At 41.2% G+C, this 72,089-nt stretch overlaps 2 protein-coding genes and 1 long non-coding RNA gene across 3 annotated transcripts; all 3 read right to left on the bottom strand.

The window, feature by feature from the left end:
• Positions 1 to 6,252: 6,252 nt before the first annotated feature.
• On the bottom strand, positions 6,253 to 7,640 carry LOC123231989 (zinc finger protein 883-like). Its single transcript, XM_044658315.1, has one exon. The coding sequence runs from the start codon at positions 7,268 to 7,270 to the stop codon at positions 6,401 to 6,403; it is 870 nt and encodes a 289-aa protein (XP_044514250.1). The 5' UTR covers positions 7,271 to 7,640; the 3' UTR covers positions 6,253 to 6,400.
• Positions 7,641 to 15,663: 8,023 nt separating this feature from the next.
• LOC123241795 lies at positions 15,664 to 19,759 on the bottom strand. The gene is made up of 2 exons (XR_006505799.1): positions 19,607 to 19,759; positions 15,664 to 16,089 (listed from the first exon to the last, which is right to left on the bottom strand). It is a non-coding gene; the product is annotated as an uncharacterized LOC123241795 (long non-coding RNA).
• Positions 19,760 to 32,565: 12,806 nt separating this feature from the next.
• On the bottom strand, positions 32,566 to 61,674 carry GPIHBP1 (glycosylphosphatidylinositol anchored high density lipoprotein binding protein 1). Its single transcript, XM_044684549.1, has 7 exons — positions 61,416 to 61,674; positions 57,276 to 57,326; positions 55,244 to 55,401; positions 51,776 to 52,106; positions 50,839 to 50,970; positions 40,917 to 41,033; positions 32,566 to 35,674 (listed from the first exon to the last, which is right to left on the bottom strand). The coding sequence occupies exons 1-7, from the start codon at positions 61,672 to 61,674 to the stop codon at positions 35,442 to 35,444; spliced, it is 1,281 nt and encodes a 426-aa protein (XP_044540484.1). The 3' UTR covers positions 32,566 to 35,441.
• Positions 61,675 to 72,089: the final 10,415 nt, after the last annotated feature.

Raw genomic sequence — 72,089 nt, 5'->3', positions numbered from 1 at the left:
TGCAAACAAATGTAAAAAGGCAGAAATAGCAAATGCATCCTTTATAGACCATAATACAATAAAAATACTAATCATTTCAGGGACTGATGCTACTGACAAAAGATGATATCCACCCTCAACCCCCTTCTGCTGTAGGGAAATGAAAAGTTGTTTAGTTTTTTCATTTCAATTCAATCGATAACTCAATCAATAAGTCTTTATTAAGTATGTTCTAGGCACTGTGCTATGCTGCCACTGTTTAGATAAAATAGACCTTATGTTTATGGAATGCATAATTTAGTAGGGAGATAAAACACATACAAAAGTAATTATGATGCTCAATAGCATACAAGTACATTGAAGCGGTATAAAATACAGTGCTGTGTGAAGTCAGGTTTTTACTGACCAAGGGGATTTTTAAGAAGGCTTCATGGAGGAGATGGTTTTTGGAGTTTAAGGCATGGGTGGGAATTAAACTGGTGGTAGGTGGGGAGCAAAGCATATATCATGCTGGACCTGGAGTCAGGAAGACTCATTTTCCTGATTTCAAACATGGCCTCAGACACTAGCTATATGACCAAACTCAGTTTGCCTCAATTTCCTCATCTGTAAAATGAGCAAGAGAAGGAAATGATAAACTTCTCTGGTATCTTTGTAAAAGAAAAAACCAAATAGGGCCATACAGAGTCAAACACGACTGAAACAAAGAACAACAAGGAACTAAGCTGTGAGGATTAGAGGGAAATATTCCAGGAGTAGCCAGATCAAAGGCACAAAGGAAGGAAAACACAAAGAGAAGACATGGGAGAAAAGTCCACTTCAGATTTTGTGGAAGAGAGTAATATTGCAAAGACCTGGAATGGTAGTATGGTACCAGATAGCAGAGGTGCCTTCAATGCTATACAAAGAATGTGAACTTTATTCTGTAGACAACTGGCCATTGAAGGATCCTGCACAGAGGAGTGATGTGATCATACTACTTCTACAGAGGGAAATTTCATCTGGTATTAGTGTGAGGATTGGATGGAGGGCAAGGACTGGGAGCGTCAGGTGGTAGGGGCAGGCAGGGGCAGGAAAAGCTGACAGAAGGCTAAGGCTATTATAAGGCAGACTCATGGAATGGAAGTTTAAAGGGGCCTCATAGGCTGCCTAGTTCAATCTAACCCTGATCAAGAATCCCTTCTACATTGCTGATTAGTAGCGTCTGTACCCCCATGAAGGGAAACCCAGCACCAGCCAAGGCAGCACATTTTCCTTTGGTACAGTCATAGTTGTTGGAAGTTTTTCCACGGAGCTAAAATCTTCCTGTTTGAAACTTTATCTCCATGCACCTCGTTCTGCTCATTCCATGTTGGAAAAGAGATGAAGCCGGAATTTATTTCAGATTTGGGAACCCCTGAATTTGATTCTTTTAAGCCTCCCCTCCTTGATGATCAAGAATACTCATTAATAACAAGATCATACGACTTGCCCAAGTTCACAAGTTCACACAGGCAGTAAGTAGCAGAGTTCGGTTCAAACTCAGCTCCTCCAACACCAACTTCAGTGTTCATGCCGTGGTACTCGGGGGCTTCTCAATGCAGCAGATTCGGAACTGGATGGCGTGATTTCCAATGGCGATGACATTGGTCCCTCACTCTTCAAGCAAGTTCCCAAAGAGATCACAGGGGAGGTCCGGAGTCCACCAATCAATCAGCAAGCGTTTGCTGAGCGCTGGGGTGCCCAGTCTTACCGAGGAGACTGGATAGAGTAAAAAGCATGGTCCCGGCTCATAAAGGAGGAGGTGGGGGCAGGCGCAGGGGCAGAATCCAGGTGCAGAGATAAGACTCACAGGATACAAGAACGGGACCAGGCAATGTACCACCAGGAGCTGAGATTCAGGGTTAACTCGGGGAGCCCAAATCTTGTGACGAGGAGACGTTAATTCAGCTTAAATCACTCGATTGGGGGGAGAGGAGATAAGGATATTCCTGCTGGGCAGCCCCCTAGTAATCTGGGGAGCGAAAGAAAGGAGGGATGAGGGCTAGAGGCGCGAGGGGCCAGCCGGTGACCGGGGGTCGGGCTATACCCGAGAGAAGGGGTCTGGAGAAGAGTTTGATGCAGTGCTGAGACCAGAGTTCTGAGCGAGCAGGGCGGATTTAGGGCGGGGCTAGCTGTAGAGGCGGGGTGGGCGGGGCCAGAGGAGGTTACTCACACCCAAGCTCCAGCCCGCTGAACCCTGCTGGGTGAAGGAGAGACCCTGGATGGGTACGGACCGTCTCCGCCTCCACCTGTGCTGGCCAGGGCCCCGGGCGCGGAGGCCGGCTGTCTAGGGTCGGTGTTAGCAGGACAAGCACTTTCTCTGGGCAGTCTCCCAAACCCTTCCCGCCCCTGAGTGGAGCTCTAGGAAATCGGATGAAGAGCGTCTGCCCGTCCACTCGGTGATTCGCAGGCGTGGGGCTCGGGAGCCGAGGAGGGAAAGGGGGGAATAATGTGAGCCGCGAATCTTAGGCCGGGGGGCACTAGCATAGTCGCTGCGGCATCCCCAACGTGTTGGCACGGCGAGAAGACACCTCTCACCCCTTCACGGAGGCCAACCGTGACACTTCTGGGGCGGGGCAATTAAGGGCAAGTTTGGCTTGGATGAGGATGAAACCTGGTCCTGCTACCTGCACAGGTGCCTCCAAGTTCTGCTGTCTGGGGTCAAGCACAACCAAGTCAATTCTTCTCCTTCACCCCTTCGCCCCCCTCCCCCCGATCCCCAGCACTTAGTGTAGGGCTCAGCACATTAATAAATGCTTTTAGGCTTGACCATAGCAGCCGTTCGGATGGGCGAAGCCCACGATGGGGTCCCCATCCCTCCCTCCCCTCGGCCAAATCCTGATGGCCTGGTTTTTAGTTCCTTCCCCATTCCCGTCTCCCTCCTCGGGGACCTCTCCAATTCACCTTGCTCCTCCTTCTTAACATGGATGCGGCGCCTAGAACTAGGTACCCATGTTGTGTTGTGCCGGAAGCACAACAGGACGGTCCCTATTGACGCAGCCCAAGAGTGCACTAGCCGGCTCACCTAGGTTCGAATCTTACTTTAAGAGCTTACTAACTTTGTGACCTGGGCAAGGCTTCTTTTTGGAGTCAGTTTCCTATCCTGTGTAATGGGAATGATAATAGCTACTCAGCAGGATTATGAAGTCCAAGAGATTATGTATTTTTTGGTAAACATTAAAGGCTATATGTTAACTATCCTTGTAATTAAACAGGAGAGCAGGGCTCAAATCCAGGTCTCCATTCATTTGAATGAATCACCCTCATTAGTTGGTAGTCAGTTTCATTTTTCCACAAACAAGATGTTAAGTTCAGCATCAGGAGGAGTAGAAGTCTCGGGACCTGGGTTTGAATTCTGCCTCCTCTGGTTTTTGTGACCTTAGGTAAGCCATCTAAACTCTCTAGCCCTCAAATTTCCTCATTTGTAAGAAAGGGCTGTGGTAGTTAAGGTCCCTTTCATCTAAATTTATTAATTTTGAGGTATGTAGCACAAAGATCATTATCCTGATTTTACAAAGGTTCAGTAAGACTATCAATCATGGCCACACAGGTAGTGTTAGTAACTAGAGAGAAATGTGAGTCTTTTAATGCTGTTTCTCTCTGCAGAATGCTCTTTCCCAACTATACCACAGTATTTGACACTTCATCCTGACAACTTCATTGCTTTGTGGGCAAGTAAGTGCTGTTCATTCTCTAAAAGTTAAACTATTTTCCCTTGAACCTGATTCTCTTTCTAACCCCTTTTCTATCACTAGTAACACTTCACCAAATCTGTAACCTTGAGTCCACTTAACCATCTACCAAATCTAACTGTTTCCACCTTTACAATATATCACATCTGCTCCTCTGCTCTAGTCCTTCTGGTACCAACCTAATCTGTAGGACTTCATATACCTATTTGGACAACTGCAAGTCTTTTCATCAGTCTAGCAAACTTCACTTACATGCCACTCCAATGTGTACTTCTTGCTGTTGCCAGAGTAATCTTTTTCATGAATGGCTCACAGCATCATATCATTTTTCTTTCTTTTGTAAACAATGTTCAGTGGCTTATCATGTACAGAGTAAAATTCAAACTCTTTTGGCATTCAAGGCCCTGCAGTCTGGCAATGACCTATTTTTCAAGCTTTATCTGACAGTACTCAGTTCACACCATACTCTAGCTAAAACATGACTTAATCTCACCCTCCTCCCTTTCATTTGCTAGTAATGCTTTCTTCCTGACCATTACATTTATTGCTGAGTAATTTCAGTTGTATCTGACCCTATGAAGGTATTCTTGGCAGAGATACTAGTTTACCATTTCCTTTTCCAGATTATTTTACAGATGAAGAAAATGAGTCAAACAGGATTAAGTGACATGCTCAGTGTCACAGCTAGTGCCCGAGGCCAGATAAGGCTTTAGGAAAATGCCTTCCTGACTCAAGGACTGGTATTGTACACACCAGAAGCCTAGCTGCTTATATAAGAATGTTTGCATTTCTCCTCTCATTTTAAGGCACTTTCTAATGCTATGTCCTCTCTAGTGTGCATTTTAATTAACTGTGTATTTATCACAGCCCTCTACAAGTCTTCAAAATCTATGAGGGCCGGAGTGTCTCCTCTCAACTTTTTCTCTCTCTCTAGAGACTAGAACAGTAGATGTTTAAGGAAAATGTTCAAATGAATGGAAGTTCTAATGATTTGGTAAAATGGTCTCCTTTCCATTATTTTTCTTAACTTCTCTACTGCATTCGATATCAAAGAGGACTTCCTTTGTCCCAGAACTCTCTCCACTCTTGGATCCCCAGAACTTAGCACAATATAGCACAAAGTACATGTTTAATAAATGCTAATTAACTAACTTCAAGATACTTTTCAGCCTCTCCCTTCTTTCCTCATATCAACTGAACTCTTCTTTATTATACCTTATTGTTACTGGAGGCAGTTAGGTGGCATAGTGGCCACAGTGCTATCCTTGGAGTCAGAAGGATCCTAGTTCAAATCTTGCCTCAGAAACTTAATCAGTTGTGTGAACCCATGTAATTACAACTCTAGCCTCAGTTTCCTTACCTATAAAATGGGGATAATAGTACCTACCTCATAGAATTATGTCAAATGAGATAATATATGTAAAGTGCTTTGCAAACCCTAAAACATTTGTTAGCCAGTGATGTTTAAACCTTCTCTCATGCACTATTCTCTTCATTTTTTTCTAGTTCTGAATGTTCTACCTTATCCTACATTGTAGGAATCCAAGCATATATTAATCTTGATATTATTTTAGGGGTGCTCGAAAAGCTGACTTGTATTTCTTATGATTGGTTTCTATAGCCTTGAGTTAAATTGAACCTCAACCTTGCCAAATTCCCAGCCCTTCCCTGAGGTTACACTCCGGAAAACCGATCAGTTATCTCAATCTCCTTATTTTACCAATAACAATCAATTGACATATGTATCAAGCAAACTTAGATACTTTAGGCCATATGGATTGCTGATCTAGGCTTTAGCTACATCTATTGTCTTAGGACCCAGCAGTTTGTATCTTGTGATGATTACCTCATAATGTTAATGTATCACACCACTTGTCTAATTATCATTTTCCCTTCCCCCTATACAGTTGTAACCCCAATAAAAATACCAGTATGTGGGCTAAGGGTTAAGCTCTTGACCACCAAAGCTTCATCCTAGTGAAGCTCTATCCCACCAGAGCTAACTCGCTATCTATTTCATGTCGGAACTTTCTTTGTGTTTTTATTCTTGCCTTATGTTCTCCTTCCCTTAGACTTTAACTTGTCATCCATTTTTCTCTCAGTCCCTGGTTCCCCTTTCTGAGTGTTTTACCTACTAGGAACTTTTGTGAAGTTGGTGGACGCCTTCATATACATTGAGGAAGCTACCTCCCATGACTTTACCAATTGGGTTCCTTCTATATGCAGATGCCTCTTTCTATCTGTATCTAGCCTTGTTCTAGAAATCCAGTTGTCTGCTGGCTATCTTCATTTAAATATCCAATCAATGCATCTAAACTTAAAACAATAAAAACTAGACTCATTATTTTCCAAATTTCCTGCTTCTGATGGAGGTGGTGTCATTCTCTCTCAATGGGGCTTATAAATAAAGTAGAGCTGCTCTGCCCCATTCATATCAATTTTTGATGAAGACCAAATGATTCTGAAGTCAGGATGTCACATTCCTGTGCTTCTAAGGAATACTTCAGCTATATGTTCTCTAGAACTGTCATTCAAAGTATTTAATTATCATTTTAGCCATCCAAAAACATTTAAGCTATCTGCATGTGGCACCAGATTAGGTGCTACCAAAAGTTAGACAAACAATGAGCCCTGCCTTTGAACTTGTAGTCTTTAATGAGGTCTTGCCCCAAAGTAATTTTTGGGAATTCCCCACCATATTAAGAGAGTCACTCTCTGGTATGGATTCTCTGGTGCTGAATAAGTTTTGAGCTGTGACAGAAGGCTTTTCCACATTCACAACATTCATATGGTTTCTCACCAGAATGAATCCTCTGATGTTGAAGAAGGTTTGAGCCATGACTGAAAGCCTTCCCACATTCATTACATTCATAAGGCTTTTCCCCAGTATGAGTTCTTAAATGGTCAATGAGAACTGCAAGTTGTGTAAATGCTTTCCCACATTCATTACATTCATATGGTCTCTCTCCACTATGAACCCTCTGATGTTGAAAAAGGCTTGAGCTCCAATTGAAGGTCTTGCCACATTCATGACATTCATAAGGTTTCTCCCCAGTGTGAATTCTCTGATGTGCAATAAAGACAGACCGGTGACTAAAAGCTTTTCCACACTCATTACACTGATAGGGCTTTTCTCCAGTGTGAATTCTTTGATGCCGAATAAGGTCTGACCTTCCTCTGAAGGCTTTCCCACATTCATTACATTCAAAGGGCTTTTCTCCAGTGTGAATTCTTTGATGTTCAATAAGGGTTGATCTGTGACTAAATGCTTTGCCACATTCATTACATTCATAGGGTTTATCTCCAGTATGAATTCTCCGATGCCTAATAATTTCTGATCTCTGGCTGAATGCTCTCCCACATTCATTACATTCAAAAGGTTTCTCTCCAGTATGAATTCTCAGATGCTGAATAAGGACTGAGCGCTGACCAAAGCTTTGGCCACAAGTATCACATTTATGAGGTCTCACTCCTGTAGGAACACTCTGTTCTATAATAAGATTTGAGTTTAGGCCCAAGTTTCTCCCAAATTCAGCACAATTATGGCCTCTCTCCTCTCTGGGGGTTTCTTCATGCATGACTTTCACCTGTGCCTTTCTCTGTTGGGAAAGAGAATCTCTCCATCTCTTCTTTGCTGGGATTCCCACCTGACTATCTAATCTGCTTTGAAGTTCATAGGTTCTTCGAAATTTGGGTTTCTGAAGAACATCTGTTTGGAGTATTTCTGATATTGTTCCACAAGATTCTATTTCTTCAGAAATTTCTTGCTTTGGGATCAGTAACTTGTTGTCAGTCCTGGTCTTATAACCTGAAATTATAAATGGAAAGTAAAAAAAAAAAAAAAGTCACCTGTTCTCTAATTGATAGGAAGGGAAAGAAATTCATGGAGACAGATGACAATTATGGAATTATAACTTCAAAAAGCCTTGGATTTGGAATTAACTATAAGGTTATTAGTGAAATCCTCTCTCTGATATATGAATCATAGAGTTGGAAGGGACCTCAGGAGTCTAGTCCAACTTGGTCATTAGATTCCCTTCCATAACATCCTTGATAAATGGTCATCTACCCTTTACTGGAAGATTTCTAGAGAAGGAACCTTCTACCATTAGAAGCAACCCATTTTCTTTTATATAGCTTTTTCTTTAATGAGCTGAAATCTGCCCTATATGTCCTTGCCACAGTTCCCCAGGGCTGTGGAGAATATATCTAATCTCTCTTCTACTTGACAAAACTTCAAATACTTGGAAGACAGTTACTAAGTCCCCTTTCCAAATTGAAGGTGATGGCTAAGAGGGTCCTATAACTTTGATAACTTTCAAAAGTTATTTTACAAACTGATGAAAAGATAGGAAAATAGAATAGAAGACTGGTGTTGCAATGGAATGGTAAGTGTCCTCTGCATAAGGTAATGGGAATCCAGACAAGATGACATAAGAATTTTGCCTAGTGATAAAGAACAGTTGCATATGAAATTATAGGATAAGCATGAAACCTGCAGGTAAACTCAAGCCAGAGGGAGAACTATTATTAGAAATGTGAGAAGGAATTCAGATGAGCTAATGAGTAGCAATTTGATGGGATGATACTTTTGGTTTCTAATCATAAAGTCATATTCGTCTGTCTTTTCTCTTTCCCTATTCCCCTCTGATATCTGAACAGTTACTAAGTCTTGAAATTTCTTCCATTAAAATATCTTTTAGAACTGTCTTCAAATATTTCAAAGACTCTCATGTCATGAGGGATTAGATTTATTTTATTTGGTCAGAAGGGGGCAGAACTAGGAGCAATCAGTGAAAGTTTCAAAGAAGCAAATCTGGCTTTGACATAAAGGAAAACTTCCTAATGATTCAAGCTATCCCAAAGCAGAATAAATTGCCCTGGTATGAAATATCGAGCTCCCCTTCAGAAGAGGTTTCCCTAATTTGGATGACCATTTGTCCAGAAAATTGTAGAAGAGATTTTTTTTTGAGTATGTATTGGACTAGATTGTGGTCCTTTTAAATGAATTTCTGTGATTCCTAAATCTGTCTCCTCTCCCTACTACATTTGGCAACATCATCGAAGAATTCCTCAAAATGCACTTCTCTTGGTTTCCATGACACTATGCTTTCTTGGTCCCATAATCTTTTCAATGTCCTTTGTCTCTCCACTTTCTACTCTAGCTAAATGCAACATTCCCCAATGGGTTAATTTCCTTCATGTATCTTACTATTCTGGTACATATCAGCATTTCTGAAATTACCTCTCTAAGTATTTCCCCCACAAAAAAATAAACATAGTCCTGGGCCCTAACTCTTGAGTTAGCATTAAAGTTCCTATTGCTTATTACATTGTGGGTGTGGACTCATCTTGCTATGGGGATCTGAACTGGGCAAAACAATAGTGGCTTTCTAAAGCTTATCTTTACAAATTTCAGCCTTGTAGCATTAGCCCAGGTACCTTTCCAAAAATTCTTTTCTGTCATTTTTCAACATGGTCTATGAGACCTAGTCTTTTCACCTTGGGCAAGTATTTCTTTACACTGAACATATTTTCAAGTGGAAAGTACACTAGATTTGGGAGTGAGGATGGGGAACAAGTCTTAGCTCTGCTACTTGTTAGTCATGATTATATGACTTCACCACTTCACCCCTGAAAACCTCAGTTTCCCCATCTGTCTCTACTGAAGTTCAAATGAAATATCAACTCACATTTTTATGTGAAAGCTTAGAGGTTTACTATTGTGAGATAGGCTGTGCTGGTGTTATTACTAGGATTTCAGAGATAAAAACAATGAAGTCCATCATCACACAGCTAGTAAGTATTGGAGCTGGGATTCAAACCCAATTCTTCCCACTACATATACTTTATAACCATAAAAAGTAAACTATTCTCATTATTAAGGTATCCTCTCAGAATTTCACCACCAACTTTCCAGAGTAACCTTTCATTCCAGAGTGACTATACGTTCCCGGAGTAATTCCACTCCACTTCAGATTAGCTTCTACTACAGAGTAAAAGCATGAAGAGATGTCAAAGGCCATCTTAGCCAACTGTTCATGTTAAAGAGAAGAAAACTGAGGTGTAGGGAGAATCATTACCTAAAGTCAAAAAGATAGTTAGTAGCAGAAGTCTGAAATCATGTTCTCTAATTCAAGAGCCAATACTCTTTTTCTATCTCACGCTAATCCCTACCCCACCCAACACTGTTTTACTGTTTCTTTAATACTTAACACATATTTTGAACCTAATTATCATCTATCTACTTATGTTACTTTTATTAATTTTCTTAATATGTATGTCTTTTCTTTCCAACTAGAATTTTAAATCCTTAGAAGACAAGTCCTGGATTTTAAACTTTCTTTTGTATCCCTCTATATAGCCCCTAATATAGCACATGCTAGGTATTTAATTCTTGTTAAATAAATACAAGTTACTTGGCCAACACTCATTCAGAGAAGTCCAAAGAGCTGTTGAAGAATAGGAAAGCACAAGTATAACTCACTTTATAGCAAAGCTATTGACTTTTAGAGAGGAAGGGACCTTATGAGATCATCTAGTCCAGAGGTGTCAAACTTGTTGCCATGGGGCCACAATCCAGAACAAGATTAAAATGCAATCGGAAAATGCTTAACAAAAAAAATAAAAATTTGAACATAGATAATGTTAATGTTTTATTTTCTAAGTCAATGTCTGGTCTGCTTGAATTTGTTTCCATATCTAGTATATCTATTCTCATTTCTTAGAGAAAGATCCTGAGGCCCAGAGAAAGGAAGTGATTAGTCCAAGGTCTGATTATGTTGCTGCTGATCCAGCTGGGACTAGAACACAAGCCTCCTAACTCCTGGTTCAGTATTCTTACAACCATGTGTTAAAGACTCATTGTTCTTTACAGTTATAGACACATGTAACACAAAAAGACCAAATGAAACTTTAAGTGAAATAAGGAAATTATTTAAGGATGCTGTAAAAAAGTGTATTTAATTAATGTTTTGTTATATGGATAGACTCCTAGTAATTTTAAATTATTCTTCTAAAGTCCTCTCCTCATTAGAGGCAGGTAACTCTCTAGGTTCTTGAAGGCTATGCCAATGGAGTTTAAACTCTAAAGCAGTGGTTCCCAAACTTTTTTGGCCTACTGCCCCCCCTTCCAGAAAAAATATTACTTAGTGCCCCTGGAAATTATGAAACTATTTATTGAACTCAGAATAGAATGTAATACAAAAAACTGTGGCCATCACCGCCTCCCTGGATCGCTGTAGCACCCACCAGGGGATGGTAGCGCCCACTTTGGGAATCACTGCTCTAAAGGAAACACTTGAGTATGGGCAAAGAGGTAGATTGTGTTTCTATCATTCTGCCATCTGAAACCCCATCTAGCTAAATGAGGAGAGATTCATCAGCACTGGCTTGGCTATCAAATGGAGAGTTTTTCAGTTTCATAATCACATGAAGCCTATCTATTAAAGTATGGGGGTGGGGGTGGGTTGCATTCTGTGTTAGTAGAAGGGTACTCATACCTGATGAAAACTGGAATTAGATTTTCATTAGCCTTGTAATGGCTAATGCAATAGTCCCCTAATTGATTTCTCTGACTTCAGACTAATTTCCTCCAATCTCTCTTCCTCAAAGTGGCCAAACTGGGATCCATAAGGCAGATCTGACCATATCACATCCTTCCCTACAAAATGCCTTTAATGGATCCCTATTATTGTCTCTGGGACTGAAATCTAAAAACTAGGTTGAAACTGAAATCCTTTTCACAAACTGGGTCCCACCTACCTTTCAATTTTTATTTTTATCACGACCTTTCATAGTCAGCTAAATGATACAGTGAATACAACACTGGGCCTAGAGTTAGGAAGTCCCAAGTTTAAATCAGGGCTCAGATACTTACTGGTTATATTACCTTGGGCACATCATTTGACCTGCTTTTTCCACAGCTATAAAATGGGGATCATAATAGCACCCACATTCCAGGGCTGTTATGAAGATCAAATAACATATTTGTAAAGCACTTAGTAGACAATCAATGCTGGTTCCCTTACCCTCTTATACACTCTTTATTCTAGTCAAATTGGTCTGTATACAACATTCCATCTTGGGCTCCTTAGACTTTGCAGCAAAGGCTGTCCCTTCTTCTCATTCCCTCATTCCTGCCCATTTGTTAGCAATTTCTTCTTTATGAAATTACTTGTATATACTTCCTATTCATTTGGGTAAATATGTGTATGCTTTGGTGTATGCCCACCAGGAGAATTTAATCTTTTTGAGGGTTAGCAATATTTCTTTTTTGTCTTTGTTTCCCCAATGCCTTGCACAAAACAGGCATTTAGTAAAGGTACTGAAGTGAACTGAATCCTTGAAGTATGAAGTATTTAATTAGTTTTTTTTCCATGTAGTATGAACTGTATTACCTACCTTCCAGGGTTATGAGCAATGGGCTTTGTGAATCACAAATAAATAGAAGTTATTATGTTTGTAAATTTGTGTTTCAGTTTCCTTATTTGGAAAAAGCAAAGAGTTTTTGTGATCCCAAATCAAATGCTACCACCTCCATGATATCTTCTCTGATTTCTCACTAGTTAACAGTCTTAAAGAATTGGGTTTAAGTTGCTTCTTATATAGACTAGCTCCATGATCATAAGTGAGTCAAAGCTCTGTGAAGCAGGTAACTGTCTAGACCAGTGATGGTGAACCATTTAGAGATGAAGTTCTGGGCCTCCCTGCCCCCCAAATGCAAGGCTTACCCTGCCTGCTCCCTTACCCCACACATGGGAGGAAGCACTCCCACTGGGTTGCTGGGCAGAGGGGCAGGGGATGTGAAAAAATATAATCAGTTGTGGTAGAGAGGGGGAGGGGAATAGTTCCATGTGAGTTCCTCTGCCTTTCTAGTAATGAACTCTGGGAATGAGGGGGAGAGGGAGAGATGAAAAGGGCAGCTGTGTGCCCACAGAGACACCACTCAGTGTGCTGTCTTTGGCACCCATGCCATAGGCTTGCCGTCACTGGTCTAGACTATAAGTAGCTGGTCTATACTGGTGGAATGGGTTTCCAAATTTGAGCTGTTTACATTGTTGAAATCACAGATCCAGATCTCAAACTCCACAAAGACCAGCCTTGTACCTTGGATTTCCACATGAATCTAGCAACTTTTCTTATATTACAATTTAGAAATTTTGGTGTTTTATCTGCTACTAGAAATGTGACCTTGATGGGAAGTGGGTTCATATTTTATCCAAATATGTGATATTCCCTAGTGCTAAGCAGTCTACTAAGATACTCAATAATTATTAATGGCCCATGGTTATCAAAACTTAAAGATTTCATGGGCACAGAAATGCAAGGATATCCTTGGGGTCAGAGGTTGTTGAGTTATTAATGATATAGATGAGTCATTAATATATAAATGATATGTAATGATATAGAGAGTTAAGATAGTACAAAGGATACTATTATCTAATTTGCATCTATGACGGGAGATAGACTCCAGAATGAGGGAAGCACTTGAGGCTAAGGGCTACAGGAAACAAGGGTTCTTTGGCCACCACACTGTATCCAATTTTATACTTCAAAAAATAAAGTGATTTTGCTGGTATGGGTGCTCCCTCTACCAACCAAGACAGCAACGCAGAATCACAATCAGTTGAAAGAGACCACAGAAATCACCTTGTCCACTCAAAATGTGAGTAGGAATCCCTCTGGTCTCTGACTGGTGATTTTCTGCCATACAATTCAAAGGGAACTTCTTACATCTTCAGGAAGCCCATTGTACTTCTGGATAACTCTAACTGTGAGAAAGTTTTTCCTCACATGGAACTGATTTCTACTTCTTTCTTTTATTTTTTGTCCATTGTTTCTTGTTCTGCCTTCTGGAGACAAGCAGGACAAGACAAGAATGTCTCCTTCTACATGCTGGCCTTCCAAAGTCTTGAAGTCAACCATCTCCTCAAATCTTCTCTTCCAAAATAAATGCTTGGTTTCTTCAACTTTCTTCAAACAGCCTCAATGGCATAAATTATAGCCTTGTCACTATCCTGGTCACTCTGCTCTCTTAATGTCCTTCCTAAAATGGTGTCTAGAACTGAACTGATATCCTAGGTGTGGCTGAATCATGGAAGCCCAAAATGAGTACACCTCCTTTATAATGAAAACTCTACCTCCTTTTACTATAAATAGTTAATTTTTTTGGTTGCCATAGCAGTTCTTGGAACCCAGATTTAGTGATGAAAGGAGCCCCAGAAATCACTTAGTTCAATGATTCTTAATCTGGCATCCATGAACATGTTTTACCTGTGTTGATAATTACATTTTGATATAATTGGTTTCCTTTGTAATGGCCTATTTTTATTTTATGCACTTAAAAACAGAGATTGGGGGGAGAGGGGGCAGCTGGGTGGCTCAGTGGATTGAGAGCCTGGCCTAGAGATGGGAGGTCTTGGGTTCAAATGTGGCCTCAGACACTTCCTAGCTGTGTGACCCTGGGCAAGTCACTTAACCCCCATTGCCTAGTCCTTACCACTCTTATGCCTTGGAATCAATACATACTATTGGTTCCAAGACAGAAGGTAAGGGTTTATTTAAAAAACAAAAAACCCCCAAACATCATGATTCTGAGAAGGGGATCCTTAGGCTTCATCAGATTTGCTAAAGGAGACCATGAATTAAACAAAGCTTAAGACCCTGAATCTAGCTCAACTATCTCTTTGTACAATGAGAAAACTGGGGCTCAGAGAAGTGAAACAGGTAAAGAAAGTGTCTTGCTGAAGGTGACACAGGCAGTAAGCAGTACAGGGAGCATTCAAATGCATGTACCCCAACCACAAATCCAATCTTTTTTTCCACTATCACTTTAACTACTGATTTTGAAACCCACTTTTAAAATGCCTATATTTTTCATAGTATTGTCTAGCTATTTCTCTCATCAGGTACTTGTGTAGTTGGTCCTCTGAATAGTTTATATTGATCCCTGTTAAGTTTATTATTATTAGAATTGGTCCAATGTTCTAGCTGATAGATCTTTTTTGGATCCTAATATTCAACACATTTGTTTCTCTCAGTTCTGTATTTTGTATATGTATTTACATCTATATATAGAGATCGTATAATCAAAAAGGGAAAGAGGTGGCAAAATGGATCTCTGTAAAAATCTTATGAACGTTAAAATGGGCAAAGTATGTTACACTGGCAAAGTACAGAACAACATAATCCACAGACAGTTTAAATGACCAGAAAACCCAAAGACAATGGAAATAATTAGTAGGTGTATAAATGCCCCATGTTACAATGACTTACATGCAAGAAATAGGAGAAAAAACTTTATCAAAGATATGCACACCTGGAAAAGCATATAGGCTTGATCACATGTGAAGAATATGAAGTAATAGAAGGACAATTTAAATGATACAATAGAATTTTCAAGATACTAAAAGAATAAGAGGAAGGCCTTTTATACCTTGGGGAGGAAGTGTGGGTAGTGGTATGCACATTGGACTTGGAGCCCGCAGTTCTAGGCTGAAACTTACCAGCTGTTGGACCCCTTAGTTTCTTCAGTGTAAAATTGAGATAATACTTTCCTAACTGCCTCATTACTGCAATGAAAGTGTTTTGAAAGCAGTGCAAAATAATGGAAAAGTCACTGACTGGAGTCAGCAGATTCAGGAATGAACTCTGGTTCCACCACTTGTTATTTATGTATGACCTTGGTCAAGTCACCTTTCTGGACCACAGATTCTCCACCAGCAAAATGAGTGTTCTAGAGGAGATGACCTCTATGAACCCTTCCAACTCTAAATGTATGATCGGATACATCATAAAGTTCTCTAGGCATGTGAGTTATTATCTATGAAGGACTTTTGGAAAAAATATGGATCTAGTAAGCATCTAATAAGATGAAAAGTGAAAGGATATTATTCTGTACTGGCAGATTTAAGCAAACCCACTAATGAAATTACAGATCATCAAAAGTATCAAACTCTCCATCTATAAATATTTTAAAATAAATTTATTAAAAATTAGAACAACTCTAATTTACAAGTATCCTTATTTCAGTTCCTATAATAAACAAAAAAATTATTATCATCAAAAATGGCAAACTAACAAAAAGTAGATAATTCTGCAGTGAGAAGAAAAGTTCAATTTGCCTCTACAATTTTTAATCAAAATCTGTTCAAGGACTTTATGAAGGGATCTCTATTGAAGGATCTGGCTGAAGAAGAGGGACATAAAGTTCTGGGAGTGGGCTGGGGTAGAATGAGTACCGTATTGGGGATCCTGGAGGTGCAGTAGCATTTCATGATGAGGAGGTCCTGGATGGGATCCAGGTGATGGGAAGTTGATGTGGGCTGAAGCAGAGAGTGGTTCTTGGATTGCCCCCAGGGCTGCCATATCCTCTATTGACGTGCACAGATGGGATCTGAAGAACAGTAAACATTACAGGTGGATGAGGATGGATTCAGGTGGATTTGCAAGAACCACTAACTCAAAACAATAAACACTTCCTCCTGGGGGCAGAGGGTGGGGAATGGAAACAAAGGGTTTCACTAATTTTCCAAAGGGAATCAGAAAGAGCAAATGGGTAGTGGAGATTAAAAAAAAACAACACAAAACAAACCTAGTGTTCTGTATTATTTCTATCATGTTCTCTCCAAGGTTTTCCAAGATGAGCTTCTACTTTCCCTCAGGTAATGTTATTAGTAGGTGCTATCTATCTACTGCATGGGAGAAGCAACATAGCATCCCAGCTCAGATATTTGACTGGGGAGCAATCACTTTTCTCACCATTAGATTCCTCATTCTTAAAATGACAATACCTACAACACTTATAGCTTTGTGTGAGGCACAAATAAGATAGTGTATGAGAAGTACTCTACAAACTTAAAAGTACTACATAAATGTCAGCCATTATTCTGGGAAATGACTTAAGTGACTAAGACAAGGCAGCAATGCTGTCCTTAGAATAAAAAACAAATTCCTCAGGCTGGCTAGATAAGATCCAAAACAATCCATTTCAGCCTATCTTTCTAAAACTTACTTCACATTATCCTTCTCCAGGCAGTCAACATTTCAGAAAACTGACTCACCTGCTATTCTAGGTAACACCAGAAACTGAATTAAGCTGCCTTCTCCCACCTCCACAAATTTTCTGGGGAATTCTCCACACGTGGAATACTCTCCTTCATTTTTTCCTTTGTAATACTCCCTTCTTTTAAGGCTTAGCTTGGGTGCTGTCTTCTACATGTAGCCTACTCTGAATTACTGAACTTCAAATATTCTTTTTTATTTAATTTTCCCAGAGCATGTTGTCTGCATCTCTTCTCTATCATTAACATACCTCATTTTTTTTTTATTATGTAGTACTTGTCTTTATACATGCAGTTACTATTTCTCTATCACCCAGAATGCTTCTCCAAGGCAGGGTCAAACAATTCTATTTTTATATTCTTAGTACCTAGGAAAAAAGCCTGGCACATGGTAGGTATGTAATAAATGTTTGTTGAATTGAATTTGAATTTTAAGGGAGGTGAACTTTGTTTATGGCACTCCAGAAATCTTACCTCTAATAGCAAGAACCTCTATTTCCATTGTGCCCAAGCTGGGACTTGAACTCAGGTCTCTAAAGTCCAGGGCTCTTTTCAGTACACTTAATCTAATACTTTACCAGAGACAAGAAAGGCCTGGGTTTTAATTCTGGGTCTATTGCCATCTTACTATGTGACCCTGTAAAACTAAGTTTACTCCTCTAGGTCGCAGCAACATGTAGGTTTAGCCCTCTAAGTATTCACTGTAAAATGAATGAGACTACTATGTGACCTATCTCTAAAGTTCCTCCCAATTCCAAAATCTTAAGTTATCTGTACTAATTAACAAAATTATGTATTTTCAGTTTAAATGACATAAAGCTGTATTTTATCACTGCATATTAGTTTATTTGAAGCTATAAAACTGAGTGTATACTTATGACATCACCATGTAGGGAGTTGGAGTAAAGCTATTTCAATAAGCCTCTGGAATACTAAGATCTGGTATGATGACTTTCAGGTATTTTGAGATGATCCTATCTCTGAATATAAATCTGTCGGCAAACTCTTTCTTCTACTTCACTGCTATTTAGAATCACACAATGTCAAACCTGGAAGGAATTATAGCAATCACCTAGATCAGTGGTTCCCAAACTTTTTTGGCCTACCATACCCCCTTTCCAGAAAAAGATATTACTTAGTACCCCTGGAAATAAATTTTTTAAAAAATTTTAATAGCAATTAATAGGAAAGGTAAATGCACCTGTGGCCATCACTGCCCCCCTGGATTGCTGCAGCACCCACCAAGGGGTGGTGGTGCCCACTTTGGGAATCACTGATCTAGATTATGGTTTTTTAACCTTTTTTTTTTTAAATGTCATAGTTTGGTGGTCTTGTAAAGCCTGTAGCTTTCTCAGAATGTTGTAAATACATCAAATAAAGTATATAGTATTGTAAAGTTAACCAAATATTGAAACTGTTAAAATGTTTTTTAAAAATCCATGTTTCTAAACCCTATGTGTGTGTGTGTGTGTGGCTGTTGTTCAGTTGTGCCTGACTCTTTATGACCCTTTTTTAGGATTTTCTTTTTTTCTTAACCTTTCCCTTCCATCTTAGAATCAATACTAAGTATTGGTTTCAAGGCAGAAGAGTAGTAAGGGCAAGACAACTGGGGTTAAATAAGTTGCCCAGTGTCACACAGCTAGGAAGCGTCTGAGGCCACATTTGAACACATGACTTCCCATCTCTAGGCTTGGCTCAATATTCAGAGCCACTTAGCTGTCCTTTTGTGGGTTTTCTTCTAAAAGACACTGAAGTGTTTTGGCATTTCTTTTTCTGATTCATTTTAAAGATGAGGAAAAAAGCAAACAGGATTAAAGGACTTGTCCAGTGTCACAAAGCTAGTGTCTGAGGCTGGATAGGAACTTATTAAGACCTGTCTCCCTGACTCCAGGTCTGGCACTAGATCTTACTGGACCACCTACTTGCCCTAGACTCTATGTTTAGAACTCTCATCTAGTTCAATGTGTGATGACAGATTCAGGATGTGGGGAGGGAGGGAGTGGGGTCTAAAAAATTGGAATCTGATGGATAAATGCAATTCGTGAAAGAGAGTATAGCATGTTGTATACTGGTTAGTTTTGGAGTAAGGAAAATATGGGTTCCAATCCTGCCCATGACACACATTAACTGTGTGATTGTGGGCAAGTGATTCAAGCTTGTTAGCACGCAGGGAACACAAATTTTAAGTTAATTATGAGTTCTCATATCTATGCAATCTCTTTCCCTCTCCTTCCCACCACACACCGAGAAAAGCTCTATTCTGGGTTCCTTTTCCTCTGTGCTACTTACTACTGATGACTCAACTTCTTGGAGTCTGCTCATCTGTGAAATATGGTCTAAACTCTAGATGATCTCTAAGGTTCCTTCTAGCTTCAAGAAATCTTACATTCCTAAAAACCTCCTTATTCTGTAACCAAGGAAAATGTGACTTACCCAAGGTCCCACACATGGCAGATGGAAGAATTAGTGTCAAAACAGGGATTAAGACCCTAGTTCAATGCTCTGAATTGTTTGTACTTAACTGTTTGCAATCTTCCCCATGAGATTGCAAGGTCTTCGAGGGCAAGGTCTGTTTTTTGCCTTACTTTACATCCCTCAGCAGGCGCTTAATAAATGCTTGCCGCTTTCCTGACTCCGCCTCGGGTCCCTTTACTGCCCTTGTCCCTTGTGCCCTCACTCTCTTCCAGTTCAGCTAATCTGAGGCCCGTGACACGACAGCCCATCGGCCCGGGTATCCAGGGCCACGAGAAACCATGAACCCAAAGGAGTAGGGGTGGAGAGCGGAAAGCAGGGATTCTGAAAAAAAAAAAAAGGTGACGAGAGAGCTTCCTTTTCCCCGACCGGACTCACCCTAATTCAGGACGCAGCCTGGGCCCCCTCGGGCCGCCCCCGGGGCACAGGCGCAGTCCCTCACGTGAAACCGAGTGCACTTCGTCGGGGTGAGCGGACCCCAAAGGCCGCCCACAGGGGCCACATAAGCTCAAGCCACGAGCCTGAGACTGAGCCAAAGTCCCAGCAGGAAGTGTCCCCTCATATGTCGACGGCATATTCCTCTTTCCGCCGGAGCCGCTTCTATCCGGTCCCCCAGGCTGCTTCCTGAGACGCTCTGGGAAGGCGGGAGGACTCGCATCTCGGTGGTGAGTCAGCTGCAGCATAAGGGATGGGGAGACTGGTACTGATCTGGAGGCGGCTTCTGTTAGCCACCACGTGTGGCCGGCAACTGAGTCTCAGCACCATCTACCTAGCTCCGCTGGTATAGAAAGCGCAATCTGGCCCCAGCCAACCTTCCTAACTTTATTTCACGTGATTTCCCTCCCACATTTCGGACCACCTGAACGACCCGTTGTCCCGGCAATAGTGGCAAAAACTAACCTGAACTAGCATCCTTCCATTCAAGGCCCAGCATCTCTTGGGGCAGCCTTCTGGGATAGGAAGCCCAGACCTCAGTACTTAACAGTTTCGTGTCTACCGACAAATCACTTCCCCTCCCCCGGCCCCAGTTTTCTTCTCTAGAAAATGATTTGGTTGGAGTTGATCTCTAAAGGGTCTTCCAGTCTGAAGCTAGTCATTCCCATCCTAGGTTTTGAATTTCCACAAATAGCCTTAGACATGGCATCAGATGACTGGATTCAAATTCCAATATTTCTAAATTCTTCAGATGGGGATTGTATTCAATGATCTCTGATGATTCTCAGAGCTCTGAGATTTTTCCATGATTTCATTTCAGCTTCTTCCAGGGGAACCCAGCTGAACAAGGATTTGGGTCTGAGGCAAGTTAAATTCAGCGTTGACTTTAGCACAGAAACCTAAAGTCTATTTGATTTTGTCTTTAAGAAGGCCCATCATTTCCAAATGTTTCCAACCATGGCTCCTGGGAAAAAAATTGGGGAGTTCCAAAATGTAGGATCAATGTAGGGGCTGTCTTAGGGAATCAGGTTCCATTTCAAAATTTGGCAGAATTTGTTAAAAAATTAAAGCTGAAAGGCAATTAAATGGGTTGCAACATAGTAAACTTACCAACACTGGAAAATATTTGAGGATAAACTAGGTGACTTTGCCAAGGAAGCCATAGAGGAAAGTAATTTCTTCACTGGGAGAGTTGGGAGAGATGACTTAGGCTCATAAATTTATTATTTTCCCATAGTTACATGTTTCATATTCCTTCCCTCTCCGCCCCCAGCCCCCCTTAGCCCATACACAATTCCACTGGGTTTTACATGTATCATTGATTAAGACCTAATTCCATATTATTGATAGTTGGACTAGAGTTGTCATTTAGTGTCTACATCCCTAATAAAATCCCCATCAAAACATGTGTTCAAGCAGTTGTTTTTCTTCTGTATTTCTCCTCCCACAGCTCTTCCTCTGAATGTGGCTAGTTTTCTTTCTCATAAGTCCCTCAGCCTTGCTCTGGATCCTTGCATTGCTGCTAGTAGAGAAGTCCATTATGTTTGATTGTGCCACAGTGTATCAGTCTCTGTGTATAATGTTCTCCTGGTTCTGCTCCTTTCACTAGGCATCAATTCCTGGAGGTTATTCCAGTTTACATGGAATTCCTCCAATTCATTATTCCTTTGTAGGCTCATTAATTTAGAGCTGAAAAGAATCTTGGAGGCCATCAAGTCCAATGATTTCATTTATCAGAGGAGATAACAAGCCTGGAGAAGATGCCCAGGATCACATGGTGAGTATCTGAGGTGGGATTCCTTACTCCAAACCTAGTGATTTATCTGTTATACCAACAAGAAAGTGTGGTTGGGGGATCCTGCTCATCCTTTTAGGGGTTCTTCAAGATAAAAACTAATTTCATAATAATATTAAGATGTTTTAATTTCTAACATTACATTGATAAATATAACCTATGTAATAGTTTTTTGAAAGGAGTCCTCAATAATTTCCAAGAGTATAATAGGGTCCTGACACCAAAATGTTTGAGAATGTTGCTATAGCAATTACACCATGTCACTTCCTTGCAGAGGAGTTTTTTTTGTGGCTTCTGGTTGGACCATGATTGGCAACTGTTCCAATTGTATTTTTAAAATCTCTCCTGGCCCTAAGAGCTGCCATCCTGATTCCTATCAACAGTCATTCAGAATCAAAACTCACAAGTTTTCTTTGATGGCTCAGTGGATTGAAAGCCACACCTAGTTATGGGAGGTTCTGGGTTCAAATTTTGCCTCAGATACTCCCTAGCTGTGACCATGGGCAAGAAACTTAATCCCCATTGCCCAGCCCTTACTGCTTTTCTGCCTTAGAACTAGTACACAGTATTCATTCTAAGATGGAAGGTAAGGGATTTAAAAAAAAAACATAAGAACACAAATTATCTTTGACTCCTTCCTTCCTCAGAGCTAAGCATTTAAAATATCTTACTCATCTTCACAGTATCATAGGCTCTAAATTACACTTATTTGGTGTATCCTTCTGATGCTTGCTTGCTATCTGCCTGACCCTCATTTCTAGAGCCCTTTTTTATATCCCATAGCCAGGAGTATGCTTGAGCCAGCATTAACCAGTTGGGAGAACTGATTGGTCAATTTTCAGGGAGAATATTTTGTGTAAATTATTTTAATAACTATCTTGACATGCTAGAATTGCTCTTCTATGTGTGATGAAGATGTATAAGACTGACTCTGTTTACCTGGGACTCAGAGAAATTTGAAAAAATTGATTATCTTTAGGATCCACAGTAACTTGAAGAAACTGACTCATTTCAGGGCTCATCCCATGTTATAAATATAGGAGAGAGTAAACTGGATACTACCACTCTTAATTGAGTGACAGTAGTGGTAGTTCAGATATGTGGCTAGTGCAAGATCACCTGAGTCTTGCCACGTAGCTAGATGTTGTAACACCTCCCTCCTTTATAACAGTGCCCAGGCAGGACCCTTCAGGTCAGTAGATGGGTATCCCTTTCAGGTCCCACCTGGGGTTGATTAATGGTGGATATTGGGCTCTATCAGCCTTGGACACGTTTATCTGACTGTGTTAGCTCCCTTCCCAGAGAAGTGATGAAACAACCACTCCAGGAAGGTACTTGAAGAGTTTTATATATATATCAGGCAAGGAAGGAATGTTTAGAAATGGGACGAGGAATAGGAAACCCTAAACTAATCTTTGATAATATTAATCCGGCAGGTGAGTGATTCTGGCTTGTTCTAGCTCCTCTGGCTCAGCCTGGCCATAGCCAAACCAGAACAAACAAGCTGCTGTTTGATGTCTTCAGCTTCTTCTTCTTGCCAGATGTTATGCCTTTCACAGCCTTTAGGAACCACCCTTTCCACCCTCTTCTTCTCCTGCCCACTTCCCGGACCCCTCCCGGGCCCCGGGATACCTAGATACCTAAGCATGGTTTGAATACCTAAATATCTAGGGGACAGAAGAATAGGAGGATTCACGGTCTGGATACAGGTTGACAAATGTCAATGAGGTTCAGACAGGAGTTCTTGCAAGGTTGAGCCAAGCAAGCCTCAGATCTCAATAGACCAGGGTCTATAGATCCCAGGTCCAAAGGAAAAGGAAAAGACCTCCTGTCAGGGGCTGCCAGGGTATTTATACTCCCCTGGCCAACTGCTTTCTCCCCTGTCTTCATGGCCTCTGGGAACATTCTGAGGTCCAACGGTCTTCACCTGTCAATCAACAGTTGGGATTCTCAGCTCCCAGAGTTTCAGTATGATACCCACCAACCAGCTCTCACAGTCCATTTCTGAGAGAAGATGACAAAAACCCTCGTGCTTTGTGTAAAATATGTCTGGTCCCAGACTTTCTATCTTTGATTGAGTTTATCACTTGGCCTCAACTATGGGACATTTGGCTCTAAGACTCAATGAATATTGTACTGCTGAAATCTTGAGAATGAGTCACTTCATACCCTTATCTTCTTGTCTGATGCTAAAAATATGTACCAGAGATGTTTTTGTTTCCTCCTGTGCCTGGGAATCTAATCTGTCCATACAATTTTAGCTTCCAAATTATAAAAGTAGGTGCTAGTCAACTGTATTTTGAGTGTTTATTGATATTAGACCATTTTGTTACATATTCATATGTATGTTTTTGCTTAATAAAGATTATCTTGATTTTAAGGCATATCTCTCAGTTCTGGGGTCTTGGGCTCCAGGTTGTTTGTGTCTCCTTGGGGAAGAGAGGACCTAAGTTCCTGGAGATTGTGCCTCAGTTAACAGATTTACATCTCAGAAATCCATAATTGTTACGAATCAGGGTTTGATTTGTTTTGTTGATTGCCTAGACTTTAAGAAAGTGTTCATGATGTGGTTCAAACTTAAAAGTGTAAACTTAAAAAATTCCCCTTACCTCTCAGATCCCAGTTATTAAATATTTTCCAGTATACCTTATAATACCTAATAAATATTGCTTGAGCTCAGCAGGAGTGCAGTAAGAGGTTCCAGGAATGAAGTTAGGCTAATAATAATAATAATAATTGGCATTTATGTAGTACTTTAAGGTTTGCTTAGTGTTTTTATATCTGTTATCTCATTTGAGTTTCACAATACCCTTCCACATAGACTGTGGGGTCTTGTACTTAGTGAATAAGTAGCTATTTAGAATGACCATATATAGCTTACAGAAGCTAAGAACCTTAGAGATTATTCAGACTAACCCCCTCCTTTTTCAAATGAGGGAATTGAGGTTCAGGGGCTTATCTAAGGTCACACATTTTATGTGCCAAACCAATATTTGAACTCACCTCTCCTAACTCCAAATCAGAGCTATTTCCAGTAGGCCATGTCTGGGCTGATGGCTAACAGCTCAAACAGTACCTGTTGACATTTAAATCTTTTGGGATATATTTGTGTAGCAATAGAATATTCCTGGAAATGGGAAAAATCTTTAAAACTCCCCAAAATAAAGTTCTAATGGTTGATAACAAGCAGTGGGGATGTTATATAGGGGACAGGGAGTTATTTACTCTGTCTATATGTACAGTCAACCTCATAAAAAAGAGGAGGTGATGGAAGTGAGTCCTAGGTTTGTGATTACTGGTTGTGAGAAGATTACTTAATTATTATTTAGGAGACCTAGCAGGAAGGGCTTGAGAATTCCAAATGGAATGGGGAAGCACGAAGTGTGGTTCTCTCTCTCTGAGAAAGACTCTATGGTGGTTGGGACAAGTTGTAACTGGCCCTGGGAGACCTCAGAGGAAGTGGAGTTTGTACCCTGATTCCCTGGGATCCTGAAGGAAGACTGTCATCTACTTGTGGGAGATTTTGGTAGATACTATTAATCCCAACCTGAGTTTCAGGTTAACTTGGGCTGGATTAGCTCCCAGAATCTACCCACCTGAAAGAGTACAGCTAGTGGTCCTGGAAGACCTGCAACATCGCTGGAGTGTGTCAGGACTCCGCTGTGAGGATACCCACTTCAGTCCTGCTATCCTTGGGCTCTGTCTTGCTTTAGTTCTCAGTTCAGTGTAGATAAGTCTCCCTCCCCTGACCCTGTGGTTTGCCCATAGTCTGGAAGTGTAGAAACCCCTATTCTCATCCTTTAGACCGTAATTCCCTTAATTAAATTTGTTACAAACTTATCTTTTGCTTGCTAGTTTCCACAGGCCCCTTGTCTAGATGGCGCAGGGTGACAGGCCTAATTGTCACTTCTGTCAACAGACATTTTCCTTAGCAGTTAAACCCATTTTCCCTAACTTGTTAAGTCCCCATCTTTTGTCATTCCTGTATCCTATACACCCTTCTGAACCCACATTTAATATTTAAGTTAACTTCCCTGGTTTTCCCCATAAGAATACTATTTGTGATAGGGAATGACCATGTGAATGGTCAGTGTGGTGTGATGAAAAGAACATTAGACTTGGAACTGTAGAGGGCAATATTAGTCTTCTCATGACTTGGGCTTAAAACCCAAGAGTCATTCTTGAATCCTTACTCTTTCACCTCCATATCCAAGCTGTTGCCAAAGGTCTGTCAACTTCACTTTTGCAATATCTCTTGAACATACCCCTTTCTCTCCTCTATCACTATCTCAACTCTAAAGGCAGTCTTTCTGTTGATTATTTCCAATTTGTCTTGTATATAGCTTGCTTGTAGAATTATGTGATCAAATTAGCTCAAAGGGTCAACTGTATGGCACTCTCCTCACAATGGAGACTGATTATTCAATTCCCTATGCTTGAGGAAGGGTGGGATGGAGTTGATAAAGAGCAGGTGAGAAGAGATAATCCTGGCCTCTTTTGGCTTCCAGCTTTGAGAGAGATGAGCATTTCAAATTCACTTTAGGACTCTGGGAAGAAAAAAGGACTCTGAGAAAGGACCAATATGATAGGCAACAACATTTTTGAACTCAAATCAAAGCACAGGCCACTACATCATATATAAAGATCCCTACTGGTTTAGTTTTTTAAATGTAATATCTGTTTTATTATTTTTATGTATTTCATTAAATATTTTAATGACATTTTAATCTGGTTTAGTTGCACTCCAGAATTCTATGGGCCATGTAACTTTTTGGCCCTGTGTTTGATGTTTTTGGTATAGATGGTAGAGTGATGAACTTTGATTTAGGAAGAAAATTCAAAATAATTTTCATCTTCATATAAGCACATTCTCTAAAAAAGTAATTCCCAACTTGTTTTGTACTGTGAACTCCTTTCAACCACAACAAAAAAAATGTTTCATGAACCCAAAGGCAATTTAACTTACTATAAACAATGCTTTGTAATTAGTTACTACATAAGGAGCTATCAAAGAATTTTTAGTGTAAACCTCCTTCCACCATTGTTCAAGAGCTACTAAATGAGAACCAGTACTTGTTGAAAGTACTTTCAGTACAACTGTATCAGTAAACAGGACAACAGGGTTGATAAATTTCCATGGAATTTTAAACTCCTGGGGAAAGTTTTTATATTTTTAGAGCTTTTTCTTCAATGAATGATGACATCCACTTAGAGAATTGTTCCTAAGTTTTTAGAGATCAATGTTACATCTGGGCATTTGTGGATGGCAGTTTAGGTCTTCAAGAATGGTTTATTATTCTCTAAAGAGAGAGGTATTAAACTTAAATAGAAACACACTGATTCCTTCCCTGGTATATTGACTTAGAAAACCAAATTGATATGATCTATATTGTATTGTATTTTCATTTGTTTTACTAAATATTTCATTTTGTTGTTAAAAATTATATTTTAATTTGGTCCAGGCAGCATACAGAAGTTTTGAGGCAGTTTTTGAAGCAGCTGGCCAGATCTTGACACTTCTATTCTAGAATATTTTGAGGCCTGTATTTGTGGAATTGGAATTTAGCATTTGTTAATCCATGAAAGATAGCTAGCTTCTGGTGTATGATTCTAGGCTACAACTTGCTAAGTATTTGATAGGTGCTAAAACTCTTTTTTTCATGCAAATCATCTTTCCATATTAGCCACTTTGTAAAAAACAAACAAACCAGGAAAAATAAAGAGAAAACAATATATTTCAATCTGCACTCAGAATTTATCAGCTATCTCTCTGGAAGTAGATAGCATCTTTCACCATGAGTCCTTGGGAATTGTCTTGGCTCATGATGATGATTACAATAGCTAAGTCTTTCACAGCTGATCATTGTTATAATATTGCTGTTTCTATGTATAATGTTCCCCTGGTTCTGCTCACCTCACTTTGTATTGGTTCATATAAATCTTCCCAGGTTTTTATAGCACAATAGTATTCCATCACAATCATATACTGTATTGCAACTTCTTCAGCCATTCCTAATGGATTCGCTTCCCTTCAGTTTCCAATTCTTTGCCACTAAAAAAAGAGCTGCTATAAGTATTTGTGTATGCATGCATATATATATATACATACATATATATGTATCCTTTTGTTTGTCTTTTAAACTCGTTGGGATACATTCCTTAGTATTGCTGGGTTAAAGGGTATGCAGAGTTTTATAACCCTTTGGGCATAGTTGCAAATTATTCTTCACCAATAGTTGTTAGTGTCCCAATTTTTCCACAATGCCTTCAGTAGTTATCATTTTCCTTTTGTCATATTGGCCAATCTGATAGGTGTGAGGTGGTATCTCAGAATTTTCATTTCTCTAATCAATAATGATTTAGAGCAGTGATGGGCAAGCTACCGGTGAAATGTTCTATCCCGCTGTGCAACATTATTCCTAATCTGACAAATACAATGAGTAGGATACAATACAATAAAACTTCCAAAGAGTTGCCTTCAAAACAGACTGACAGATGAGCATTTCCTTTCCTTTGGCCCCCTCTTTAAAAAGTTTGCCCATCACTGATTTAGAGTATTTTTTTTCATGTGACTATTGATAGCTTTGAATTCGTATCCTTTGACCACATATTGGAGAATGTCTCTTATTTTGATAAATTTGGCTCGGTTCTATAAATATTTAAGAAATGAAACCTTTATCAGGGCAACATTATAAATGCCTTTCTTATCATTTTTTTGCTTTCTTTCCAATTTTGGTTGCATTGGTTTTGTTTGTGCAAAAGCCTTTTAATTTCATATGATTAAAATTATACATTTTACATCTTGTAATGTTTTCTCTCTCTTGTTTGGTCATAAACTCTTCTCCATAGATCTGATAGGTAAATTTTCCCATGCTCCCCCAATTTTCTTAGAATATCACCCTTTATGTCTAAATCATGTCCTCGTTTTGACTATATCTTGGTATATGGTGTGAAATGCTGTTCTATTTCTAGTTTCTGCCAAATTACTTTCCAATTTTCCAGCAATTTTTGTGAATAGTGAGTTTTTGACCCCAAAGCTTGGATTTTGGGGTTTATCAAATGCTAAATTACCATGGTCATTTACTACTGTATATTATATACCTAATCTATTCCACTGATCCACCATTCTATTTCTTAATCAGTACCAGATTGTTTTGATGATAATTCCTTTGTAATATAGTTTGCAATCTGGAACTGTTAGACTGCCTATCTTTTCATTCCCCCCTCCCCCCATTCCCTTGATATTCATGACCTTTTGTTCTTCCAGATGAGTTTTGTAGTTATTTTTTCTAGCACTATAAAATAATTTTTTGGTGGTTTAATTGGTATGACATTCTATAAGTAAATTAATCATAGTAGAATTGTCATTTTTGTTAAATTGATTCAGCTTACTCAAGCATAATTAATGTTTCTCTAGTTTAGATCTGATTTTATTTGTATGAAAAGTGTTTTATAATTGTATTCATATTAGGCTCTGCCTTTATCTTGGCAGGTAGATTCCCAAGCATTTTATAACGTCCATAGTTATTTTAACTGGAATTTCTTTTTCTATTTCTTGCTGCTGGGTTTGGTTGGTAATATATAGAAATGCTGATAATTTATGTGGGTTTGTTTTATATCCTGCAACTTTACTAAAGTTGTTAATCATTTCAACTAGTTTTTTAATTGATTCTTTATGGTTCTTTAAGTATATCATCATATCATCTGTAAAGAGTGATAGTTTTATTTCCTTGTTGCCTATTCTTATTCCTTCAATTTCTTTGTCTTATTGTTATAGCTAGTATTTCTAGTACAATATTGAATAATAGTGGTAATAATGAACATACTTTTTTCACCCCTGATCTTATTAGGAAAGTTTCTAGTTATTCCTATTACAGATAATGCTCACTGATAGTATTAGACTTATACATCACTTATATTTAAAGAAAGGCTCCATTTATTCCTATGCTTTCTAGTTACAGTGGTAACTTGATACACAAGCTTAATTCGTTCCATGGCCAAACTTGTAACTCAATTTGCTCGTTTGTCAAATCGAATTTCCCCATTTAAATTAATGGAAATGCAATTAATCTGTTCTGGCCCCAAAAAACCTTTCCATGGAAGTTTGTTTCTTCCTCCCTTTCAGAACATTTTGATAATGTGTGAAACAAGTGTCATTACATAGCCCCAACACACAATCTCTTGCAACTTTTCCTGGGTGTGTCTTTTCAACAAACTGTTTAATTTTTTTCCCAAATCCTCAACATTTCCTTAATCTTGCTTGTACTGATTACCTCATCCACTTCCAGCTCCTCCCCACTACATAATTTCCTGTAAAACCTCTGTTTGCTGCTGCTGTTGTAACTCCTCCAGTTCCTCCATCGTCAGTTCCTTGCTGTGCTTCTCGATGAGGTCCTCAATGTCAAGCAAAAGCAATTCAATACAGATGCTCCCACTGCCAGATAAACACTGAACTAAATGAGACGGCTTCCTGTAACTTGTGAAACCGAATGCTCAGCAGGCTATCTGGTGGAGGGAGGCAGAAGCTCATTATTCAAATACCTGCTCTTGACTTAAAGCAAAAAATCCCCATTTTGACTGCTCATATCTCAAATTGCTTGTGACTTAAGGTGCTCATATATCAAGGCATCACTGTATTTAAAATGGGAATGGGTGTTTTGTCTTTATTTTGATGTGTTTGGAGATATAAAATTTCCATTGAGTACAACTTTGGCTGCATCCTACAAATTTTGGTATGGTTTATATCTCATTATCATTATCTTTAATTAAATTATTGATTGTTTCTATGATTTATTCTTTGATCTACTCATTAGATTAGTTTCCAATTAATTTAAAATCTATGCTTCCAATGCCATTTATTGAATATAATTTGTAGTCAGAAAAGGATGCCTTTAATATTTTTGCTTTCTTGCATTTGTTCATGAGTTTTTTATGTTCTAATACAGTGATGGTGAACCCTTTAGAGATGAAGTGCTGGGCCTCGTCCCACCCTCCCACCCCCAGACTAAGTGCCACGCTGTTCTCCCCCCAGAGACTGAGTGCTGTGCCCATGCCCTGCCACCTATGCCTCCCCCTTTTTGCTCCCCACCCCTGAACCCAGACAGGGGAAGGAGGAAGTGCTCCCAATGGGCTGCTGGGCAGGGGGGTAGGTGTGCATGGAGAGTGGGAGCAGAGTGGCATGAACTCTCTGTTCTCCTCCAGCTCTGTTCCCCTCCAGCTATGTGCCACGCTGTGAGCTATGCTCCTCTCAAACCCAGCTCCTCTCCAACCCCACCACAGGAATCCCTTTCACCATAGACTTAACAGGCTGTCGTCTATGCCATGTCCTCATGCAGTATGTGAGTTCCTCACCCCAGCACATTATACCAGGCAGGGAAGGGAGGAAGCACTCCCATTGGGCTGCTGGGCAGAGGGGTGGGGGAAGTGAGTAATGTCCTCAGGCTCATGGAGAGGGAGAGGGGAGCAGCTCTGCCCCATCCCTCTAGCTTTCTAGCAAAAAAAAAAGTGTAAGCATGCCCATAGAGAGGATTCTGCATGCCCTTTTTGGCATGTGTGCCATAGGTTTGCCATCATTGTTCTAATACATGATCAATTTTTCTGAAAGTGCTATGTAAAACTGATTAAAAAAAAGCATACTCCTTTCTATTCATATTAAATTTTCTCCATTGTCCATGCCCCCCATTTTCCCTCTGCTCGGAAAATATTTTTGTGTGCCTCTATTATATAAGATAATTTCCCCTATTATTCTCCCTTTCTCCTCTTTCTTTGTATTCTTCTTTCTCATTCCTCCACTTTTTTTTTGAGATTAGGTGCTAACTTCTTATAACCTGATGGATGTGTTGCATAGTTCCACTACTTCCTTGTATAATTTCAGTTTTCTATCACATCTAACTTTTTTATAATTCTGTTCACCTCCTTTCTTTCTTATTTATTTTGTGATTAGATTTATTTATTTCTGAGAAGGGAAAACTGAGATATCCTACTAGAATAGTTTTATTGTCTAGTTTCCCTTGTAATTAATTTAACTTTTACCTTTAAGTATTTAGATGCTATGCCATTTGGTGCAAATATCAGTATTAATATTTTTGTATATGTTGGCATTGATATTACTTCTTTGTCTATAGCAACTTTTGGCAAGGTATAGTTTCCCTGATTATCCTTTCAAATTAGGTATTTTTCTGCTTTTGCTTTGTCAGGGATCATGATTGCTATTCTTGCCTTTTTTTCTTCTAAAGTGGTAATGGCAAACCTATGACATGTGTGTCAGCACTGATACATGCAGCCATTTTTGATGACACACAACTGCATGCATACAAACAGAGAAGTATGGGGCCACATGCTGAGGATGAAACATTTGCTGTAGTGTAGTGTAGACACTCTGTGCACTATAAATGACAATTCTACCTATATTAATTTACCCATTTTGGTTTATTAAATGCAGTTATATATTACAATCATACATTTTTGTCATTTAAACTATAAATATTGTGAAATTATGGTTTTTTTCTCAAAGTGACACACCACCCAAGTTATGCTTGTTTTTTTGGCAAATTTTGACACACGAAGCTCAAAATGTTGCCCATCACTGTTCTAAAGCATAACAGATTCTGCTTCCAATGCTTTAACTGTGTATGTCTTTTTGTTTCTAGTGTGTTTCTTGTAAACAACATGTTGTTGGATTCTGGTTTTTAAACCATTCTGCTATCTGCTTTTGTTTTATGGGCTAATTCATTCCATTCACATATATACTTATGAATACTAACTGCATTTTACCCTCAGCCAGTTTTCTTCTGTTTGTCCTTCTTTCTTTCTCTTTTTCTGCCCTATCCCTCCTCAAAAGTCTGTTTTGATTCTGACCCTATCCTCCCACAATCCACCCCACTTTCTATCAGTGTCCCTTCTATTATCCCTTTCTCCTCCTGTTTCTCTGTTGGGTAAGATAGATTTCTGTATCCACCTAAGTTTTTATATATGTATATTCTTCCCTCATTGAACCAGTTCAGATGAAAGTGAGGTTCAAGTATTATCCCATTTTCCCGTAAAAGTATTTCCTTGTGTGCCTATTCTTCTTCCTCACCCTCTCCCATTGTATTCCTCTTTCTCCCTCCCTCCTTTTTTTTTTAGATTAGTTGCTAAATTTTTGTACCCTGAGGAATGTTTCCCACAGTTCCAAAACTTCCTTGCATAATTTGCATCCATGACTGTTTTATTATTATTATTATTATTAAGCTCTACCACCCACATTTTGGACCCCATGTTTGGTTACCTTGAAAGGAAGGATGAAAAGAGTACTGCCTTAGGGGCAGGAAATCTGAGCTCAAATCCTGCTAACATTTGCCACCTGTTTGATTATGGACAAACCACAACTTCTCAGAAGTGCAGTTCCTCCTTTGCAAAAAGAGAATACTAATATTTGAACTATCTGCATCACAAAGTTGTTGTGAGGTTGTCAGTTTGAAAATTTTAAAGATGTGGGTTATAGGAAAAAGGGAAAGAGGAAGGGGAATTTCTGATGGACATAGAAAGAAGAATAGAAAAGAAACATTTCCTTTCTGTGAATTAACTTGTCTTGTTCTATCTAAGGTTTTACTCCTTGGGTTTTAGGTTTGATTTATGACACAAAATTTAGAATGCAATATCAATTGAATTTAATGCTCCATAGATTTGGAAGCTACTATTGTTATTTCTCTGTTTACTCTCTGATCTCAATCCTTACTGGCATCAGTTGAGTATCATCCGTTATCCTGTGAACATCCTGATATGTCACAGAACAGCCGAAGTTTTGGACCTTGTCCCACGTTTCTTAGGATGGTTTCTCCCCTCAGGTCTTGTGACTGCTCTGATCCCTGGTATGTGTTAGGTGGGGTTGTCCCTCCCTCTCACAGATGAACTCAACATGGTGTTGTGAATTTAGAGTCAAGTATGTGGGTTTGAATCTTGCCTCCATAATCTACTTCGTGTGTGACCTTGAATAATTCACTTCTGTCTAGGCCTCAGTTTTTCTCCACCTATAAAGTGAAGGGATTAATTATGGGAAACTATTTGAAATTATGCAAAAAATTATCTAAATTATTCATGTTTTTTGACACAGTGAAGACTTGTACATACCCTCAGAAGCCAATGGCAATATATAACCATATATAACAGAGTAGCATTCTTTGTGGTAGCAAGGACCTTGGAAACAAAGTGAATGTCCAATAATAAAGGAATGACTGACTAAATTATAGTATATGAACACAATAGAATATTATTACTCTATAAGAAATGACAAATATACAGAATTCAGAGAAACATGGGAAGACATATGAATTGAAGCGGAGTGAAAAGAGAAGAGCCAAGCGAATAACATATATATGACTACAATAATGTAAACAAAACAACATCAAAAAGCTCTTGATGTTATATTAATTACACCAACTAATCCTGGTCCTACAGAAAAGAGAGGAAAACACTTTCTTCCTTTGAGCAGAGAGGTGGAGCAGTACAGGTGAGGAACAATATATGTACTATTGCATAGCTACTTTGTGGTTTCACTTCAAATTTTCTTTTTAAAAGAACAAATTCAAAGGAGAGGTGGTATACTTGGGGAAAGTTCTGATATTAAAAACACATAAATAAAAGTTATTGCATGGGGAGAAACAATTGATAAACTGTTCTTCAAGGAATGTACTATGTGAATGGGTTTGTTGGGTAACAACTATTGTGTTATAACAAAATATCTCTTCACATTATAGAAAAAAAAGAATAAATAAAATGGGGTTGGGAAGGTTTGGACCTCTCTAAGATTCCTTCCAGCTCTGAATTCTTTAACATTTAACCTGGAGAAATCATAAGATGTGAGTGTATCTCTGACAAATATTGAAAATGGTCCCCCCAATATGTGCTACTGCCTTCCTACACTTTCACTAAAATGCCTAGGCACTAATCTGTCACAAATTTAATCCCAATAACCTATAGAATATAAAATTTTGGCTTTAAACATATATACATTTGCAAAAAGTTATATGAAAAAGTGTCCCTTGTTCCCTCTGACCCTTGCATGTTATGCCCTAGGCAGCTGCCTACCTTGCCTATTCCTAGTTCTGGCTGGGCCAACTGGCAGGTAGCATGTCAGAGTGGGAAGGGATCTTACAAACCACAGTCTAGCTCTCTCCCTTTAAAGTTGAGGAAATAGGTCATGGAGAGGAGCAGGGATCTGTCAGATGCTTGTGTCATTGGAGGATTTGAATCCTGCTGTCTATTAAGGAAACCAAAACTTTATTATCAGACATCAGTACTCCGGTCATGAGGATAGACAGGAAGGATAAAAATGCTTTGAGGTCGGTGGGATTTCTATCAAAAATGACTGGCCCAGGAAACATTTTGTTCTTTCATGACTCTCCCCACCGCCCAAACACACATTAGACCTTTGTTCTACAGTCCCATTTGGAGCTATGGCATTAAAGATGGGCCCCAAGATACAGGAGCTGGTTTCTAGATTGTCCCTCATCACCTACCCTCTCTTCTTCCCTACAGGAAGACTGAGGCAGGGAGACGCCAGGGAGACTTGAGTACAATCCTAGAAGTCTGCACATTTCTGCCCTGTAACTTGGTTTCCGGAGACAGACAAGCTGGCCTGAGGGAAGCTTCCTCCTTCCTTAGGTGCCCTCCCATCTGAGAAAGCAATTCTGTCACATTATGTTAGAGCTGGAAGACACCTTAGAACACAGAACACGGAAACGTCAGAGCAGAGAGAGACTTTAGGTCATGGAACATGGAATGGGAGAACATACAACATGGACTGTCAGAGAACCTAGCATGTCAGAGGTCTGAACACAAACAGAATGTTAGAGCAGAAAAGGATTTTGGTAGAACATAGCATTTCCAAAACAAAGACTGTGGGCTTGGGGGACAAGGAGGAGAAGGGCCAGAGGGCATGGGGCATCTGGGGCTCTGGAAGGAGGGAGGGACATACAGCAGAGTGCAGTCCTGGGGTGGCTCCTCTCAGAGGTCTCTCCCCAGCATGCCCAGGATGACCACCCCCAGACTCATCAGAATGCCCCCACAGTTGGAGGAGCCCTTTGCTCTCAGTCTTGGGACTCGGCCTTTTATCCACAAGGGATTGCACAAGTCAAACTGGCAGCAGGACATGGTCACGTGAGTCCCGTCTATGATCTTGGTGGCTTCTTGGCAGGTATCTGAGCACCACGCCGAGTAGGTGGTAAAGAACTTGGACTCTGCATAGGAGGGAGGGGGCAGTGAGAAGGCTGGGAGGTCATGGCTGCAGGCTGGGCCTCCTAGGGAGAGGGTAGCTCCAGCTTTCCCTCGTTAGGGCAGGGGGTTGGGCAGAGGCTGTGGTGATGGGGAGAAGGACTCAGTAATCCAGACTTGCCGTAGGACCAAGCAGGGAACCCTAGAGATACTTTGAACTTCAAACTGTCACTTCATTTTGACAGCTGTTCTCCATTATCCCTCTTGTTTAGGGGAGCCGAGTAGGGGATGGGGCTCTGGAACATTCAGGGAGTTTCTTCTCTGCCTGTCATATTTTTCAGATAAGCAGGCATATTTCTGTTCTGTAGGAAGCAGGGAATCCCGCCTATTTCTGGTCCCCCTTCAATGGAGTCAGATTAAGGTCTTGCTTTTCATGGATCCCCATCCTCAGAAATTTCAACCTTGGAGAATAAGGGTCATGCCAGGCCTCCCCACCCCACATCTCCCCTTATCTATCCATTCCTTCCAGAGAGGATGAGGAAGAGGGCTTGCCGTCCCCAAATAGAGGGCCACCCACTCCATCTATCACTTACTCTATCCTCCATCCCATCTCTCAACTTCTACCTCCTCTTCCCAAGTCGTGCAGCTACAAGTCTCTTTGGCTTCAGAAGAAGGCACGTAGAAAGATAGCATAAAGGAAAAAAACTTCCAAATGGGACTTGGGGAAGCTGGTTCTAATTCTGCCTTTGCTTCTAACTTACTGTATAAGTTATTTTCACTCTTTAGGAGGAGTTTTATTCTCTAAGAAAGAAGAAGATTGGATGAACTGTTTTCTAAGGCTCTGTCTAGGTCTGAGATTCTTTAATGCTATCTGAGGAACTTTTTCCCCTTGAAGGGTTGGAAACTGAATGTGTCTGCTCTATAGGGAAAAGTGATTGGGTTTTAACATGGAAGCCTGGAGTGGGAAATATTGAATACAGATAAATCAAGCACCAATGATAGAATCTCAGATATCCCTATGTAGAAGTGATTTTATGGTCTGTCCTTAGGCCTTGCTAATAAAACTATGTTGAAGGCAGAAATTTTGCCTATAATATCATTATATACAAAGAGATATTCTATTGAGGAAATGTAGGAATTCCAAAGGGAAAATATGTTTAAAAACTTTCAGTTTGTGGGCAATAAAGGAAGAAACAGAGGAGATGATGTTATCAGAATATTATAAAGGCCACTTGGAGAGAAGGATGAAATAGAGGAGGATTTTGGTGAAGAAATCACGAAGTTGTCCAGGATACGTACTTTTCCATTGTGGGGGACTTCAGCTATTCAGAGACTTGCTGTAGTTCTCCCCATGTCAGTTGTAGAATAGTCATCAAATTCTTGACTTACCTTAAGGATAATTTCATCCTTCAAAAAAGTAGAGGAAGTAAGGAGTGGGGACTACTATTCTGGACTTGATTCTGTCCAAATAGGTGATATTGAAGGAGAAATGATGGGCACTATAGTGGAGCATGGCATGGGAAGAAAAGGTAAGTGACCACCACATCACAGAGCTTAGGATACAGGAGAGGAAAGCTGGCTTAGTTTGATCCACAACCTAGATTTGGGGAGATCTAACTTTAAAGAGTAGAGAGTAGAAGAAAGGTAGAATCTACCAGCCTAATATTCTGGAGGGAAAGGTTTCCTAAGAGAGATTGTAAGCCTTTATAGATGAATTTCTGAAGAGATCAATATGATTCTGATGGAGAGGAAAAGGAACAACAATCTAGATAGCTATAAATAATCTACATCACTATAAAATATATATATATATATGTGTGTGTGTGTAAAATATATATAATCTATATAGCTATAAAGGGAATTAATCAACCAAGTTAAAAAAAAGATATCTAAAAGAATGACAGGTAATGGGGAAGAGTACAAAGCAGTAGTCTTGCCTTGTAAGAAGAGAATCAGCCAAATGAGTTAAGGCTGATAGTTAAGGTTAAGGTTAAGGCAAGAAGAATGTTTTCTTTTACCTTACCCACTCCCCACATACTCTTCCATCTTTCTCTTCTGACTCCAGACATTTTCACTGGCTGTCCCCCTATGTGTCCTCCTCTCCACTTCATGGCTTCCTTGACTTCCTTTAAGTCTCATCTAAACTAACACCTTTTATGAGAAGCCTTTCTTGATCTCCTTCCATTCTTTTATTCCTTTTCTTGATTATTTCCAACATGTCCTGTTTATAGGTTGTTTATACATGGTTATTTGCATGTTTTCTCTCCCATTAGCCTGTGAGCTCTGGAGAACAGGGACTGACCATCTTTTGCTTCTTTTTGCATCCCTATCACTTAGCACAATGTCTAGCACACACACACACACACAGTAGGTGCTTAATAAATATTTATTGAATGGTTGATCCGTTCTGGTCCTCCCAGTGGCTAAATATTTTTCCACTCTGAAATTAATGACTTTTTTTTTAGTTTTTTTTTAACCCTTAACTTCTGTGTATTGACTTATAGGTGGAATAATGATTTATTTTTTATATATTCTGTAATTACTTGTATGTGTGCTTGTTATATCTCTTTTCCATCACCTTTTCTAAGAGAATATAAACTCCTTGCAGCCAAAGAATTGTCTTTTATTAGCCTATTGGCCAAAAACTAATCACATAGCCTTCTGGGAGATATAATTCATTTAACTCTCTTATTATGGAAGAAGATAGAGGGAACATCATTTGAGGCTGAGTGATGGCTGGCAGTTTTGAGTTTTTTAAAAAATTCTTTGTTATAAAACATGACTTTCTGAGAGGGAGCTATATTGGGAAATGTAGAAAAGGTGATGTAAAAACAAAAGATATTCACAAAAAAGTTAAAACTATAAGAGAAAGATCAAAGAAGGGATAAGACAATTACTTGGATAGATAGGATGATGACAAAAGATGGAAATAAGAAGGCATTAAATATCTAACTCACATGTTTCTTCTATTTCTGCAGTTCTCAGGATCTTTGGACTTCAAAAGTTAGAACAATGCAGTTTAACTAGGAGTTGAAACCCAAAGGAGTGAGAAGATGTTAAAAGAGCATTGAGTGATATATATAGTGAGTTCAGGCCTAGATGAACTATATCTTAGAGGAGCTAAGAAAAAGGCAGATATGATTGCAGAATTTTTGTTACCAATCTTTGAAAGATAGAAACAAGGGAACAAATATTTATTAAACATCTACTATATGCTAGGCACTGTGCTAAGTGGTTTATAAGTATTATCTCATTTGATCCTTACAACAACCCTGGAACATAAGTGCTATTATCCTCATTTTACAGTTGAAGAAACTGAAGCAAACAGAGATTAAGTGATTAGTCTAGGATTACAAGAATAGTAAGTATCTGAGGCAGGATTTGAACTCAGGTCTTCCTGACTTCAGGGTCTGGTACTCTATCCATGGTAGCTACCCAGAAGTCTATATATAATCTTTGAAAGATCACAAAGAATAGGACAAATATCAACTTGAAAAGGGGAAATATACAAGATTTCAAAAATGGGGAAGTGAGTAGATTCTGTTTGCTGTGGGTCCAAAACCTTTTCTTTAGTTCCTGGCAAAATTCTAGAGCATATATATTTTTAAACCCTTACCTTCCATCTTAGAATCAATACTGTGTATTGGTTCCAAGGCAGAAGAGTGGTAAGGGTAGGCAATGGGGGTCAAGTGACTTGCTAGTCACCCAGCTAGGAAGTGTCTGAGGTCAGATTTGAACCTAGGACCTCCCGTCTCTGGGCCTGGCTCTCAATCCACTGAGCTACCCAGCTGCCTCCTAAAGCATATTTTTTAATGGGAATTTCTAAGCATCTAGAAAGAAAAATGATACTCATTATGAGCCAGCATGGCAGCCATCATTAAGAAAAGGTCCTGTTAGACTTGCCTCATTTCCTTTGTTGATATGGTTACTACTAGATTGGTAGATTAAAGGAAAACTAAACAGACTGAATATACTCTGATTTTGGCCAAAACCTCCTCCCCTCAAAACAAAACAGGAAACAAAACACCTTGACAAAATCTCTCACACAAGCTTTACTGACAAGGGTTAGACAATAGTAGAACTATTGCACTACAATAGCAGAATCAGTTGAATGTCTGGAATCAATTCAAAAATTGAATTTTACTAGTGTAGGATGGGGAAATATGGGATGGTAATGGATCCTTGGGTGAGAAATGTGGTGGTTTTAGTAAACTTCAAGCTCAATAAGTCGACAGTGGGATACGACAGGCAAAAAAGCCAAGAAATTTAGAGAAAAAGGGGCTCAGAGTCAGAAAGTGATTATCCCTTTCTCCTCTGTCCTGATCAGGCCCTTGTGTTTATTTCTGGGCTCCAAGCCGGGCATTGACAAGCTGGAATGTGCCCAGAAGAGGGCGCCCAAGATGGTGAGAAGCCTAGAGATGCCATATAAGGCTGGGTTAAAGGAAAGGAAGATGCTTAGTTAGGAGAAAAGACTTAACCAATGAGATCCCCCTTGTTGTCTTCAGTTATTTGAGAGGCTGTCATAAGAAAGAAGGTTTCGATTTCTTCTGCTTGGGACCACTGAACAGGACCAATGTGCTGGTGTAGTTTGGGGTCAGGGCAAATTACTAATAATTGGATTGTCTCAGAAAAGAATGGGCTGCCTGGGGCAGAAGTTGAAACCCCCTCATTGGAACTCATCAGGCAGAGGCTGTATGATTTCTTATTGCATGAAAGGGGGATCCATGCTAAGGTACAGGTTGAACTACATGGCTTCTGAGATCCTTATAACTGAGATTCTATGAACCCTACAGTTCTAAGGAAATGGGAATCATTATTATTATTATTATCCATGGTGACAGTAACCAAGGCAGAACAACAACTTGGTTCTCCTTTCCTTAGACTGAGGGGCCATGAATGTGGAGAGATCCTAGAAGACAGAGAAGGAAAAAGGGAAAGACACAGAGGAAGGGAGTGGCAATCAGACCAGATCAGAGAATCATGGGATAACAGAAATAGTATGTGTCTTAGAATATAGAATGTCAGAGCTAGAAAGTCTCAGAGGTCCTTCCTTTTCAGAAAGTCACCTTTCTTCTATAGATGGGAAACTAAAGTTTAGGGGGAGATGACAGACTCAGTGGTAAAGTTGGGACTCAAACCCAAGTCTCCAAACTTTCAGTCCAGGGTTCTTATCAGGCTACCTATTTAAGTCCTTCCCCTCAGCTTACACTGTTTCCATGAGGAACAGTCTCTCTTGTCCAATACGGGTTCCCCTTCCCCACCACTCACCTGCGTTCCCTTTGGAGATGATGGTTTTGCAGAAGGACTTAGCAGATGGGCAGGTTTGGATCTTATTACAGCTTTCCTCATTGGGCACTGACTCACAGGTGTAGCATTCTAGAGAGCCTGGAGACACGAGGGTGAGGGCAAAGGTGAGAGGAGACAGATGCTTTCTCTAGGTTTTATAGGATAAAATTCAAAAGTGGTCAGCAATATGGCTCCAATCTTCCTTTCCAGTAATATGAAATAATTGCATTCCTCCCTTTCATATTCTCTGAACATTAACCAAAGGGGTCAACTAGCTGTTTCCTAACATCATCTTATTATTTTCCTTCTGCTATTCATTTGCCCAGGCCCTGGGTCTCTCTACCCACTGAAAATCTATCTGAACTAATGAGTTTGTGAGTGTGAATCAAAGCATATTTTTTCACTTTCTTTCCCTGCCTATGCTTTTTGTTTGTTTATGTGGGTTTTGTATATTGTTGTTGTTGTTGTTGCAACATGGCTGATTTGGAATTTAGGATTGCATGACAGCGTATGTATAATTGATATCATATTGCTTGCCTTCACAATGGGTTGGGAGGGAGAGAGAGAATTCAGATCTCAAAACTTTTAAAAATGAATCTTAGGGGGCAGCTGGGTAGCTCAGTGGATTGAGAGCCAGGCCTAGAGATGGGAGGTCCTAGGTTCAAATCTGGCCTCGGACACTTCCCAGCTGTGTGACACTGGGCAAGTCACTTGACCCCCATTGCCTACCCTTACTACTCTTCTGCCTTGGAGCCAATACACAGTATTGACTCCAAGACGGAAGGTAAGGGTTTAAAAAAATGAATCTTAAAAAATGTGAGAAATATTTAAGAAAATAAATAAAAATATAATTTAAAAAGAGTCTTTTCTTCCTTCAAACCTCAGTTCAGTTGCCACTTTTTCTTTGAAGTCTTTCTTGATTGTACCCCCTCATTGCTTTTACCCTTTTTATATTTTATCTTGTGTTTCTATATTTATCATGTTTTTGTCATATCTCTCCTAAAAGAGTGTAAGTGCCTTGAAGGACTGTCATTTGCTAGTGCCTAGCATAGTATCTTATACCAGCTTAATACACATTTGTTGAATTGTTGAAGGAAAACAGAGTTGGAAGAAAGCTCATTGGAGAGAGAGCGGGAAAGTAGGTAAGTTGAGGGGGTCTCCTTTTCTACCTATATGGTTTGTTCCTACTTCCACATTTTTGCTTTGTAGTCAGCTTTTTCATCCCCATCATCCCATGCCTTTTCTTCCTCTCTTTCTATCTAAACATTAACCATTGTTCAAAAGCCACTTCCTTGATTACTCCAGCCCTCAGACTTCTCCCTTCTTTGAACTCTCAGGTTCACTGTCTGAAACTTGCATCTGACACAGCTTTGGCTTCTGATTGCCAGGGTCCCCTGACCTCTCATGTCCCAATAATCGTGAAGAGCTCAGAACGTGTTTTCAAGGTTACAACTCACTGAGCCTATCACAGTCATCTGCTTAAGGTCGCAAGCAGTTCACACCCAGTCCAGGACATGAGACTTCTCCAGAGGTACAAACAACACAGGAGGACAGACACCAATTCTGCTCTTCTTCTCGGATCTTCTCCTTCCTCTGTTGTCAACACATCCAGCTTTTTAACCATAGTTTAAAGGCTAGTTTAAGGAATGCTAGTCTGGAGGTCTGGACCTTCTCTGGTTTTATCTACCAGGAGGTGGGCTCAGAGTGGGAAGGGAGTAGTGACTTTTCTAGGACCGCTGGTAGAAAATGCTGGTTTCCCACTCAATAGTTCAACTTCCTTGCCTTCCTGATAGTGCTAATACATATATTTCCTGGTTCAACTCCTTAATGGACTTGTATACCCCAGGAATCTTGTTGGTGAGGGTGTTCTTTCCATTGGTGCTGTTAGCATCCTTCCATTCCCCCCTGCCTTCTCATCAAGTGGGATCCTTGAACATGGCCTTTCTAGAAGTCTTCTATAGAAAATCTACCCAAGGTACTGAAGGCCTTCCTCTGGTTGAACCAATAGAATGCAAATTCCTGGAAGACAGGGGCAGCTAGGTATCTTAGTGTATAGAGTGACAAGTCTGAAGTCAGGAAGACCCGAGTTTAAATCTGGCCTCAGACATTTACCAGCTATGTGATCTTGGATAAGTCACTTAAGCTCTATCCACCTCAGTTTCCTTGTCTGTAAAGTGTGGATAATAATAATACCAGAGTTGTGAGGATCACTTGAGAATAAAAATTGTATTCTTTTGAGATTGTGGCATTCCATGATCCACAGCCATAGGCACCTCTACTTGCGTGTATGTATTTTAAAGGGTCTTATAGAACGGAGCAGTATGAGATTGGTAGTGGGGACTGTCTGGTATTATTTCATTAATTTTGAGGTGTTTTAACTCCTCTTCCAAACTATGGGCTCCCAGAGAGGCCCTTGGGGAACAGTGGAGAGAACACTGGAAGTGGAGTTGAGACTGTTTTCAGGCTGAAGCTTTGATATTTACTAGTGGGACATGGACAAATTACCTCATCTCTTTGGCATCAGTTTTTCCATCCTTAAAATGGAAGTGATCATTTTTGGACTCTACTTAATAAAGTTGTTGTGGCTAAAGAAAGGACTTTGGCAAAAAAGGACTTTTGGCAAAAAAAAAAAGGACTTATTGCAAAGTATGATAGAAAGAGAGCTATTATGACACTGTCTCTCTCACAGTGTGCCATATCACCCTTATCATATAGTTGGACATAAGTTGAGGTTCAGGCAATCAAAAGCAGTCAACAAATATTTCTTGGAGGCCCAGCATTTCAAAGGGTCTGGGTGAGCTCAAAATCTGGATTGGGAGAACAGGTTCATATGAAAGACTAATTTAAAAATGGGACATCCTATGGCAACTCACCCTCAGCCTTATACAAATGGAGCTCATCATCTTCCCTTGCCAAATGAGCTCCTTCTCCTGAAGTCTCTGTCTCTGTCTCTGTTGATAGCACCACTATCTTCTCAGCCACTCAGAGAATGGGGCAGAACAGAAGGATGATCACTGGCTTTACTGTCAGATTATCTGGATTCAGGATCCAGTGCTTCCATTGACAAGCTAGGCTATTTTGGGTGCAAATCCCCAGCTTTCTGAGTCTCAGTTTCCTCATCTGTGAAAGAGGGATAATTACTATTCTCCTCACAGAGTTGTTGAGAGGAAAGTGATTTGTAAATCACTATAGGAATATGAGCTCTACAACATGCCCCAAGCTACTCTTCCTTCTTATTTCAAACAGCTTCTCTTGTAGGCGAACCAAAGGGCTAAATGACTGGATAGAGAAATGTCAGTGTAAGCTAATTGTAGCATATTAACAGCTATCACTTGCATGCTAGAAAAGGCATGTTTTATCCATATCTTATCCCCAAAAGCAGGTGATCGAGGCTTAAAGCAAGAATGAGAGGTCATAGATACTACTTGTTATCCCCCAAACACATCCACACTTTTCTGCCTCATCTACATGGGGTCTTCCCTCTACCATTTCTGCCTGTTGAAATTCTGCCCATTTCCCAAGCCTCAGCCCAGATACCAAATTATTTTATTTCTGTTGAGGGTGCCATTATTCTTCCCATAATCCAAGTTTGCAGCTCTGGAGTCATCCTTGACTTCTTACTTTCCCTATCCAGTCAATGGCTAAATCTTGTTCTTTCTGCACCCACAACACCTCTCCCATCTGTTTCCTTCTTTTCACTTCTATGGTCATCACCTTAATTCAGTCTCATTTTCCCCTCTTCCCCATTTACCGGGACTATTGCAAAGGCTTACTAATCGGCCTTCTTGCCTCAAGTCATCTTCCCTCACCAACTCCAAGCTTCAACTTACCAACTTTCAATTTACCAATTCCATGCTCTATGTCCCTTGCCATTTTTCACTCTAGTCTATCCTCCACTTAGCCATTAAAGTGAGCTTCCTAAAACACAGTCCTGGCCATGTCATTACTTTATTCAATAAACCCCAGGGGCTCTCTATTACTTCTTGGATCAAACAGAAAATCCTGTTTGACTTTTCAATCTCTGGCCCTTCCTATCTTTCCAGCCTTCTTACATCTTATTCCCCTCCACATATTCATCAAGTCAGTCACACTGGCCTCCTTGCTGTCCTTCACACAAAACCTTCCACCTCCTGACTGGGCATTTTCTCTGGCTGTCTCCCATACCTGGAAAGTTCTCCTTCATCCTTTCTATCTCCTGGCTTCCTTGGCTTCTTTCAAGTCTCAGTGAAAGTCCTATCTTCTACATGAAATCTTTTTAGCTCTTCCTTCATGTGAGTGCCTTCCCTATGCTGAATATCTCTAATTTATCCTTTATCTACTTATTTGTACAGAGCTATTTACATGTTATCTTTTCTATTAGATTGTGACTTCCTTCCTTCCTTCTTTCCTTTCTTCCCACAGTGCTTGACACAAAGTAGTTGTTTAACAAACACTTGGGGGGAGCTGGGTGGCTCAGTGGATTGAGAGCCAGGCCTAGAGATGGGAGGTCCCAGGTTCAAATCTGGCCTTAGACACTTCTTAGCTGTGTGACCCTGGGCAAGTCACTTAACCCCCATTGCCTAGCCCTTACTGCTCTTGCCTTAGAACCAATACACAGTATTGATTCTAAGACAGAAGGTAAGGGTTAAAAAAAAACCAGCTATTACCTTAAATGCTTGTTGACCTCCAAACTAAATTATGAAGTCCCCAAAGGACAGAACTGGGTCTCTACCTCCTGTCTCCGTTATGGACTGGGGACATATAACAGATTTATTGATGGACTGACTGACAAAGAGAAAGATTATTAGATTATGGTCCAGAGCTAGAAAGGACTTCAGAGATTATTTTGTCTAACCTGCTCATTTTACATATGGAGAAAATGAGTTGTGGAGCTACAAAGTGATTTGTCCAAGGCCACACAGTTAAAGAGGAGTAGCTGAAGGAGATGCAAATCCAAAACTACCTCTTATGAGGATCTCTTGAAGGAATTGCAGATGTGTAAGCTGGAGGAGAAAAGACTAGGAGGTTAGGAAAGATTGATCCTTATGTTCAAGAATAATAAATGTTATTAATATATAGAAGAGGCATTAGGCTTGGTCTTCTTACACTGAAGAGAAGAATTAGGACCTATAGGTGGAATTTGCAATCAGACAAACATAGGCTAGAGGAAAGGAAAAACTTCCTAACAATCAGAACTGTCCAAAAGTGGATTGAGCTGCCCTGAGTGAACAATAGGTAAACCCTTATTGGGCGTGTCATAGGATCATAGCTTTAGAGCTTGTACCTTAGAGATCCCCGAGTTCAACTCCTTCATTTTACAGATGAGGAAGCAGAGTCACAGAGTTAGAATATATTACTTAATCTTTCCCGTCCTCAGTTTCTTTGACTAAAGAGTGACAGGTTTAGACTAGATGTTGTGGAGGAGATTTTTATACAGGTATTAGCTGAGCTAAAGGAAATCTGAAGTCTTTTTAAACTCAGACTCTGCAAACTGAGTCTCCAAATGCTAACACTAATGTGGAGCCAGCAGTTGGGACAAGGGGAGCAGATGGAGGGAAGGGAGAGCAGTAGATGTGGCAGGAAGACAGAAATCTTCCCAAAGGATGTAGTGGTAGCAACGATGGAGCTGGCTCAAAAGAAAATGGAGGCAAGAACAAGCCAAGGAAGACAGCCTGTACCAGGGCAGTGTGTTGTGTTGGCAGCTCCTGTGACTCCTAAGTATTGTTCCTCCCTTCATGGTTCTTTTCTCTCTGGTTCAGCCTTCACACTGATAAAATAATTTTGGACATAACTCTGAAAATATAATCTAGACATAACTGTACACATTTAACTATAACAAAGTAGAATGTGACCATTAGGAATGCATTGAATCCCTGCTAAACTTCAGCAGAAGGGACATTTTGCTTCAGATCCAGAGGAACTCCTGGAAGACCTGATGAGACCAGTTGAACTAGATATTCGAATGGAGGAATCCTAAGGCATCTGGGACATTATCTCTTGAACATTTCTTGGCCTGAACATTTGGGGCTGGTATGCAAATAAGCCAACCCTAAGGTAGATAGCTGGTCCAGAGGTCCAGGCCAGATTCCTGACTGCTGACCATCCAGGGAAGTGTGTTTATAGATCAGAATCCCAAACTGGCCCTATGTAAAAAGAGGTGCTTTGTAATCTGGAATGAGGCCTTCTTCCTTTAGCAAGGTCTTGCCCGTTACTGCTTATTTTCCCACTATGTTCTTTCTTAGATTGCTGTGATATTCCTGGTGAAGGCTCATGATTTTAACAGAAAATGAATGATTTTTAACATCACCAGATGCCCAAGTCATCTTCCTAGTGCACTATTCTGATTGTTCCACTTTTCTACTCAAAGTTGGTTCACCATTACTTGAGGGATCAAGTATAACCTCCTGATAGTGGTGTGAAGGCGCTCTACCACCTGGCTCAGAGATAACCTGTCTAGTTTTATCTCTAACCACCCCCTTTTACAGAATTTATTTTATTTTCATTTTTAAAACCCTTCCTTTCTGACTTAAGAATCAATACTGTGTTCCAAGGCAGAAGAGCAAGAAAGGATAGGCAGTGGAGAATAAGTGACTTGTCCAGGGTCACACAAGTAGGAAGTGTCCAAGGTCAAATTTGAACCCTGGATCTCCCATATCTAGACCTGGCTCTCAATCCACTGAGCCACCTAGCTGTCCCCTTAGGGAATTTATGTATCAGCCAACCTGGCTTACTCTGTTCCATTTTCCTGGATTGGTTTTGTTTATTCCTTCTCCTCCCATTTCAGTCCAAAGAAGTCCCTCCCTTTCTTCAAGGCCCAATTCAGATGCCACCTCCTCCATGAAGTCTTCCTTGATCCTTTATGCCCAAGTGAAAGTGTCCACTCCCTTTTCAAATTTCTCACTGAACTTTGCCTGGACTTCTCTGCCTTTAACTTTCTCCACTTCTTCTACTAAATTGTTTATATATCTGGGCCCCCATTAGATTTAAAGAACAGGCCCTATATCATTCCCCAAACAGTTTAAGTGCCTACAATGTACCAGGTTCTGAAGGAGCTGCAAAGTTTAGATAAGATATTGTCCTTCCTCTTAGGGAGCTCTTAGGCCAACTAGAGAACAATAGGATACACACAAAGATTTTGCCTAACACTTCCTTTGTTGATAAATACATTTGAGAAATGCTGAGGCTGATAGAAGGTTAGTGGGATAAAAATTCAACAGATATAACTCCAGGGCCTTCTACACAGTAGGCACATAACAAACTTTGTGTGGTTGAATTCATTTGAACTGAAGAGATAAAGGGGCCTGCAGATAACACCAGAACAGTCTTGGTGGGAAGAGGGGAAAGGAAGACAATGGCCCAGGGGGTCAGCCAGCTGGGAGCTGGCCAGATGCTGAGACCCCTTCCTTGCCAGGATTTAGGACAGTGCCCACAGGCTCAGGCCTCTGCTGTCACCAGGAAGGAGAACATTCATTTTTTACTTCCTTCTGATAAAGTTCAAGTTTCTCTCTTCTTGAAGGATCAAGGATTTAGGAGCCAGAAGGAACCTTTCAAGTCAACCCCCTCTCATATTGCAGTTGAGGCAACTGAGGCCCGGGGTCACACAGCTAGTATGATCTGAGGTAGGATCTGAACCCGGATTTTCCTATTATACCACGGGGTCTTTCTCTGCCTACTCCTTTCAATTTATGAAAATACCCCTTCCTTTTTTGATGGAGAATTGTAGAAAGTACTGGAGGCAGAAGAGTCCCAGCTTTGACACTTATTAGCTGTGTGACTCTGGACAAGCCCTTTAACTTCTAACTTTTCTGAGCCTTAGTTTCCTCCCCTAAAAAATGGTGACCATATATTTGCAACACCTATTTCGTAGAGTCGTGAGAGAAGGGCTTTGCAAATTTTAAATTGCTTTAGAATATATGTAGTTGAGTTGTTTTCAGTGTTGTATGACCCTTTATGACCCCAAATGGAGTGTTCTTGGCAAAGACACTAGAGTGGTTTGCCATTTCCTTCTCCAACTTATTTTACAGATGAAGAAACTGGAAGCAAGGTGAAGTGACTTGCCCAGGGTCACACAGCTAGTAAGTGTCTAAGGCTGGATTTGAATTGAGGAAGAGGAGTCTTCCTGACTCAGGACTAACACTCTATCCACAATGCCACCTTCTACCCCTCTAGTGGTGTGAATTCTGTTCAAAGCTCACATTCCTCCTTCTGCAGGAAGCCTTCCCTGACTACACTGACCTCAGCTCATTTCTCTCTTTTCTAAGCTCCTATTACCCAAACAGCTGACACCGCTCATTAGGACATTTAATGGAATTTCTTGTTTGCCTTCTCCCCATAATCTTTCTTCCCTACCCCACTGCAGAGAGTATAATCTCTACCTGCCAAAATGCCATTGCTCCTTGTAGGTCCACACCTCCCTGGGAAGCTGCTTCTCCTTCCTCTAAACCCAGCAACTCGGGGTTCAGTGCCCCCTTTAGCGGGGTGCCTCATCTTGCCTTAGTTTATGACTAACTGTGTCCTACTCTTCCCTTCCCAACGCCCCCAGTTTCTGAGAGCGGGGACTGTGTCCTCCTCTTTTCTCCCCAGAGAGCTCAGGAGTGGGCTCCCGTCCTCCTTTTACCAAGGCTTCTTAGCCTTTTTTTGTGTGTCCTCAAGTCTGGGGAAGCCTATGGGCCCTCCTCAGAATAAAGTTTTTAAAGGCATAAACACAGAATTACAAACGGGAACCAACTATATTGAAATACAATTGTTGAAAAAAAAAAAAGCTTTCAACAAAACAAATTCAGGGATCCCAGATTAAGAACCCTTGATCTAATCTAACATCTTTTAGAAAGCTTTCCTCCATCTCTCCAGTTGGAAGTGATCACTCCCTCCTGTTACATCCTGTGACTTGGGTCTCTCACTGTCCTTTAATAATAATAATAATACTGCAAGAAACTTTAAAGATTGCAAAGCGTTTTATAAATATGATCTCACATCCTCACGACAACCCTGGGAGGGAGGTGTTATTGCTATTCTCATCTTATAGATGGGGAAACTGAGGCAGACAGCCGTTCAATGACTCGCCCAGGGTCACAGAGCTAGTTTGAAGATGAGACCACACTTGCACTATCTAACAGGCTGCCAGCTGCCTCTCAGTGATCTTTCTCCCAGCTGCCTCTATAGCCATCTCACAGGAAGCCAGTCATGTATGTTTTGTCTCACCATTGGAACGGGAGCTTCTTGTGGGCAGGAATTGCTCTGACTTTCTGTGCGACCTCAGCGCTTAGGACAGGGCCTGGGCCCGGGTTAGCACCTGGCTAACTGACCCAGGAGGGCCTGAAGCTTCCCATCTGGGAGGATGGACACGTTGCAGGCACTGAGTCCAGCCCACCCTACTTTTCTAGCCTTAGGAGAGGCTCTCTGAGGGAGGGAGGAAGGGAGGCCTCTCCAGAAGGCCCCCCTGCCCTGGGGCTGGCCTTCACTCCTGTGCAGGGAGTGCCTAGGCTGTCATGCCACCGGGTAGGGCCCCTGTGTGGTGGTGGGGGGGGTCAGGGGTGGCAGGGGTTGTGCCTGGGCATCTGGAAGCTGTGAGTCCAGATGCAGGACGGAACCAGAAAACACCCCACACCTTCTGACTTTGCGCCTTTGTGTCAGCGGTTCATCATATTTGGAATGCCCTCCCTGGCTCTGCTTGTTGAGTTCATACCTAGCCCTACTCAAATCCTATGATAAACAGTGATGGTCTAAGACAAATTGTGATGGTATTAAATGCTAGCTCCTCCAAGAAGCCTTCCTTCCTTCCTCTTCTCCCCCCCCCCCCATAATCACTCTTCTCTTTACCACTCTAATGCCCCTTATCAAGTAAACTATAGCTATATGTTTGTGGGTCTCATGGTGGGAGGGAGGGGAGACAAGAAGCTGGGGAGAAACTGGGACAGATTTGTACCTTCATAAGGAATGTGTTTGATTTTGGTATCCTCCTCCTCGTCCTCCTCGTCGTCGTCTTCATCATATTCCTTATAGTCATAATAGTCATCTTTGCTTTCATCTGCCCACTCTCTCTCCTTCTGTCCACTCCCTGTCCAAAAGTGAGAAGTACAGGTCTCCAAGGGTAGGCAGTGACCAGGAGATTAGACCGAGGGTCTCTAGTGGGGCTTCTGAAGAGTTTCTATCCACCCAGCCCACCATAAATTCATATGGCACCTTGGAAGCTCCAGAATGTCCCAGGTCTCCCCATTACCTGAAGAATCCTCTGCCTGGCATTCAAAGCCCTTTGCAATCAAGTCCTAACAAGTCTTCTAATAGAAAAGGCATTGGATTCAGAGTTGGAAAATCCAGATTTAAGTTCTGCCTCTGCTACTGCTTCACTACATAGGCAAATCCATATCCTTCCTTTTAAGCTTTTCAAACTCAGCATCAGATTCATGGGATTATAGACAGATTGCTCTGCTATTACGATTTAATAGTCAAAAGCTACACTAAGACCTTTGGAACATCCAAGTATTTAGAGAAAGAAGGTTCATAAAATCCAGCCCCCTGATTTTTACAGAAAAGGAAACTGAGACCAGGAGAGGCAATTTGTCAAAGATCAGCAGCAGAATTGGGATTTGAACTCAAATCCTCTGACTCCAAATCCAACATGCATTTCAACCACCCCAGGGTCACACAGGCAGGAAGTAGCAGAGCTAGACTATTAATTCTAAATACAATTCTCTAAAGACCACCTAAATTATTGGTGTGCAATTCTGTTCACTCCCGAGGAAGAAATATGTTCCTTTCCCCGTTTCTAATGGTTCTGTTCCACCTTTTTTAGCCCCTCCAAAGAGGGCAGGCTTCTTCATACCCATCACCAGGTTCTCCTCCAGAACTGAGACTTCACTCACCTTGATTGAGGCACAGCAGAGCAGCCAACAGGATGGTGATAAAGACCCTCATCCCAACAGGACAGCCCTTGAAGTCCAGCTCTGTGCTCTCTGAAGCTTGTCTTTTAACTGGGACGCGCTGGGATGCTGTGTGAGATGGGACAGCAGCCAGGTCCCTGAAGATCTTTGTGGTGCTTACCTGGGCTAGAAGAAGCCAGAAAAGGATGAGAAGGGGTGTGGGACAGATAGACAGGCTCAGCTCCCAGCCTGACACAATTGTTTTGAACTCTCTCCGAATACCAGCTTTGGTCTTAGCACAGTGCCTCTCATGTTTCTCTTCCTTCCTATTCCCCTAACTGGACCCTGGGGGGATGCTGGAGGTCAGAGGGGAAGCAGGAGGGGGAAGAGGAAATCATTTCAGTTCTGAGAGGTCAGACAATTCCAGGACTCGACTTCCTGTCCACCTGTCTCCCTTTCCCTGGGTCCCTGGAGCAACCCCAGTTACCATCATTTAGGTTGCCCTGTGCCCTCTCTCTTCTCTCAGGGTACCTTCCTTCTGAAACAGACTGCCCAAGGTGAGCTCAACTAATGATGATTCAGTTAAGCTGTACTATATAAACCCTGATGGTCCAACTCTTCATTGCTGCTCATATCTGCAAGGGGGTATCAGCTTCCCATCGAGATGGCTCATGTAGCACCAAGTGCCCATAGGAACAGAAGCTTTACAGCAAGCCCTTGCATTTACCTGCTTTTCCTTTCCCCCTGCCAGGTTATTTCTGACTCTTCTGCTCTCTGGAGCTCTTCCTTTCCCCTGTAAGGTCGTCCCTTATAAGGCTGTAGGGACTGTCTCCTTAGTCACCCCTCTACTCCCACACAGAATACACACTCAGCACAACTCATGCCTCTCCTTGTTTGCTGCTATGTCCACAGGACCCAGGCCAGCCTCCAGCTTCTGGGGACTTTCTGACATCTCCTAAATGTCCCTTGCATTCACTCCCCCCCTCCCCCCATACGGTGGTAGCCAGAGTAAGAACGTGACCTGTGACTCCACAGAAAATGTAAGCTATCTTGAGTAAATGTAAACAGCAAAAGGAACTCCAACTATCCCATGGGAAGACTGGCATGTGACCCTGTGCCATCCCTGGCACCATGCCTTTCTTTGTTCTGTTTCTGTATAATATCTGACCCTGCCTAGGGTTGGTGGCAGGGATCCACCATGTTACTTTGGCCTTGCTGCCACCCAGGGATCTTAATAGTATATTCTCCCAATTAACCCATTCATTACTAATAAAACCCATTAATAACCATGCTTGTATGGGTCCCTCTTTTTATTCCCTGGAAGGTATGCCACTCTACAACTGGCACAATCAGTGCAGAACAGATCTATTCCCTTTAAATTTGGCATAGTTGTCATGATCATTTGCCTCCTTACAAATCTTGTGTCCTTATACCCTTCCACCCTCAGCCCTCACAATGGCAGTAACTACATAGAGATAATCCTAGGTTTAGGGTAAATGACTTGCTCAAGGCCACACAGATAGCAAGGAGTGGAGGTAGAATTTGACTCCAGGTCCTCTGATTCAAGATGTAGCATCTTTTCCATTGCACCATTCCAGTGCATACATGGGGAATTTCCCTTTGCCAGTAAGCAGCATCTGCATCTGTCTTCCTCTCTTAGTCTTCAGTTTGGCAAGCTCCTGACACCATCTGTATCTGGGGCCAGGAGCATCCTGATCAGGTGGAGAAATGGTAGGGTGTAGCTGAAAAAGCTTGAGCTTGAGACTTAGAAGACCAAAGTCCCAGGCGTAGGCACTTCAGGTCCTCAGATAAAGTAACTTTTTACTCTGGACTTCAGTTTCCTCCTGTATAAAATGGGCACAATAATCCCTGCCCTGCCTTCCTGTCTCACAAACCTGTTGGGGGGGGGGTCAAAGGAGATGAGGAAAAAGGAAAGAATTTTGACAGTATACAGCTCCCTTCACAGTTGTCCTAGTAACTCAGTGCATAACCTTCTTCTTTCTAGGTTATAGTTTCTTCCTTTGTAAAATAAGGAGGTTGTCCAAGATTACCTCTAAGACTCTTTCCAGTTCTGATATTCTGTGACAGAGTTTATGGGGGTTATCAATTTTCTACCCAAGTGGGGCTGTTGGTTGCATGTGAGGGCCTGCCAGGTTGGGTTTGGCCCGAGAACAGGGATCAGGGCATCCCTCTGCTACGAAGATACAGACAGGCTAAGTGGGAGAAGTGGTTCAGGCTTCTCCTCCTCCCACTTGTATAGCTAGAGAGAGGTAGACAGAAGACCAACTTGATTCCAAGTTCTAGCTTGGAACCTATTAGCTATGTGACCAATGGCAAGTTACCATAATTTCTTTTAGCCTCTGCTTCCTCCGCTGTAAAGTGGATAGAGCACCAGGCCTGGAGTCAGGAGGACCTGGGTTCAAAACTGTACTCAGGAACTTCCTAGTTGTGTGTGACCCTGGGCAAGTCACTTAACTCTGTTTGCCTAGCCCTTACCCTTCTGTCTTGGAGTTGTTATTAAGACAGAAAGTAAACGTTAAACAGAATGGGATAGCAGTGCCTGTTCTCCCTGCCTCCCTGGGTCCTTGTAAGGAAAGGACTTCCTACACCAGAAAGTGCTATGGAAATACAGGTCGGGGGGTGGCGTGGTGGGATAGGCCTGCCAGGGAGGGTTTGTTCCTTTCCCTACCTCTGTGGAAAGTCTAGAATCATAGAACCTGAGAAAATAACATCTCACCATGATGATAGCTAAAATTTATAAAGCACTTACTATGTGCCAAGGACTGTGCTAAGCCCGTTACAATTGTTACCTCACTACAATCCCGGGAGGTGAGTGCTATCAGTATCATCCCTGTTTTACAGATGAGGAAACGAGGCAATCGGAGGTTCAGTGACTGGCCCAGGGTCACACAGCTAGAGTAGAAAACTTGAATCCTAGGACCTGGGATACTCCGGGCTGGCACAGGCAGCTGTTCCTGTTTCTAGGCCAGCCCTCCCAGGCACCATCCCCAGAAGCTACAGGACTGAGAAGTATGTAGAGGGGCTCTGATCCCCTCCCGTCCTGGGCTGCCCACCCGGGTCAGCCCCTCTTTTACATGCTAAGCTGCGGCCATGAACGGGGATAAAAGGGTGTGGGTGGAGCCCGCCTGGCTCTCTCTGGCACTCTCCTTCCCCAGCAGGCAGGTGAGAGGGTCAGAGATCCTGCAGGAGGAGCTGCGCTGCGGTCAGACAAAGAGACTTTAAATCTACGTGCATCTGCTTTTTCTCTTTCAAGTGATCATTAATAAACTTTATGGGAAATAAGAACTTGGAAATACTCATTTTTAATCTAACAGAAGGCACCAGTCATCTTCACCTACTGCCAACCAGCTGCCCCCCACCCCATGGGCCGGCTGAGCCAAACCACCACCGCCATCCCCATCTTCATGGCCATCTCTCCTTAGATGCTGATGGACATAGCCCAGAACTGACCCCAAGCCCTGCTTCGCCCAGCCCACCAAGGAAGGGGTGCCCCGGAGGCTCCTCCCCACTAGGAATACTGTCTCTGCTCAGACCACGTGCCCCCTCCAGAAAGCCGCCTTTGAGGGAGACATGGATAAGTGGCACAGGAATGGTCTCTGGGCTCCGAGCTGCAAGAAGGCGGGCAGTTGTGTCAGGGGTAGGGGAAGGCACTTTAGTTATTCAGCTGTGGGATCTGGCTTCCTTGACGTTTAAAATAGCCACCAGGAAAGTACATCAGGCCCCCATCTGTCCCCACCCCTGACCTTGAGCAGATTTTCTCATTGTGTGAGGGGCCCTTCTTGCCCTGATGGCTACTCCTGGGATTATTTGGCAGTTTCTGAACTTCCTCTCGAGGCCTCTGCATTGCTGGGGGTTGGCGGGGCTGGGAGTGGGGGAAGGGGTGAGCAGTGAGAGTGGGCCACATCACATCATAGATTTAGAGCTGGTAAATGCCTTAAAGGTCAACTAGTTCAATCCCCTCATTTTGCAGATAGGGACACTGAGATGGGAGTTCAAGTCCTGGGTTCAACATTTCTGGGCTGGGTCCTTGAAGGCAAATCATCTAACCTTTCTAAGCCATACTTTCCTTATCTACAAAATGGGAAAACAAAAATCACTGTCTTTCTCTTAGGATTATTAGGAAGAAAGCACTTTCCTCAAAATCATAACAACTTTTAAACTTTAAAACATTAGAGAAGTGTGAATAATATTAATCATCATAATGCTAGAACCTTCATCTGCTGCACATACTTCCCCAGCATGCCACCTCACTTTGTGGGTCTGTGCCATCTCCTCCTTTCCCATCCTAACCCATCCTTCTACTTCTCTAGGTACAGCAGGATTTGGGGCTGGATTAAATCTCCAGAGAATGCAGGTATACGCTGCCAGTGGGGGTGCTGGTCAATTTGTGATTTATGAGAATAATAACAATAGAGACCCTTAAGGTTTACTTTATCTCATTTAATCTTGCCTACCCTAGGAGGTAGATGCTATTATTATCCCCATTTTACAGATGAGGATACTGAGGCAGCAGTGAAGTGACTCACCCAAGGCCATACAACTAGTGTTTGAAGCAGGAGTCAGGTGACCTGACCCCATTTCCAGTACTCTCTCCACTCTGAATGGGATGAACTATTCTTCCCCTCCACATTTCTCTATCCATTATGCCACCAGTATAGTACTTCATACTCTTAGACAGTCACCTAGAATGCCTTAAGCTTATCAGTCAGTCCAGGTCACACAGATAGAATGTGTCAGGGAAGAGCTTGAACCCAAGTCTTCCTGGCTCAGAGGAAAGCAAGCTTTCTATTGACTCCTGTACCTCTTGAGGATTTTAAAAAGCCCCATTTTGCAGATAAGGAAACCAGGGCTTTGAGAGGTTCAATAGCTTGCCTGTGGTCAAATAGCTAGTTAGAGTCTGAAATAGGATCTCTAGCCTCAGAGGAAAGATAACTAGTTGGAGGAGCTCATTGTGTGCAGCTGAGAACAGACTTAGGTGAGGAAAAGCCTTAATATCCAAGTGGTCCCCCATGTATCTGCCTACAACACGATGGGCCCCAAATTTGGAAGTGCCCAGCAGGCCCTTCCACTTCCATCTGGAAGAGGTAGATGGATGAAAGGGATCCTGAAGGAGTCTGGGCTCAGTCCTAGCCCTCGGAAGGACCTTCTTATTTAGGGGGAGGGCTGGTGGAGGGGCTCTCTAGGCAGTCTGCTCTCTAGCAGTTTCCTGCTGTGACCTTCACTCACCATTGCTCATATGTCACTCACAACTTGCCTGCTCTCGTGAGGGTGGAAAAGATCCCTGACCCTATTCTGGGAGGGGAGCCTTCCTCTGTTTCTGGCTGTGGGAACTTTCAGTTCCCAGATTCTCCCAAGGCCCAACCTCTTCATATAGCAGCACCCAACAACATCTACCATGGGTGGCCTGGTGGTGACAAAGAGTGAACTTCCTCAGCCAGCTAATGAGGAGAACTTGTTCTTGTTTTACCAATTACCCACTCACTCTCCAGCTGTTGGATTTCTAACAGCTGCTTCTGCTCCCTTGAAGGTTCAGCTGTTGGAGCGTTAAGGAAGAAACAGGTTAGAAGCCCTAAAGCAGGGATTCAGAAGTCCATGAATTTATAAGGGGGAAAAATCTCATTTTTATTTTCACTAATCTCTAAGTGAAATTTAGAATTTCCTCCAATTATGAGTTTAGAAAACACCACCACCATTATTCCGAGAAAGGGTCCTAGTTTCACCAGACTGCCAAAGGAGTCCTAGACACAGAAAAGTTTAAGAACTGTTGCCCTATGAGGCAGATAGGTGGCCCAATGGATTTATAGACAGGAAGTCCTGGGTTCAAATCTGACAGACACTTCCTAACTGTGTGAACCCGAGCAAGTCACTTAATCCCTATTGCCTAGCTGTTACTGCTCTTTTGCCTTAGAACCAATATACAGTATTGTAAGGGAGGATGCTGGAACTGAAGAAGGCTCATTTTCATCTTTCCCCGATTTATTGGTGCATGACTCAGAATGAGCTAAGATAAAGAGGCAACAAGGTACAATGGAAACAGGCACAGGAAGTCGAGGACCTGGGTTGAAATCTTGTCTATGTCATTAGCTGTGTGATCTTGGGCAAGTCCTCAATTTTCTTAATCGTAAAATAAAGGGATTTGTCTAGACACCCTCTGTGGTCCTTCTCAGCTATGATTCTATGATAACTTTCCCTTGTGAAGCAAGAAGACTTTAAAGACAAATCATCAGGCATTCAGATCCTCTTGGATGTTAAAGAACCTGGGTAACAGGATTAGGATGAAGAAAGAAGGGGAAAAACAAAAAGCCAGAGAATACTGGAGGGAGCACAGGGGGAAGGCAGTGCAATGGGAAGCTAGAAAGGCTGGGTAAGGTGGATGCCCTAGAGAGATGAGTCAGTGAAGGAGGCAAGAGTCAGGCCTTATGACACTGAGATCAAGTCCAACTTTCCCTTCTCAGATGAGATACCTGAAATCCAGAGAGGCCAGCTGGGTGACCTACCTGTTCATCCTTGTTAAGGGTTAATTGTTAAGGGTAAACCAGAGTTGATAGACTAGCTTTTAAAAATTTTTGTTTTTATCTTGAAGGAGAGGCATAGAGTCTCTAGGTCTTAGAAAATAATAGAACAAAATAGACCTTGGGCATCCTGGTGGGAGGAAGAGGAGGAGGAAAGGTTTTTGTCTCTTATGCTAAGAGCACAGAGATGGGGGGTGGGGAAGAAGAGAAAGAGAAAGAGAGGAGGAAGAAGAGAGGGAAAGGGAAGAAAAAAGTGAGGGAGAGCAAAAGAGGGAGAGAAGGAGAAAGAGACAGGAAGGGAGAGAGACAAGGAGGGAGAGAGGATGTCTACTGGACCTCTTCACCTGGCTATTCCATAGATATTTCCATCTCAACATGTCCAACACGATATAGTGGAAAGAGCTTTTCAGAAATCAGAGATTTTTCCAGTGACTCCCTATTGTCTCTAGGATAAGTCACTTACAACCTTGCCTCTAGCCCATTTTTCTATACTTTCAACATATTATTCCCGTTCCACTCCAGGTGAAGTGGACCAGCTATTTCCAGGGCATAGTAGTTCATTTCCTGTCTTTATGCTTTGGTCCCTACTTGGTGATGCTGGCCCTTGTGCCTAAATAATGAAGTCTGGGACCTACGTTCAAATCCTACCTCTGATACTACTTACATGGCCATGGGCAAATTACTTAATCTTTCTGGGCCTTGGTTTCCTCATTTGTAAAATGAGGGGATTGGATTAGATGACCTCTGAGAGTCCTTCTATCTCTAGATTCTATAAATTTGTGAGAGTCCTTCCACCTCTAGATCTGTGATTCTATTAATTTGTTATAGGCCCCCCGCCCAATCCATCCTTCCTCTAAACTTGCTTATTTCTATTGAAGTCATCATCATGTTTCATTTACCCGGGCTGGAAACTTCAGTCATCTTGGACCCTCTCCTCTCCTTCATCTTCCCTTCCTCCCACTATTTAATCAGTTCTTAAGCCTTGTAACTTCTACCCTATCTTTTCTTCCATCTCTTCTATCTCTTCTTCCATCATCTTCTTTCTGTTCACATGCTTCCCTCTAGTCCAATCCTTTGTTACCTCTTGAAGGGACTATTACAATAGTAATAGTTTCCTAATTAGTTTCTCTGCTTCAGGTCTCCCCATTCTCCAACTTAACCTCCACATAATCACCAAAGTAATATTCTAAAGGCATAGGTCAGAATGTGGAACTTCTTTGCTCAGAGATTTTTCAAGTGGCTTTCTATTTCCTTTAGGATAAATTACAAACTCCCCAGCTTAGCACATACAATCTTGCCTCCAGCCTATTTTTCCAGACTTTTAACGCATTATTTTTCTTCCTACACTCCAGACAAAGTATATTAGTTGTTTCCAGGACATCTCCTGCCTCCATGTTTTTGTCCCTACCTGGTGAAGATGGGCTCCTGGATTCCCTCCCTCCTTAATTCTTGATTTCCTTTATGGTTCAAGTGCCCGAGTGCTACTTTCTAATGGAAGCCTTTCCTAATCCCTTCAGTTTATTTTACTCTTGCCCTTCTCAATGATCTAATATTTACTTTTTATCTGCTATATACCACTGTTGAAAGCAAGAACTATCTAATTTTTGTCTTTTTGTATATAGTAGGCATGTGTTGAGTTGAGTAGATCAAAGAGGCTCACCACCAGTTGGTGATGAATTTTTTTGACCATAGCAAGCTATGTTGGAATCACTGAAAATTTCTGAATAGAGAAGTGCCATGGTTAAACTTATCTCTTATGCAGGTTATTCTAGAATCTAGATGGAAAATGGATAGGAATTTGTTGAGAAACATCGAGTCTAGTTGTGAATTGTAAACATGATTGGAGGTAGGTTGGCATGGTGGAATGCATTATGGACTTGGAGTCAGGCAAATCTAGTTCTGCCACTTTCTAATTGGGAGACTTTGGGCAAATAGTTCCTCTTTTGAAGCCTCAGTTTCCTTATATAGAAAATGAGGAGGTTGGACCCATGACCTTTAAGTTTCCTTCCAGCTCCAAATCTCTGTTCCAATGACTGGCAATGAATTAATTGCAATCTGTATAAAGTGGCAGAAGTGCCCATATGAAAGAAATCATTTGTTCTAACTAGGAGAAAGGCCACAAAGCTAAAAACAATGAGATTTTTGCAGCAGAATGGGGGCTGGAGATGGGTCAGAGGTGACTAATCAGGGGAAATTCTCAAAAGGGAAGGGACAGAATTATCCCCACAGCCCTCTGCCCTACAAACTACTTCCCATGATGAGGAGGGACTCTAGATCTTTGGTATGAGTCATGCCTAGAAATGGGGCACTCCACCCAGATTACTGAGGACAGAGGGAGAGGGAAGAGGACAAGGGTAGAGGGGAGGGACAGAATAATGATTTTGTAAGAATTAGAACTCTCCAAAAGTATAAAGGGCTTATATGGCAAGGGTAGGTATTGGATTCTCTCTCATGAAAGGGTGTTTAAGGCAAGATCACTTATTAGAGATGCTATTAAGGGATATTGGCCAAGTGTGGGGTGGTCTCTGAGGCTCCTTACCAACTCAGACTCTATGTGATTCTGGGAGAAAAGGAGGAAGGGGGGACACAAAGGAGAAGGGAAGAGAAAGGAGATGAGGGGTGATAGTAAAGTCAAGAAAAAGAAAGATAGAGAATGAGGGGGATGAGTAAGGAGAAAGGAGAGAAGAAGGTGAGAAATGGGAGGGGGAAAGGAAGAAAAGCCTGAGGAAAGAAGGAAGTAGGGAGAGAGAATGGGAAGGGAAGGGACTGGACAAGAAGGAAGACCTGCCTAGTGATGTAGGTTGGTTGCAGAGAGAAAGTGTGGCTGTTTATTTACCCCATCAGGACATCTATCAGACCCTCTCTCCCCTACATTCACAGAGTAGCTCCTTTTTTGTATATGCTATCTGTTGAGGGAAGGTTGTTGTCAGGGCAGCCTGAATGGCCCCAGAATGCTAGAATGCTAGAGCTAGGAGGGAACTTAGAATATAGAGCACAACGTGGCAGAACCGGGAGGGACCTTAGAATATAGGATAATAGAGTTGAGGGTAGGCTTAGGTCTAGGACGTAGAACAGAGGATGTCACGGCCAGGAGGGGCTTCGGCCCACACCACGGAGGCTCAGGACCGGGAGTAAGCTTTGAACACAGAACACAGGCTTTTGGAGCTTAGGGGCTGAGTCCCTTAGATCAAAGACTGTCCCAGCCAGAGGCCCTCGGGCGCCCCAGCGCAGGGGTCTCCCTAGGCGAAGCAGCAGGAGCCCTGTCCAGACCGCCCCGGGTGTTTGTCGCTGACAAGGCCAGACCTGACCCCTGGCCTGGGGCTCCCATCCGCCTCCTCGTAGGGGCAGAGGGTTAGGATTTGAACCCATACCGACTGCCTCACCCTTTTGGTCCGATTCTCCCCCAAGAACCTTCAGATCTCTACCTCCGTTTTCCCTCCTCAGCGCTGCCTCTTCTGCCCGCGCTCCTAACAGCTCCACCTGGCGGCTGGCGGAGGCAGACAGTCTTCTGGTCCATTCCAGGCGAGGCCCATCCCCTCCTCTCTAATGGGGGAGGGGGCGAGTCTTCCTAGGTTGGGGGCCGCCCTCAGAGCCCGGGCCTGCGGAGAGTTACCCACGGAGGGACACCTGGCTGCGCTTCCGGTCCCCCGGTGCGTCGGGGCAGAACCCTGACTGTAGAGTGTCCACCCTGCCAGGCCCCTGTGCTGTGCCTCATTTCAGGCTCTGCCCTTCCCTCTCTTTATCTGTCCGTCTGTCATCCCTCCATTCTTTCTCCTCTCCCAGTCCATTCTTAATTGCCCTCCTCTCTGCCTTTGTCCCTTAGAGGCTCTGTTTTGGGGCTTCTCTTCCCCTTTGCCTCTGTAAGTCTTCGTCTCTTCTATTTCAATGGGTTTCTCCCCTCTTACCCTTCTAAGTCTTCTCTCTTCGGTTGTTCTGGACTTCTACCTCTTACCAGACGGCTCAGCTCCTGCATTTATTACTGAGAAACCTCCCTTTCCCCAGGGTACTTTTGCTTCCATTTCTTGTTCAACACAGCATGCCTCCTGGGTCCTTGACACCTCTTTGATTCATTTCCATCTGGCAAAGCCCCAGGGGGGCTTTGCCCATCGATCTGGCACCAAGTCTCAAATTAGACCTTAAAGGGCCAGGCTCCTCTCCCGTTTCCCTGAACCTGACCATCAAGCTGTCAGCTGGCATCCCCAGACTCCAGTACCTGACTGGGAAGCAGGACCTCTGATATGGAAAAGGGCTAAGGAAATGTGGAGATTGTATTGACCTCTTATCAAAGGTGAGTCACCTTTCGACTTGGAGTGTGCTCTGAAGATTTGTCATGGCCTGACATATTGGGCTTTCCTAGGGACATATATGCGATACAGGGGAATAGAGACACACAGGGAAAGTCACATAGGAGCACCAGACCTGCCATGAAGGGGGTTCTCCTTTGTGCCTGTACAATCTAGATGTATAAGCCCAAGATAAAGACCTTCCTAAAAACATGTGGAGGTCTGGGATTGCCTTATTTTTTTCTGATGTTTGCAGGTAATCTTGGAGTGAGAGTGAGACAGAGCCCTTCTTAGACTCAATGACAATAGTTACTGCCTTCTCCTGTCTCTTGGCTGCCCTGATTCCCAGATTGTGTTAATATTGCTGTGTTCACCACGGAACAAATTGTCCTTGGCATCTCTGACCATGATTGAAGTTTATTTTTTTTTGCTATTGTTTTTCCATAACTTTAATTTCTGAATAGATTTATTCCCTCCCCCAACTCAATGACTTTCACCTTGAAACAAAGATTTGCAGTGACAAATAAGGAAAAATAGTTCAGCAATAACAACCAAAACATTCACCATGTCTGACGACATGTACAGCATTCTCCTACCTCTGCAATGAATGTAGGACACTTTGGCCAAAATTTTATCACAAGCCAATTGCTGCTGAGTTGAATTTTTCAAGTGAACTTTGTTATAGGATCCTAGAATATCAGAGCTGGAAGGAACTCCAGAAGTCATGTGGCCCAACTAATTCTTAAGTAAGAATTTCTTTGGCAATATTCCTAAACAAGTGATGATCTAATTTCTTCTTAGACATTGGCTCTGAGTGGAGATAACATTCAGCATCTAAGGATCTGGGATGGATCTTTGGCTTAATGTGGTGGTGAACATCCTAGCAAACAGAGCTGTCCCATAATGAAGTAGATGGGCTACCTTGGAAAGGGAGTATGTGCTCCATCCCTAGAAGTGTCCCTGTTGTTGGTCCTTGTTTGGTCCTCTGCAGAACAATTTTCATCTCTCATCATCTTATAAATGACCCACTAACTTGTTCCTTCAAGTATATCTCATATGGCAGGGTCTCTATCCTTTTTATTATTATGGCCATTCTCTTTCCTGGCATATTTCGGTTTGTCAATGTCATTTTAAAAGTGTATTTCAAAACCGTATTTAATACGCTGGAAGAATTATGATTGTAGAAGATTAAAAAAGGATTGCCACTTCCTCCTTTCTGTAAACTATGCCTTTATTAAGAAAGTTTCAGATAACATTAGCACTTTTGCTATCCACTTTACTGACTCATGCTGAGTTTGCAGTTTACTAAAACCCTCTGGAACTTAGGATATGGCTAGAAATGATATCTAGCTATGTCTCATCACTTCTATACTTGTCTGGATTATTTCTTAAACCCCAGAATGAGACTTTCTATTTATCCATTTTCAGTTTTTTATGCTATTAGTTTTAGCCAATTGTTTCAACCTCCTTTAAATCTTTTTTGGAGCTGGAAATAAAGCTCATCCAAGGTATTAGTTTTCCCTCCCAAATTCATTTCATAATTAATGTTAAGTCTACTCAGGGATCTTGATTTTAATTCTTGAGAAATTTTTAGAACTAATCATTAAAGACATCATGAATACTAAGAAAAGAAGTCTATCATTTTGAAGTCTTATCTTTCTCTTTGTTCCCTCCCCTCTACCTCCTCTTTAATTTGTTTAGCAAGAAGAGAGGATAGTTAGATAATGATTAAAGAAGAATATGTAGTTGACTTATGTAACACACTATATGCCAGGGACTGTGCTAAGTATTTTAGAAATATTATTTCATTTAACTCTAGGAGGTAAATACAGATATCAATTTACAGTAGGGGAACTGAGAGATTAAGTGACTTTCCCTGGATCATGGAGCCAATAAGTATTTGAGGCAGTTTTGAACTTAGGTCTTCTTTTCTCCATGTCCAGTACACTATCTACTACACTACTTAGCTGCTTCCTTTTCTGAGAACTTTAAAGTGAGCACTGGATTATAGAACAGATCTGTAAATTCTGTTCAGAGTGACCAGGGGTAGACTAGTAAAAAAAAATCTTTTGCTCAGGAAATAAATATAGAAATTTCAAATGAATTCAATTTATTAAATATTTTTAAAGTATATACACTGTGCCAGGCACTGTACTTGGTGCTAGGGAAAGAAAAACAAAAATTAGACAGCCCTTGCCCCAAGGACTTCTACTGAAATGAGGAGTAAAAGGAGGTGATAGCCAGAGAAAGGAATTTCAGACTTCAAAAGATTATAGAGATTGGGGTAATAGTAAGATCTCAGATGTGATTGATCCATGGGAATGGATGAAGTGAAATGAAGATATAGATCATGGCAGTTAAGGAGGCCAGGGCATTAGAGGGAAAACCAGCCCAGATATTGAAATGTTTGAAAATGGGTTCAGGGATTGATGGAGAGGAAGTCTGTGAACCAGGTAGGTATAGAACTCCTTAATTTAGGAGGGAGACCAAACTACAGGCTAGTAAAAGACTTTGGCAAGGATATGGTTTGGGTGGTCTAGAAAGATAGACAGAATGAACTTCCTAAGGGGAGGGTTTGCTAAGTGGTAAGGGTAAAGGAAATATCTGAAAGAAACAGAAAGGAGCAAAGAATTTACATTTTTCTCTCCCTGGCCCAAGATGGGTGCATGTATTTGGTGATAGAGGTGGGAGTAAGGAGGTATGATTCAACCTGGAAAAACTGGACCCCTTTTCCACAAAGAAAAGAGGAAATATAGAAATTAAAACACCTAGAATGACTGATGAATTCATGAACACAGTTCCTGATACCAAAGGAATTCAACGAACCCCCAAGTTTATCATTATCTAATTATAAAGTGCTTAGCATAATGCCTGGCTGTCTTTAGTGGCTGTATAAATGTTTGCTATTATTTTTATTGTGGTTATTATTGTTATTAATTGGAATACTCAAATACATTACATCTGTTTATCCTAGATTGTAGCATTTTCAATTGGATCCATATTCCTTTGTTTACTTTAGTATAAAATATCTTCCTGAAACATTTGGAACCTATCTGTATTCTGGATAGAAATGCCTGGGTTGCAGTTTTGTTTTCTCTTAAAGTTTTATTTATGTAGACAGCTGGGTGGCTCAGTGGATAGAGAGCGAGGCCTAGAGTTGGGAGGCCTTAGGTTCATATCTGGTTTCAGACACTTGACCCCCATTGTCTGGCCCTTACCACTCTTCTGCGTTGGAACCAATACACAGTAGTGATTCTAAGATGGAAGGTAAGGGTTTTAAAAAAAGCCATATTTTGCATGGGACTCAGTGGTGGCAAGTAAGAAGAAGCACATATTTTCTTGCATCCTTTTGGTGTGAGTAAGTATTCTACTTGGGTAGGTATGGGCAAATAGGTGATGCTTGTAGATAGAGCACTGGGCTTGGAATCAGGAAGACTTATTTTCTTGAGTTCAAATTTGACCTCATACATTTACTAGCTGGGTGACCCTGGGCGAGTCACTTTACTCCATTTACCTCAGTTTCCTCATCTATAAAATGAATTGGAGAAGGAAATGGCAAACCACTCCATTTTTGCTAAGAAACTCCAAATAGGATCATGATGAGCTGGACATGACAAACAACAAAAAACAAATATGTTACTCATTGTTTTTGTTAGTACTATTGATAGTACTTATGGGTAGCTCAGAAGTGATTTTGATTATATTTCAGAGCTACACTAATGAGGGGGTCATAAAAGAAAAAGCATCCCTTACTGGAGAGGGTACCATAGTTTTTTCCAGGAATATCCAGGTTTCTATGTGCCCCAGAAGATTTAAAGAGTATGAAATGATGAAACCTAGAAGATAACCCTGTATATGGAATAAGTACCCAGTTAAGAGTCTGAATCCTGAGCAGTAACATCTGTTACTTTTGGTACCTTGGAGCTTGAGGATATGCTCGGGACCTCTGACAGAGTGAATTCCCTTTTGTGCAGTTGCTCAGCTTCTCTGAAACTCAGAGCCAGGTGATGGTAGATGATAATAAGGCATTTGGAAAATAGAAAGGGTTGGTAAACTTGGGTTTCATGCAGTTTGGACTATTTTGAGTTATTAAATGTTTTATTAATAATTATTATTAAGTGTATTTGGATACATTTTTAATGACTTTGCCCTTGTATATGTGGTAGAGGAACAGGTTTCATGTTCACTCAGTGCACATCTTTGTGTTACATGTAGCAGCAATAACAACTTATATATATATACTACATATGTATAACAACAACTTGGTGGTAGGTAGACAATGAAGAGCTCCTTCAAGATCCTTCATTTATGAAAGGTGCCAGGGCAGCCATCTCATCATTTCCCACCTAAGTACACTCCTTGAACTTCATCATACTCTTCTAACCCAACCTCCATTTTCTTTTTATGTATTGTCTTCCCCCAGTAAGTTGTGAGCTCTTAGAGGACAAGAACTTGTCTTTTTTTTTTTTTTTTTTTTTTTTTTTTTTTTTTTTGGTATCTTCAGTTCTTAGTACAGTGCCTGGCACATAGTAAGCACTAAATAAATGTTTATCGGATGACTGACGCTCTGCTTTTTGTAAGCTTATAAAAATGATCTCCATTTAGTGGTTCATGGCCTAAGAGATCTGTGCTAAAAATCCTTTAATGATATCTTAATCATTAAATAATTTCCCAGAAGAAGTTATGTTATTTCTTACTCTGTGACAGAAAGCTGCATATATTTGAAGTATTTAGATTTGCTTTTATGGTGATTCAAAGCCATCATGAGCATCTTTAGGCAAAAATTATCATTTTAGGAGAGGATGTGGTAAAATTAGAATACTAATGCATTGGTGGTGGAGTTGTGAACTGATCTAACCATTCTGGAAGGCAATTTGGAATTATGCCCACAGGGCTATAAAATAATGCATACTTTTGATCCAGTAACTACTAGATCTGTATCCCAAATAGATAAAAACAAAGGGAAAGGATCTACTTGTACAAAAATATTTATAATGGCTCTTTTTGTGGTGGCCAAGGATTGGAAGCTAAAGGGATGTCCATCAATTGGGAAATAGTTGAACAAATTGTGGTATATGTTGGTGATGGAATACTGTTGTGCTCTAGGGAATGATAAACAGGATGGTTTCAGAAAGAGATGGAAACACCTACATGAATTGTTGCAGAGTGAAATAGGCAGAACCAGGAAAGCAATTGTATGTTTGTTGTACTAACTACAAACCACGAGTAACAGAAATATTGTGGAATGATCAATTGTGATAGACTTAGCTACTCTCAGCAATCATCTAGGACAGTTTTGAGGGACTTATGACAAAGAATGCTATCCACCTCCAGAGGAAGAACTATTGGAGTAGGAATGCAGATGAAAGCATATGATTTTTCAGTTGTTTATTTGGTCATATGTTGTGGGGTTTGGCTTATAAGGTTCTTCACTTATACAAATGAACAATATGGAAATACGTTTTGTGTGATAAACATGTATAACCAAGATTGAATTATTTTCCAACTCTGGGAGGGGAGTGGAAAGGAGGAAAGGAGACAGTTTGGATCATATAACTTTGGAAAACTTATGTGGAAATTTGTTATTACATGTACTTGGTAAAAAAAATGAAAATTAAACTTTAAAAAATTATCATCTTAGTTATTATAAGAACTTTATGAATTAGTTTAAGAGAATATTCTGAGTAGTATATAAAATTATCCAGAAAGTTCACAAGACATTAAAAAAAACCAACCCTTACTAGAATCAATACTGTGTATTTGTTCCAAGGCAGAAAGGTGGTAAGGGCTAGGCAATGGGGGTTAAATGACTTATCCAAGGTCACACACAACCAGGAAGTATCTGAGGTCAGATTTGAACCTAGGACCTCTCATCTGAAGACCTGGCTCTCAATCCACTGAGTCACCTAGCTGCCCCCTGTTGTTTTTGTTAAAAGGGATTTGTGGAACCAAAAGAAGTAGGAACAGTTGCCTTACTGGAAAACACATAGGCACTCTGACACTTTACCATTGATCACTTAGAATGTAACTTATAATTTTGTCCACTAGGTGGTACATAATTACAGCTGCCAGTGCTGTTTTCTCTTCAGGGTTTTTAAAAACATATTGTAGATAAAAGATTCTTTTACTATACATATTCAACCTCCATTATCTTGTAGACTTCAACAGATTAGCAGGAATGAAACACCTGTACATTCATATACTGTTAGTGGAGCTGTGAACTGATCCAACCATTCTTGAAGCAATTTGGAAGTAAGAAAAAAAAATGACTAAAATGTCCCTCCCCTTTGACCCAGAGATCCCACTATTAGGTGTATACCCTAAAGAGTTAAAGAGAAAGGTACCATATACATAAAAATATTTTAGCAGCAATTTTTGTTATAACAAAGAACTGGAAACAATCTATCAATTTGGATATGGCTAATAAATTGACATATTATTGAGATGTACGAAATGAGGAACATGAGAAATATAGAGGATGTGAAGACATATGATCTGATACAAAAAGAAGTAAGCAGAAAGAGAAAAAAAACCATATACATGTAAAAATAGAGGTCTCCCATCCCAGTTATTCACAGAAGTCTCGATATCTCAGTTGAATCCATTAATTGTTCAAAATAAACTAGGTATGACTAAGTCTTTAATCAGTTAAAAGGCTCATAGGGGATTTGGGTCATTGGATGGTATCCCATAGGAAATGTCTTTTAAGTGGATTGGGAGCCAGGCCTAAAGATGAAAGGTCCTAGGTTCAAATCTGGGTTCAGACACTTCCCAGCTGTGTGATCCTGAGCAAGTCACTTAACCTCCATTGCCTAGCCCTTCTGTCTTGGAACCATTACACAATATTGATTCCAAGACAGAGGGTAAGGGTTTTAAAAGAAAAGAAAAGAAAAGAAAAAAGATCAAGTTATGCCTCTTGGGCCCTATACTAAATAGCAAGCTATTTTATTTTATTTTATTTATTAAAAAAACAAACTCTTGCCTTCTGTCTTAAAACCAATACTGTATATTAGTTCTAAGGCAGAAGAATGGCAAGGGCTAGGCAATGGGGATTTAATGTTTTGCCCAGGGTCACACAACTAGGAAGGGTTTTAGGTCAAATTCAAACCCAGGGCCTCCTGCTGTAGGTCTGACTCTCAATCTGCTGAGCCACCCAAATGCTCTAGGATTTAAATTAATGTTCCGCACACTGCCCTCTGCAAACTAATTTAGAGCAAGTTAGTCAAATAGGAGTAGATTCCAAATTTGGGAATTTTTTGGCCCTTGCTCATGTTGCTGATGATACTGGACAAATAGAATACATATAGTTGAAAGTAGAGGGAGATTTAACTAGGGCAAATGGAAGATGTCTTTTGAGAAAAGGTAACTGAGTATCCAGAGAAAGAATGGAATGTGTTATACCTTTGAGAACTTTGCAAGATTGGAAGACTTGGAGGTCCATTGGCATTGATAATGGTGTCCAGTGGGACCAGTATCAGTCTCTATGGAGCATCTATGGCTATGCCTGCTGTGGGAGCTGAGAAACACAGAAAGACAGACTAAACATATTGAGGAAAAACAGCTTAAAAATCTTCATGGAGGCTGGGAATTTCATAAGTACTCCAACAAAGAGGGAAAAAGACTTTCAGTAACCATTACTGAACCATTACTCCTTCATTATATAGGTTTCCCACCAATGTGCTTCACTCCAGTTTACTATAAGTGAGCCCACTCTCCCTAGAGACCTTGTGAATACAAGAGATCACAGTCCCCATTTTAGGAGGGGACAGTTGTTTTATAATAATTATTTTTGCTACAACTGCTTTGTAAACACTTTCTGTTTAAGTCTGGCTGATAATTAGTGGGAATCACATTGGTGGGGGCTCATGGGCAATAGGACTAGAAACCTCAACCATTCTTAGGATCACTCCTAGAATTCTGGGGAAGAGTAGGGATCATTGCACCTCTGGGGGATCTCAAACCACCAGAGGGCTATGTATACTATAAGAGAAACAATATAAATTGGGGGGAACCCCAACAACAACCCAGCAACGACAAAACATTTGAAATTGAAAGCTGTGAAATTATAATGACCCAAGTTTGGTTCCAAAGAAGAGAATATAAGACTGTATCTCCTTTTCTTCTTTACAGGGGTGGGAAACTCTGGGTGTGAAACACTGTATATAAAGTCCATCCTGATGTTGTTTTTTTTTTAACTACTCCCCTGCCCCTTTAACTTTTTTTTTTTTTTTAAATAAGGGATGGCACTCTGAGATGGGTTAGGAGAATAACAATATAGTAGGAAATGCAAATGATATAAAAATAAAATATATCAATCAATATTGGGGTCCAGGGCTCAGTTCTAGATCCTGGTCCAGGATAGTGCAAACAAGGGAGAAAAGGGAGTATAAGTCCTCTTTCCCCAGTCAGTTGTTCTGGCTCTCTGCTCAGTTAGGACCTGCCTCTCTGGTATCAGATTGCCTTCTCTAATTCTAGTCTCATTTAGCTCTTCTGTCATCTCTTCTATTCTCTAAACCTAGGAATGTGTATCCCAAAAATCCATTGGGAGACAGGGTATGTCTAGTCTTATTGCTTTTCCTGACCTGGGGCCCCAATGGCTGGTAGTGTTAACTTGGAAATAACACAGAACTACTAAAGAAGTCAGCAAAAAAACAAGTCTTTAATCAGGAAAAAGATAGTGTTCAATTTCAGCTGCCACACAGCCAAGTGCCTAAAAACCACACAAAGCCAAGGGCTCTGGGAAAAGTATCTATGGGAGAATGCATGGCGCCAGATGATTCCCCAAAGAGTGACAGAACTTGGGGGTCTTTTATACTGTCTGGAGAACTTGGTACAGAAAGTATGCATAGATAAGCTGCCAGCAAGCTGCAAAGAGGACATATCCAGAAGCTGGGCATCAGGGAGAGGTCAACTACTATGAATACAAAAGGAAAAGGTCAAACCAAAAACTAGGGTTCCTGAGAGAGGACTTTTAATGCAATGGGAGAAGCTGCTATGACAAATAAGGGTACTCAACCTTTGACTCTGTCTTCCAGTCCCACCCAAACTGGGGTCACCAAACACTTCAAGATCTATAGTCCAGTCCAAACAGGTGTGTTTGATACTTGAGTTCTCAAGGGAGCAGGGGCAAAAATTTGCAGAAAGTCCAGTTGACACTAGAAAGTGTTTCTTGGGCTGTGACTGCCATCACAGCCAGCCTCTTATGAGTGGTTTCAGTTCCCAGTCATTTGCTGCTAACTTACCTGGAAGTCAGCCTCATTACTTAACTCACTAGCAACCAAATGTACCCATTCCTCCCATGTTAATGAAAAGAAAAGACAGAATCTCAAGGGCAAATGGAACAAAACAAAGAGCATTCCTGGCTGAATGTGCTTCCTCATGACTGCTCTTGTCTTTTCATGTGGCCTCAATCCTAGTGGATAGGGAGGAGAAAAGTAATTATCAGTCTTCTGGTGATGGGAGTAGGGGGCAAGGAGGAAATACTTTGCTGTTCCTCCTTTG

The sequence above is a fragment of the Gracilinanus agilis genome, chromosome 1 (assembly GCF_016433145.1).
Source record: "Gracilinanus agilis isolate LMUSP501 chromosome 1, AgileGrace, whole genome shotgun sequence".
In the NCBI taxonomy this organism is placed as follows: Eukaryota; Metazoa; Chordata; class Mammalia; order Didelphimorphia; family Didelphidae; genus Gracilinanus; species Gracilinanus agilis.
This window is presented reverse-complemented; position numbering and strand designations above follow the sequence as displayed.

Coding starts and splice junctions, on each gene's coding strand:
- LOC123231989 (XM_044658315.1), bottom strand. CDS start 7,270: ATGCATGAAGAAACCCCCAGAGAGGAGAGAGGCCATAATTGTGCTGAA.
- GPIHBP1 (XM_044684549.1), bottom strand. CDS start 61,674: ATGGGTTCAAATCCTAACCCTCTGCCCCTACGAGGAGGCGGATGGGAG. Junction 57,327..61,415: donor CCCGGTCCTGAGCCTCCGTG/GTGTGGGCCGAA, acceptor ACGCTCCAACAG/CTGAACCTTCAAGGGAGCAG. Junction 50,971..51,775: donor TCTGCTGTGCCTCAATCAAG/GTGAGTGAAGTC, acceptor ACTTTTGGACAG/GGAGTGGACAGAAGGAGAGA.